The sequence below is a fragment of the Oncorhynchus masou genome, chromosome 14, assembly GCF_036934945.1.
Source record: "Oncorhynchus masou masou isolate Uvic2021 chromosome 14, UVic_Omas_1.1, whole genome shotgun sequence".
Classification (NCBI taxonomy): domain Eukaryota; kingdom Metazoa; phylum Chordata; class Actinopteri; order Salmoniformes; family Salmonidae; genus Oncorhynchus; species Oncorhynchus masou.
Genome location: NC_088225.1, coordinates 4,379,438 through 4,451,526, shown reverse-complemented (window position 1 = coordinate 4,451,526; position 72,089 = coordinate 4,379,438). Strand labels below are relative to the sequence as shown.

The window sequence follows — 72,089 nt, the reverse complement described above, 5'->3', positions numbered from 1 at the left end:
CAAATTTGACCCCAATAACTACCGTGGAATATGTGTCAACAGTAACCATGGGAAAATCCTTTGCATTATCATTAACAGCAGACTCGTACATTTCCTCAATGAAAACAATGTACTGAGCAAATTTCAAATTGGCTTTTTACCAAATTACCGTACAACAGACCATGCATTCACCCTGCACACCCTAATTGACAACCAAACAAACCAAAACAAAGGCAAAGTCTTCTCATGCTTTGTTGATTTCAAAAAAGCCTTTGACTCAATTTGGCATGAGGGTCTGCTATACAAACTGATGGAAAGTGGTGTTGGGGGTAAAACATACGACATTATAAAATCCATGTACACAAACAACAAGTGTGCGGTTAAAATTGGCAAAAAACATACAAATTTCTTCACACAGGGTCGTGGGGTTAGAGAGGGATGCAGCTTAAGCCCCACCCTCTTCAACATATATATCAACGAATTGGCGCGGGCACTAGAAAAGTCTGCAGCACCCGGCCTCACCCTACTAGAATCTGAAGTCAAATGTCTGCTGTTTGCTGATGATCTGGTGCTTCTCTCACCAACCAAGGAGGGCCTACAGCAGCACTTAGATCTTATGCACAGATTCTGTCAGACCTGGGCCCTGACAGTAAATCCCAGTAAGACCAAAATAATGGTGTTCCAAAAAAGGTCCAGTCACCAGGACCACAAATACAAATTCCATCTAGACACTGTTGCCCTAGAGCACACAAAAAACTATACATACCTTGGCCTAAACATCAGCGCCAGAGGTAACTTCCACAAAGCTGTGAACGATCTGAGAGACAAGGCAAGAAGGGCATTCTATGCCATCAAAAGGAACATAAATTTCAACATACCAATTATGATTTGGCTAAAAATACTTGAATCAGTCATAGAGCCCATTGCCCTTTATGGTTGTGAGGTCTGGGGTCCGCTCACCAACCAAGACTTCACAAAATGGGACAAACATCGAATTGAGACTCTGCACTCAGAATTCTGCAAAAATATCCTCAGTGTACAACGTAGAACACCAAATAATGCATGCAGAGAAGAATTAGGCCAATACCCACTAATTATCAAAATCCAGAAAAGAGCCGTTAAATTCTATAACCACCTAAAAGGAAGCGATTCCCAAACCTTCCACAACAAAGCCATCCCCTACAGAGAGATGAACGTGGAGAAGAGTCCCCTAAGCAAGCTGGTCCTGGGGCTCTGTTCACAAACACAACCACACCCTACAGAGCCCCAGGACAGCAGCACAATTAGACCCAACCAAATCATGAGAAAACAAAAAGATAATTACTTGACACATTGGAAAGAATTAACAAAAAAACAGAGCAAACTAGAATGCTATTTGGCCCTACACAGAGAGTACACAGCGGCAGAATACCTGACCACTGTGACTGACCCAAAATTAAGGAAAGCTTTGACTATGTACAGACTCAGTGAGCATAGCCTTGCTATTGTGAAAGGCAGACATGGCTCTCAAGAGAAGACAGTCTATGTGCTCACTGCCCACAAAATGAGGTGGAAACTGTGCTGCACTTCCTAACCTCCTGCCCAATGTATGACCATATTAGAGAGACATATTTCCCTCAGATTACACAGATCCACAAAGAATTTGAAAACCAATCCAATTTTGATAAACTCCCATATCTACTGGGTGAAATTCCACAGTGTGCCATCACAGAAGCAAGATTTGTGACCTGTTGCCACGAGAAAAGGGCAACCAGTGAAGAACAAACACCATTGTAAATACAACCCATATTTATGCTTATTTATTTTATCTTGTGTCCTTTAACCATTTGTACATTGTTAAAACACTGTATATATATATAATATGACATTTGTCATGTCTTTATTGTTTTGAAACTTCTCTATGTGTAATGTTTACTGTTAATTGTTATTGTTTATTTCACTTTATATATTATCTACCTTACTTGCTTTGGCAATATTAACACATGTTTCCCATGCCAATAAAGCCCTTGAATTGAAATGAGAGAGAGAGAGAGAGAGAGAGAGAGAGAGAGAGAGAGAGAGAGAGAGAGAGATAAAAACATTAGCCAGAAGTAGTCAGCCAGAGAGCAGGAGACAGTCCACCGGGCTGCCAGCCAAGATCTTCTGTCTGGAGGGAGAGAGGCTAAATTCAATACAATATAATTAGAATCAAGTAGAACAAAATGCACCAACACAGAGATGGAATTAGTGGACGCATTTGGAATATTTGAAATGGTATATAGGTGGCCAAGTAACATCCTCCTCTCAGAGATTTAGTGTTAAAATATTAGGTGGGTGAAATCTGAAAAGTAAAGCTTCCTATATCTTTCAATGCATTCTTCCGCAAAGGTTGGGTAAACTGTTGAGCATAGAAAAGGTGGGTAAACTGCATTTACATGTGGTTATCCTCCACTAGACCACTGGTCTTAATATAATATTATATTGTAGAAGAAGAGCTACCGCAATAATGTAGACACACAACTAAAATGGTTAATGATGTAATACTTGAACATATTATTTTTTTAAATCGTCAACGCAATCATAATTTCTGAAATATCAAGACAAAAATATCAAAGCCTTTCAAAATGTCTTAACAGCCATGTTGAGATTTCCTATCTTGTTGTTTGACTGGCAGGAGTTTCCCTCAAAGAGGAGCTTAGTTTTGACAGGCCACTCAGCCTGGCCTGTCAATCATCCCTCTCTCCTTGGCTTCCAATAATAGACAAAGAATGTAATGTGATATTCAGAAATTCTATTTTGTGAGGATCGTCTCTCGTGTTGGGTGGATCTGGGGGGAGGAGAGACAAAGGAACAGAGGAAGGGAGACAGAGGAAAGACATAGTAATGCAATGCCCTGAATTATAGATGAGTAAAGAGAATTGATAACCATCTATGAGCAGTTTGTCAAGTGACCCAGCAAGTTGCCTTAAATACCAGTTGAGGTAATGATGTCTGAGTCCCAAAATGGCACCATATTCCATATTTAGTGCACTAGTTCTCTGGTCAGAAGTAATGTACTATAAAGGTAATAGGGTGTCATTTGGGACTTAGATTATGTGAGATTTGTTTTCCTGCTGTCCTAGTCGAACCTATAGTGGGGTAATACTTATCATATGATATTACAGTTGAATTCGGAAGTTTACATACACTTAGGTTGGAGTCATTAAAACTATTTTCAACCACCCCACAAATTTCCTGTTAATTAACAAACTATAGTTTTGGCAAGTTGGTTAGGACATGTACTTTGTGCATGACACAAGTAATTTTTCCAACAATTGTTTACAGACAGATTATTTCATTATAATTCACTGTATCACAATTCCAGTGGGTCAGAAGTTTACATACACTAAGTTGACTGTGCCTTTAAATAGCTTGGAAAATTCCAGAAAATGATGTCATGGCTTTAGTTTAGTTTCTAATAGGCTAATTGTCATCATTTGAGTCGATTGGAGGTGTACCTGTGGATGTATTTCAAGGCCTACCTTCAAACTCAGTGCCTCTTTGCTTGACATCATGGGAAAATTAAATGAAATCAGCCAAGATCCGAAAAAGAATTGTAGACCTCCACAAGTCTGGTTCATCCTTGGGAGCAAATTCCAAACGCCTGAAGGTACCATGTTCATCTGTACAAACAATAGTATGCAAGTATAAATACCATGGGACCACGCAGCCGTCATACCGCTCGGGAAGGAGACACGTTCTGTCTCCTAGAGATGAACGTACTTTGGTGCGAAAAGTGCAAATCAATCCCAGAACAACAGCAAAGGACCTTGTGAAGATGCTGGAGGAAACAGGTTCAAAAATATCTATATCCACAGTAAAACGAATCCTATATTAACATAACCTGAAAGGCCGCTCAGCAAGGAAGAAGCCACTGCTCCAAAACCGCCATAAAAAAGCCAGACCACGGTTTGCAACTGTACATGGGGACAAAGACAAAAGGGGGAAAAGGGATCAGTGGCAGCTAGTAGGCCGGTGACGATGACCGCCGAACGCCACCCGAACAGGAAGGGGAGCCACCTTCGATAGGAGTCGTGACAGCCCTGAACTCAATCCTATAGAAAAATGTATGTGCAGAACGGAAAAAGTGTGTGCGAGCAATGAGGCCTTACAAACCTGACTCAGTTACACCAGCTCTGTCAGGAGGAATGGGCCAAAATTGACCCAACTTATTGTGGGAAGATTGTGGAAGGCAACCCAAAACATTTGACCCAAATTAAACAATTGAAAGGCAATGCTACCAAATACTAAAATTGAGTGTATGTAGATTTCTGACCCACTGGGAATGTGATGAAAGAAATAAAAGCTGAAATAAATAATTCTCTCTACTATTATTCTGACATTTCGCATTCTTAAAATAAAGTGGTGATCCTATCTGCCCTAAGACAGGGATTTTTTTTAGGATTAAATGTCCCGAGCTGACAAGGTACAAATCTGTCGTTCTGCCTCTGAACAAGGCAGTTAAACCACTGTTCCTAGGCCGTCATTGAAAATAAGAATTTGTTCTTAACTGACTTGCCTAGTTAAATAAAGGAAAAATCAAAAAAAATAATAATAATAATTTAAATAAATAAAAAATGTCAGGAATTGTGAAAAACTGAGTTTAAATGTATTTGGCTAAGGTGTATGTAAACTTCCGACTTCAACTGTGTATATATAAGTGATAGAACTACGTTATTTGTATGTTAACAAAGTCTATTAAACTGAATATCTGACTCCATTAAGATGATTTAGCAATGTGCAAGAGACTATTGATGAGTTACAGTAATAGAAAGGTCAAGAAAGGTCTGAGAATGTAATTCTAAAGGCAAATAGATTTAATATCATTGTAAAATGAACGATACATTTTACAATGCATAAAGCTTAAGTTACAAAGCATTAACAACCATTACAAGGCATTATTCTAGGCATGATCAGAGAGGGGGAGAGAGAGCGAGAGAGAGAGAGAGAGAGAGAGAGAGAGAAGTCATTGCCTGAAAGGCCATGCCCCCAAGAGTCCTTGGGAAGGAAAGAGAGAAGAGTGTATCTCAAAAGCGCAGATCAGAAACAAAGAAAAGGAGACAATGAATCCAAGACCCCTTTACAACATCTGAGTTGTTTGGATTCAAAATCTGAGTTGTTGACCAATAGTATTACTGTAAAGTTAACCTCCAATCAGCTATTAGATCTACAGAATGTAAAGACAACTGAACCTCTGCTTCATAGAGGTGTGACAGAATGGGGGATGTCAAGAGCGACACAAAGAAGGAAATCTAAGACAACACAAAGGAAATCGTTGCATACAGTGTAAAGAGTCACTTGGGGGGACTAGGCCACCCTTACAGACCTGTTCATCCTTGGTAGTCAAGAACAGCTTGCAGTGTACAGACGAGCTCTCTCCTCAGTCTCCTCTGCACAGAGAGATGATTGGTTTACCTGGGGGTGCAGTGGTGGTGAAGCCTCTGATGCCTTTCTGTCCCATCCACAACCTTAACTTAACCGTTGGGCTGGAAGGAGACAGTGATGGAAAGCTGATCTTTATCTACACTCGAACTGACAATACAATGATAAAATCCCTGCAACTAAACTATTCGAAAAGAAGGTGCTAGAACCTGAAAGGGTTCTTTGCCTGTCCGCATAAAATAACCCTTTGAAGAACCCTTTTTGGTTCCAGGTATGACCTTCAGTGGTGGAAAAAGTACAGAATTGTCATACTTGAGTAAAAGAAAAGCTACCTCATTAGAACATTAAAAAAATTCTACCTGAGTTTAAGTCTAAAAGTATTTGGTTAAAAATGTACTTTAGAATCAAAAGTAAATGTAATTACTAAAAATATCAAAAGTAAAAGTATAAATAATTTCAAATTCCTTATATTAAGCAAACCAGACAGCAAAATGTTCTTGTTTTTTAAATGTTAGGATAGCCAGAGTAACACTCCAACATTCAGACATCTTTTAAAAATTAAATATGTGTTTAGTGAGCCCACCAGATCAGAGGCAGTAGGGATGACCAGGGATGTTCTGTTGATAAGTGCGTCAAATGGATCATATTTCTGTCCTGCTAAGCATTCAAAATGTAACAAGTACATTTGGGTGTAAAGGAAAATGTATGGAGTACAAGATAAAAGAAAAAGTAGTCAAAAACATGAATAGTAAGGTAAGGAACACCCACAATAGTAAGGTATACCCCCCCCAAAAAAGACTTATGTAGTAGATTAAAGTATTTTTACTGAAATACTTTACACCACTGATAACCCTTTTGGGTTCCATGTAGGACCCTCTCCACAGAGGGTTCTACCTGGAGCCTAAAAGGGTTCCCATATGGGGACAGCCAAAGGACCCTTTTTTCAAAGATTGTGGTCCTGTTTGTGTGTGTGTGTATGTGTGCGTGTGAGTGTGAGTGTGAGTGTGAGTGTGAGAGAGATCTAATCTATGGCCATAAATGTACATTCTCACCATCTATTCTCTGATCATCCCATAGATCTCTGCACAGCAGCCATATGCACCCCAGCCTAGCTTTGTGTCACACTGCTGAATTTGATGATTAGAGAAGTCCTAATGCATATTTAAACACTTTGAGATGAGAAGTGATTTGACATATACAGCTGCTGTCAGCATTATGGGTTGTTATCAGGAATATATTAAGAAGACGGGGGAGGGCAGTGGGGCACACATGAAAAGGCAGCCCACTGACCCTCTGCATTAACTCATACCGTCTCCATTTCAATGATGCTCTCCTCTGAATTAATTGGGTTGTTAACACAGGCAATTAGGAGTGCAGCTGAGACCAGAGGAAACGGGGGATAAAGTCTGATGAGTGGTGGTTAAGATATATACACATTCATTCACACATGTGAATGAATGTGGTTCTTATTCATATCCAATTCAGAGATTCTGCATCACTTCAGAGAATGTCTCTAATGATTGTTCCTCCCTTGGCTCGTTCAACGTTTGTTGTTAGTAGGCTATTCTTGTTCCCTCTCTCGTTCTCTTTTCTTATTTTATTTTACTTGTTTTTAAGGGTCGCTCTCTTCACAGGAGACTTGACCATTGTGACTAATTAGTCCGAAGCTATTTCAGGAATGTATTTACTTTGTGCTATATATGCCACAATATTCATGCAGCACAGTATCATTGAATAGCATAGCTCTGTCAATGTACACTTTTAAGAGCTGGTGAGGTGTCCTATTTCTTCAGTAATTGGGACCCAGGGGGACAGTCACAGTTTTGAAACGTGTACACAATGAGGGAGGCAAAATATCCTCAAGGCTGGAACATAGTTTTAAGAAACCATTATTCACACTGTCAGACTTCTTTTTACCTATGTTTCAGGAAATAACTCATTAGATATTGTGGATGCATAGTCTACCCTAAATGTTACATTCCCAATCTGTAATTTCAAAAGCCTGACCCTACCATTTTGTTTGGTAGAACATAGGATAAACAACGAATGGAGTAATGCAACCTAAGATTTTGGTTTATGGTAGACAGTTGTACTAAATTCCCAAGGCATGTAATATTCTACAAGAATCAATGGGTATCCTGGAACATTGCACATTATTATTTCAGTGTCTTGCATATTTGATTTACACATATGCAACTACAACCAATCACACACCCTTTTATAAACTGATAATAGCGTTTTCATAACATTTCATTTTTGTATTCTAAATTTAATCTGATTATTAGTCTGGTTTATGTAGTTAAAAGGCATTAGGCCTATCAATTATGCTAACACACATACAATTAATGAAATGGCACAGCACCTTCAGTTATGCAAATGACACTTATATTTCTGTTGAATTTGGTGTACGTAGGCAACAGTGTCGTTCAAAATGTTAACGCATATGTCCCCGCACTGCGTGTTAATTCCCGGTCCAGTGCTCCCGGATCAAGAGTCTGTCTGTGACTCTTCGCAGGACCCGTCCGCTATACCCATAATTCACCGCGCTGAGACAAAATGAAGGAATACAGCCACTGCGGGAGAACAATGTTTGGGCTCTAAAGATTGAAACGGACGACCAAAGGTGAAATAAACCAGCCGAAAGAGCTATTGGTGGTCATGTACTGGTAAGACAAAAGGAAATATATATTTTGGGCGAGTTTAAATATGTGAAACTGAGGCAAGAGTGTGGGACAGACAACAAAGCGCAAAGCTAGATAGCATACCGTTGCTGGAACCGAGCATCATCAATTGTTCGCTTGAGTTGCATGGGCCATTTGTTATGGGTACGTCGCACGTATGCTCAGTTGCGGTTTATTTCAGTCCTCACCCAATGCCTGTTAGAGGTTCAAGTAGTTTATATCAACTGGTTTAATTAGTTAGCCAGGTATTATGTATTTCAGAACCGGAAAATGAAAACGAAGCGCTCACAATATGTTGACGAATGACGACACACCGTGTTGTCCAAAATCTCTTGCGCGTGCATACACCGACTCGCAAGTTTGTCAATCAAAATGATTTGAGAATTAATTCCATACCTTGGAATCGATGTAGGACTACGTCAGGCGAGAACGACAGATCCTCACATGTTTGGTGTAATATTAAATTCATTCTATGGTCTTAATTTAATTTTTACCGAGTATTACTGTTCTCTGCTGATGGCCATATTAGCTAATTATTGCATGATCCTGCATCACAAAGGGCCTGGCAGGCTGGTTAGCCAAATGGCTAATTGCTTGGTGGCTCGCCAGACGTTAGCAGTAGCTAGCTAGCCTTCTTTCTAGCCCAAGTGAGTGACACTCGATGAATAAATCACAGTTTAGCACTGGGAACCGATTTGCCGCCTACGTCATTACTTTCATTTTTTTTTTTACCACTGAAGTCGTTTTAATTTTCAACTAACGCTTTCTTACAATACATACCATTTTTTTACTGTAGCATGTTACATATGCATCTGTTAGCTAGCTGTTAGCTTTATTTGGTATCAGCATGCTAGCAAGTTTCATCCAATGCAATTGCAATCGAGCTAGGCTAGCTATGCTGGTGGAGACAATGAAGTTCAGAGACACGATTAAGTTACACGTGAAATCTGAAGCTATTCAAATTAACTGTCTTTTGTGAATGAAAACACACTATTGTAAAGTAATTCAATTGAATACAAGAAACTGGCTAGGTAATGGTAGTCTGGACAATGTTAAATTATGAAATTGCTGCTTATATTTTGTTATCGCTATTTCACCGAGTTAAGCTATCAGTGCCACTGATATCTTCCACAATGTGATGCACTGGTTTGGATGATGTTGTTCTTCTTATTCCAAAAACTCCATTTTGATTTTGCCTTTTGGAATCCTCTGTCATTCCTCGTTACATTTGTAAAATAGCACAGCAGCTGAGACATGACTAACCTCAGTCATCTCAAGTGTCGTGTTATGATGGTAATTTAGAAAAGTGTTAATTTTGTGAGATCAACCTAATCTTCCTGTAGCTATAGACAAGTATATTAAACAGCCAACGTTTTGCAGTATACCCATTTTATTTTGTTTCTTGATAGTATTTCAGTGGCCAGTACTGGCTACTCTTGCTTGGTTCTTTAACTTTAAAGCCCATGTTTGATGGGTGTCCTATGATGATGACGACCTGTAGTCACAGATTAAAATACAGAAATGGACCTTCCCTTTACCTGTATAACCTAACTGGGCTGTTGCCTTTTTTAGATAATTAGCCTAGTCCTCAAATAGGAGGACAGATTAACACGCCGCTTCAGGTTTTTTCCGCTCTCTCATAGGACGTCAGGGTTTAAAATATTATAGGCTATACCTTTTACCCAGGTTAATTCAGCTACATCTGAGGTTGACTGAAGACTTTCTAAAAAAAATAGCCTGTTTTTAGGGTACCATAATTCACACAAGTCAGACTCCAGACCGTGGCTGTTTGTTGTTGACCCACAAACCCTTATTATTAATCTGGCTAAGCACTTGATGGGGAGATCAGAGGGCATGAAACTGATTCCTCAGGGACAGCCCATTGTAAAAATGCTGCCCATCCAGTCAATGTCTGTCTGGACAGTTAAGTTATTTCATGTAAGTTGGTGTCAGCAGCACATGTAAACTAAAGACAAACCATCATATATCACTGATGGAAAGGCTACCCGGATGTTAGTTTCTTTTCCACTCATCCAGGAGTGCTGCACTGCAGCTTCACCCTGCTCTCCTCTCAGCTGTGTCTGTGCGACATATGCTATCTGGGGGGAGAAACACATTTTTAGAGCAGAATACACATAACGTATGGACAATAAAGTTGCATTGTAGTTCAGCATCTGCTCTTTCTTTCCCAGGATGGTTCCGGTTGGCTCCCTTTAGTTGAACCTGCCCACCACCAAGTTCATCATGAGCATCATTCAAGACAAACTAGGTAATGACTTCCTGCGCTCCAATGGGAGCATGGACTCCAACTTCTCCCCTGGCATGATCATGTTCAGTCACCTGCCCCCAGTGACCAGCTTCACCCGGCTGGCCACCCAGTCTGTTATGCAGGACCTGCCAGGCCCTCACGAGATGATCCTGAAGAAGGAGCGGGACTCTCCAGACTGCAGCATGGCTGGGGTGGGCGGCCTGGTGGAGTATGGTGGGGTGGGGGACTATGTCCATGCCATGGACATCAAGCAGGAGAAGATGACAGAACATGACTACCGTCAGCCGCTGTACCCTGGAGGCCCGGGGAAGAGCACAGAGCTCCTGGAAGTGTCCATGGGCAACCACCAGAATCTGCTGGTGCATGACCTTAGCCTGGGCAACGTAAGGCCTTCTGACACATCAATACTTAGAGGGCTGGTTTCCCACACACACAAAGCCTAGTTGTGGATTAAAAAGCCTTCTCAACAGAGATTCTCCATTGAAATAGCGTTTTAGTCCAGGACTAAACTTAATCTGTGTCTGGGAAACCAGACTGTAATGTTTTTTAAACCAGAGAAGTCAAGGCAAGGCACCACACCATAATAGATAAATTTAAAAAATCTTATTTGTATCACCATCAACCTTTACCGGTTGTATGAAGACAAATTACTTTTTGGTATTACACATTTTCATACAAATTTTATTTAAATATGCAAATTGGGCAATATATCATTAAATATGCACATGATTGCATATCACGCAAATACATTTTTCTGGACACTGGATGAAGTCAGCCTAAATATTTTGGTTTCATTTTAACACTCAATGACCGGACTTGTCCAGAGCAAATTGTGGGTAAATACTTTTTTCATCTTTCGATCTGTAAAATACTAAAGACATAGATGTAGGTAAAAAGCTTTTTTGGCAAATGTTTCCCAACAAGATCTTACCCAGAAGAAGAAAATTGACAAGATATCCTCAATTTCCTCTGGGCAAGTCTGTACCTAAGCATAACCATACAGAATTTGGTGAAGCCAGATGCTTCTGAAGCTGAGGAAAATGAGTTGGTTGGTGTGTGCGAAGCGTCTGACTTTCAGTAAATGGCAGTTGAAGAAAAGTACATTGAAATTAGGCTGTCAAACGCCTATTTAGACGCAATCACCATCTCTAAAGTAAGTTACTAAATATACCAGTTTGTAACATTCTCTATGAAATGTACTTTTAAATTGTGTAATTCAATGTAGTGAGCTTTGAAATGATTGTATGTGCATTTTAAAGTGGTTAAAATGAATTATGTTGATGACTAGTATGATAAATGTATATTTTCTTAAGTTTATCTAAATTCAGCAAAAAAAGAAATGTCCTCTCACTGTCAACTGCGTTTATTTTCAGCAAACTTAACGTGTAAATATTTGTATGAACATAACAAGATTCAACAACAGTCAAAAAGGGGGGGGGGGGGTCAAAAGTAACAGTATCTAGTGTGGCCACCAGCTGCATTACGTACTGCAGTGCATCTCCTCATGGACTGTACCAGATCTGCCAGTTCATGCTGTGAGATGTTACCCCACTCTTCCACCAAGGCACCTGCAAGTTCCCGGACATTTCTGGAGGGAATGGCCCTAGCCCTCACCATCCGATCCAACAGGTCCCAGACGAGCTCCGTGGGATTGAGATCCGGGCTCTTCGCTGGCCATGGCAGAACACTGACATTTCTGTCTTGCAGGAAATCATGCACGGATCGAGCAGTATGGCTGGTGGCATTGTCATGCTGGAGGGTCATGTCAGGATGAGCCTGCAGGAAGGGTACCACATGAGGGAGGAGGATGCCTTCCCTGTAACACACAGCTTTGAGATTGCCTGCAATGACAACAAGCTCAGTCCGATGATGATGTGACACACCGGCCCAGACCATGACGGACCCTCCACCTTCAAATCGATCCCGCTCCAGAGTACAGGCCTCGGTGTAACGCTCATTCCTTTGACGATAAATGCAAATCCGACCATCACTTCTGGTGAGACAAAGCCGCGACTCACTTTTTGCCAGTCCTGTCTGGTCCAGTGACGGTGGATTTTTGCCCGTAGGCGACGTTGTTGCCGGTGATGTCTGGTGAGGACCTACCTTACAACAGGCCTACAAGCACCCAGTCCAGCCTCTCTCAGCCTATTGCGGACAGTCTGAGTGCTGATGGAGGGATTGTGGATTCCTGGTGTAACTCGGGCAGTTGTTGTTGCCATCCTGTACCTGTCCCGCAGGTGTGATGTTCGGATGAACTGATCCTGTTCAGGTGTTGTTTCACATGGTCTGCCACTGCAAGGATGATCAGTGGCCGTCCTGTCTCCCTGTAGCTCTGTCTTAGGTGTCTCACTCTACGGACATTGCAATTTATTGCCCTGGCCACATCTGCGATCCTCATGCCTCCTTGCAGCATGCCCAAGGCACATTCACACAGATTAGCAGGGACCCTGGGCATCTTTCTTGGGGTGTTTTTCAGAGTCAGTAGCAAGGCCTCTTTAGTGTCCTAAGTTTTCATAACTGTGACCTTAATTGCCTACCGTCTGTAAGCTGTTAGTGTTTTAACGACTGTTCCACAGGTGCATGTTCATTAATTGTCTATGGTTCATTAAACAAGCATGGGAAACAGTGTTTAAACCCTTTACAATGAATATCTGAAGTTAATTCATAAAAATCCTATTATCTTTGAAAGTCAGGATCCTGATAAAGGAACGTTTCTTTTTTTGCTGAGTTTAGTTTGACATGTACATTTCTGAAAAAGAATAATATTAAATGGCCCAAAATACCAACAAATCTCAAAATTTAATAGGTAAAAGCAAAAATATAATTTCAACCTATGGTGTCTGGTGGCCTTTGAGCCACACCAAATTTCCCTCTTTTGTTATGTTAAAAAAGAAAATGTTCTCTATTGAATTGTCTAATTTACTGCAGCATTACAATTAGTAAAAAAAAAAAAATAATAATAATTACTCTGGAGGTTTGGTTGATCAGATGTCCACCTGTCTTTTGGGGTGTGGGCTTGTAACATGGCCAATCTCACCAAAGACTGATGGATAGAGCGAATGTGTGAAAGGGTGGGGGCAGCAGAGAGGGAGGATTTAGTAATGGTGACCTAAATATAAGGCATCAAATGCAAAATATGTCCCTCTCAAAATGATTGAGATTGGGCCTCTCCGTGTGAATGGAAACGTCTTGGCATGGACACGGTCATCTTGTTTGAGCTTGCACTCTCACATTGTCTTTACACACACATGCTCTCTCTCTACCTAACAATAGCCAGACTCCAGAGGTTTACTAGGCAGCACTTGGCATGGCCATTGAAAAGCTAGACATATCATTTCCTGCTCACTAAATATGGCTTATTAGTTTATCTAAGGACATCTTAGAGATTACATTAACTTTGAGATGTTTTATTTATTTAACCTTTTATTTAACTGCGTTATCTATACACATGTATGATTATATTACTGAGGAGACGATCATTTTTCTCCACTCAAAAAGCCGATTCCCTACTAAAGTTATGAGTAGTTTCATTTGTAGTGCAGTCGGAGCACCCCAAATGGTGCTATTATTTTCAGTATAATGACATGCATGTGAGCTTGCAGACATTTTGAGCCCACTGATCCTGCGCTCGTTTGGTTGCGGAAATGAGACGGATTTGTTTTGGCTAGCCTTTCCCCTGATCTAATACAATGATTGGTTGATGTTTGAGAGCTCCGTCGTCTTTCACATGCACCCATCCACACTCATAGGCTGTGTCCGACTTTTGACCAGGGCCCATAGGCCGTTGGTCAAAACTAGTGCACTATATAGGAAATAGGATGCCATTTCAGACAGCCATGTTCTTAGTATCCATATGGTGTTGGGAAGTGTAATTGAAATCCCAGTGTCCCTTTCCTAAACCACAGACCCTTTTGTTTGAAGATTGCTCTTCATAGTGGGTGAACATGCTGAATATTAATGAGTCTGTATTTACACTTGAGTTGCTAGTTAATAAGCTTAGGCCTTTTCTATGGGATTCTAAGTGTGTCTCAAATGACACCCTATTCCCTTTATATAGGCCATTTTGATATGCATCCTAAATTAACAGCAGCTCTCCCATTTGAATGACTGCTTAACTGTCTGGAGAGATACACATGGGGAGCCATAAATATGTGGTTTATTACTCTACCTTCTGGCACTTCCCCAAGGCAGCCTTCTGCAATGGCTGAAATGAGCTTTCACTAAATGCTGCATGAGTCTGTTTTTGTCTTGTGTACACATGCAATCTGTCGGCTATGTGACTGAACTAGGCCCTTCCCATTCTCTCAAGTGCTCATTTAAGTCTTCTCGCTCACTCTGCGCCTCCCTTTTGTCATCCAGCTGCCGAGTCGGTTAGGAAAGGAGTCCTCAGGAAAGAGAGGTCGAAGGTCAAATGGTGACGAGAGCAAGCCCCGGAGGAAACGTGGAGAGCCTAAGGTGTGTAAACTGTCTTTTCTATTCAAGTTGTATGTGTTTGATAACTTAGGATGCATATCTTGATTTAAATATAATTCATTTTTCAATAGTTTATGATCCATTACATTAAAGTCTTTTTTTTCCTGAACTTAGTTTCTATCTTCAGTGAAACGATCATGCATTAAATAAATTAAATTGCATTTGTTAGTTGAATTGACCTTCTTTTGTCCAAAAGCAATCAATGATGCTGGATGCAGATGGAGGCAGCCTGTGGCCCAACGGGAAGCTCCACATCTGTGAGCACTGCAGCGCATCTTTCAGGAGCTCATACCACCTGCGCAGACATGTCCTCATCCACACAGGTACCCAGGACCCTACTGACTGATCTATTAGGCTCATTTTTAATCTGTTTGTTTTTTAATGAAAAATTATATATTGAGGGAACATTTTTCACTTTCACAAATGATAAAGTTCAGTATTTGTGTTGAATTGAATAGACAGACGAGATGATTGTTATGGGAGGTCCTCATTCACACGGGTACCTAGGCCACTGATCAAAATGTCTGTTCATTTCTAGCATTCAGTGTGGTCTCGGTTAGTTTCTCAGTAGATTATAAAAGCAAGAATATCTCCAGAAATTTTGGAATAGATCGTGTGGTTAGAAAAGGCTAGTTTTTCACAGTCACTGTAGGAAACCTTGAAATTAAACCAGTGCAGTATTTAGTTTTGAATAGACTAGGCAGACACAGAGGATTTAACTTAGTAACCATGACTGTGTGGCTGTTGTGTTGCCATAGGTGAGAGGCCGTTCAGGTGCAGCCAGTGTAACATGAGTTTCATCCAGAAGTACCTACTACAGCGGCACGAGAAGATCCACAGCGGTGAGTGGCATGTCATACATCCCACACACACGTCAAGCACACTAATGACGCGTGAGGCAAACAGTCAATTACCTTTGTGCACCAATAGTTGGATGACACAATGAGCAAACCTATGTTTTGTAGATGGTTATTTTTCTTTAGATCTTCTGTGATGTTTCCCATGACAGGAGAGAAGCCTTTTTGCTGTGACCAGTGTAACATGCGCTTCATTCAGAAATACCACATGGAGAGACACAAGAGGACCCACAGTGGAGAAAAGCCATACAGATGTGAGACCTGCCAACAGGTAGTGACCTCCACATGAAAAATCTACCAAAATAGGTTGACGTGTGTTGGGAGGGGAGTGGTTATGATGCATGTCTGCTTTTAACCTGTGGAAGCAGCAGCACTTTTGAATGGCCGAAACAAATGTTCCCTCGGGGACAATGCATCCTAATATGCCCACTTCCATTATGGCATGACCTGACAAGTTATATTTCTCGGGATGGAAATGTCTTTGTGTCTATCCCATTCTGCTGTTTACAATCTGTACCCTACTTATGGTCTCTCTGCCCTGCAGTTTTTTTCTAGGACAGACCGATTACTCAAGCACAAGCGAACCTGTGGAGAAGCCATAAAGAAGGGTCTGGAGCCCGGGATGTTGGACCTGGGCTGTGAGGACATGGGGCAGGGCAGCTACGGAATCACTCAGGGAAACACTGGGGCCTCGGTCCGGAAGAGGGGCAAGTCCAAAAACTCTGAGGGAGGGGAGCGCAAGAGGAAGAAAGCGGCGGGACCGGCTGAAGCAGGAGGGCTGGGCGGAGCACACATCCACGGGGCGCCGTCGGGAGGCTACAGTCTCCATGACTACAGCGTGGAGAATCACACTGTGTCCTCGTCCACTCCGCCAGGACCCAGTATGCACCACGAGCATCAAGGCCGAGCCCCTAAGATGGCCTTCAAGAAGGCCAACCGTAAGGCCCTGGTCCAGGGGGGCTTGGGGCAGGCCAAGCAGGGCACTATGGAGCAGGGTGAGGGTGTGGGGATGGTCGGGATGGGCCTCATGCAGGGCTCTGAGGCCAAATCGGGTCCCACCAGCAGCAACTATGATGATGCCATGCAGTTCCTCAAGAAGAGACGCTACCTTAACGCGGCCAACAGTGCAGCATCAGGGGACGGGGTGGCAGGGAGCAGCACCAACGATTATGAGGTCAACGTTGGTCACCTGTCGTCCCAGCAGTCGGTTATCCAGGGGGTGGTCTCAGGTGTGATGGACAGCGACTCGCCCCTGAGTCTGCTAGACTCCTCCCCCATGGGCGTGGACAAGCACGACAGGTCGGGGATCCCTGACGAGGTACTGCAGAGCCTGCTGGACCACTACACCCAGAAACCAGACGGCTCACACCACGACGTGCACTTTGACCTCAGTGACCAGCATGTGGCGCTGCACCCTGTCTCAGCAGATGGCTCTGACCTGAGCCACGATGCAGACTCGCCCAGCCCGTCTGGAGACAAGACGGTCATTATGCACGAGTACTCCCGCTTCTTGCTGCAGGCCCTGGAACGCACCAGCCACAACACAGGCTTCCCCCTGGGCGCGGGGCCCCCAGCTACAGGGCCCTTCACCAGCACCCACCAACGCAACCCACTCTTTACAGACAAGCACATGTACACTACGTCCCCTCTGGAGTGTGGCTTCGGCCAGCCGGTGGCCTCTCCCACCCTGCCCTCCTCCGTGCCAAAGTCCCACTTTGCGATGCTGTCAGACTCCTCTCCGCAGCACAGCTTCCACCTAAACAGCCTGGAGCCTGCCACCCACCAGCAGCTTACCCCTTCTCAGGAGCTCACTGACCAGATGGAGAAGCAACACTCCTCCTCTTCCCCCTCCTCCTACCAGATCAACCCGTCTGACCTGGGCAGCCAGAAGGACTCGCAGAACCTGGCTTCTCTGGACCCCTCTAAGGGCTCCTACACGATTGAGAACTTTGCCCAGGCCTTTGGATCCCAGTTCAAGTCGGCCGGCCGCGGCGCCTTGTCGTACGGAGCTGACTCTAGCGGGGAGGTGGACCACAGGATAAGGACACCAGTCTCCGAATTCTCAGGGTATACTAGTTTGTTAGCCGACGTCAATGAGGCAGTAAGTACAGGTTCCAAAACCCCAACAAGCCAAAGCTACAGATAAGGGCCTGGGAGGGGACAGCATTCTGTTGGAGTTTCATGTTTTGTCCATTTTTGTAATTTTATTTTCAAAAAAAAAAAATTGTGCTCCTATTTTATTCTTATTTTTATTAAGTGAAGTTTTAATTATTATTATTACACTGCCGCTATGTGTATGCCTCAACCCTCTCCCCAGGACTGGTCTTCAAGGACTATTCAAATGCAATTTTTTAAGATATATTTTTTAAGTAAATATCTATGTATTTAGTCTGTTTTTTCTTGTGTCATTTTTGGTCTGCTCGTTAATCGTTAGAATGAAAAGTACCTTTTTTGAAAAGCAAACAGAGTAGCAATGAACTTGTTTTTTTCCTCCCATGAGCTTAAGGGTTTTAGCAATCAACTTTACAATTGTAGCTAGCATAATAATGAGAATAACAATGATGGTGGCAGGAAATAGCCCAGAACTGAAATAGCAAAAAATAAATAATGATATTGTCTGTTACAAGGATAAGTATTACTCAGGAAAAAGTGTAAATGGAGGAAATTGTATAGTGCAGTGAGCACTCATTTTAGAGGTGTAAATTTGCAACTACAAAGAGGATGCTTTGTGTGGTTATTTCTTGTGTTTTATACCTTGGTTGATGAGTACAACAAATAATGGAGGCTGCTGCCAGCTCACTTACACTGAGAACACTTTCCACTTAGCTATATAGAGATTATGGTACTTTCTTGTTAATGTGAAACTCATGTTTTCTTTCAATAAGGGCCATATATATTTATAACAATATATACATGTATAATAACAGCTATAATCATTCTGGGGAACTGCCAGGTGAGGTAGAGGAATTGGGGTGGGGGGGGGTATAAATTGTTTTCCTTGTTAGTTTGAGGAGAACATAGTGACTCTATTCCTTGGCCAATAGAGGTTGCTGTTGGACAGCTGTGGAATGGCCTTCCTCATATTTCTCCCTTCTTCCTCCTCTTCAATTATTTTATTTCCTTAAAAGAGTCCGATTAGCACTTTGAGCCATTTAATTCATTGAATAAACTAAACTACCCCATAAGATCATGGAAGACATTTTGAAACAAACTGACTTGCTTTCTAAAGAGATGTGTTTATTTGGTTGGGGTTACTACCGTATGCAGATGTGGGGTTGAATGCATCTTGAGCAATGGGTTGTTAGAGGAGTGTGTGGGGGGGGGGGGGGCTTTGGTTGGGATGCCCTAAGTTTGGATGACATGGTCTCTTATGGGAGGGGGTGGTTTGGGCCTGGGGAGTTTTTTTTATTAGCATTATCTCCTGGATGTTATCATGTGTAGGTAATGGGGGGAGGGGGGGTTGTTTTAAGGAAATGTATTAACGGTGAAATTGAGAGTGAATGTGTTAAGTAATTCACCACTCTGTTTAGCATCTTTGCTTTACTATTTAAAGTTAAGTGTATAAAAGTGGCTGAATATTTCTTCCCCTGTTACTGAGACAGCCTGGAAACCATGTAAGGAGGTGATCATGTGATTAAATATAACCCATATACCTATAACAAACCCAAAGCATTAGACATTTCTGGTGTGCTGGCACTACCACAATGGTATTTTATGAGGAATGGGGGTGCCTAGTCCTGGAAAATGTTGTCTACAAATAAATTCTGTGCGTCCCAAATGGCACTCTATAAAGTGCACTAATTTTTGACCAGGGCCCATAGAAGAATAGGGTGCCATTGTGGACGTACACATTGTCTAAATTAAATGTACATTTCTCTGTGCATGTGTCTAATGCATCGTTTGATTATGTAATTTCTTGCGGTCCTGCAATGAATCTTTAATTTATTTGATGTACTTTTGTAAATCAAACAATTGCATTTTCTTCCATAGCAACAACTGGCCTTTTGTGCTAGAAATGCTGTCACACTTCTTTCTTTTTTTTAAATATATATATTCTATTTTTATTTATCCTTTTATTTCCTTATGCCCCTTTTTTGTCTTGCAGTCATTCAGCCATGTTTCATGATTCTGTAACGTTGCAATATCATAGGGAACAATGACTGACCACTACAACCATGCTCTGTTTTTATTGGATAGGTGGCTGAGAGGTGAACAATAAGGACATTGACCTTTTTCTATACCTCGTTATCTCTAAACACACAAGCAGGGTCAGGACAAAAGGTTGGATGTATGGAGCAGAGATGCTGTCGTATGTGGCTATTTTAAAACATTGTGTTAATGACATTTATTGGACAAGGCGGGTTAAGGAGGGTATATTGTTGCTTTAGGGTTCTTTAAATGCCTAATCATGCCAGCCAGTGTTGCAGTCTACAGTTCAACTCATTGTCTCCAAGGTAACATTTGTTACTTCCTATATTGTATGCCTATTGTTTACAAAATAATTTACAAAACACTACATCTAAATCTTGCCCCGGATTATTATTATTATTATTATTATTAGCATAACTTTTTATGTACAGCTCTTTTTCTTTTTGTCAGCACACCAAATTTGTAGCTGAGGTTATCTTCCCTCTTATTTTGTTCCAGATTCTTGAAATGATTTGCAGGGCTGTACCTGTCCAATGAATTATAATTGATTAGGGAAAAACAATAAATGCTGTTATCACGATTTTGTTGCTTTTGGTTTGACAAGTTAAACAAGTGGTTTGTTCTAATGGTGTTTTACACGAAGTCCATGAGGTGTGGGTCAACTGTTTGTTCACCCGCCCGCAACTGCTAATAACCCATTGCTAAAATCTGATGCCCTGACCCTAACCTGCAAATATAGAAAATATATTGTAGGCTACAGTCAGACGGTGGAATGATTTTTTATTTTTTTGAGGGGGTGCAGGATTTTTTTGGTTGCCTAATGTAGATGACAGACAAAAAAAAGGGCCCTTTTTCAAGACCCTGTTTATCAAAGATAATTTGTAAAAATCCAAATAACTTCACAGATCTTCATTGGAAAGGGTTTAAACACTGTTTCCCATGCTTGTTCAATTAACCATAAACAATTCATGAACATGCAGCTGTGGAACGGTCGATAATAACTCCTTATGGCCGGGGGGCAGTATTGAGTGGCTTGGATGAATAAGGTGCCTAGAGTACTGCCTGCTCCTTAGTCCCAGTTGCTAGTATATGCGTATTATTTGGATCGAAAACACTCTGAAGTTTCTAAAACTGTTTGAATGATGTCTGTGAGTAAAACAGAACTCATATAGCAGGCAAAAACCTGAGACGTCCAACCAGGAATTGGGAAATCTGAGGTTGGTCGATTTTTAACTCCGCCCCTATCGAAGATACAGTGGGATATTGGTAATTTTGCACTTCCTAAGGCTTCCACTAATGTCAACTGTCTTTAGAAACTTGTTTGAGGCTTCTACTGTGAAGTGGGGCCGAATGAGAGGGGATCGAGTCAGAGGTCTGGCTGCAGTCATGTGCTGGTCACGCATTTCACATGAGGTATCTCCCGTTCCTTTGCTTTTCTGAAGACATAGGAATTCTCCTGTAGGAATATTGTTGAAAATTTATGTTAACATCCTATAGATGGGATTCCTGGGAGTGCATTCTGATCAAGACCATGAAAGGTAAGTGAATATGTGTTATTTCTGACATCTGACTCCAGCATGGAGGATACATGTATTTGTTTGTCTGAGCGCTGTATTCAGATTATTGCATGGTTTGCTTTTTCCGTAAAGCTTTTTTGAAATCTGACAGTGGTTGCATTAAGGAGAAGTATATCTATATTTCCATGTATAACACTTGTATTTTTATCAACATTTATAATGAGTATTTTTGTAAATTGATGTGGCTCTCTGCAAAGTCACCGGTGGTTTTTGGAACTACTGAACGTAACGCGCCAATGTATACTGAGATTTCTTTATATAAATATGAACTTTACCGAACAAAACAAACATGTATTGTGTAACAGGAAGTCCTATGAGTCATCTGATGCAGATCATCAAAGGTTAGTAATTATCTCTTTCTGCTTTTTGTGACTCTTTGGCTGGAAAAATGTCTGTTTTTCTGTGGCTTGGCTCTGACCTAACATAATCGTTTGTGGTGCTTTCGGTGTAAAGCCTATTTGAAATCGGACACTGTGGTGGGATTAACAACAAGATTATCTTTAAAATGGTATAAAATACTTGTGTGTTTGAGTAATTTTAATTGAGATTTCTGGGCACAAACCCACCGTCACTGGACCAGACAGGACTGGCAAAAGTTCTCTTCACTGACGAGTCGCAGTTTTGTCTCACCAGGGGTGATGGTCGGATTCATGTTTTATCGTCAAAGGAATGAGCGTTACACCGAGGCCTGTACTCTGGAGCGGGATTGATTTGGAGGTGGAGGGTCCATCATGGTCTGGGGCGGTGAGTCACCACATTATCGGACTGAGCTTGTCATTGCAGGCAATCTCTACGCAGTGCGGGCTCATCCTGACATGACCCTCCAGCATGACAATGCCACTAGCCATACTGCTTGTTCTGTGCGTGATTTCCTGCAAGACAGGAATGTCAGTGTTCTGCCATTGCCAGCGAAGAGCCCGTATCTCACCTGACAGAGGTCAAATGTTTTCTGTAAGTCTTCACAAGGTTTTCACACACTTGCTGGTATTTTGGCCCATTCCTCCATGCAGATCTCCTCAACCCCATAGAAAATCTTTGGAGGGAGTTGAAAGTCCGTGTTGCCCAGCAACAGCCCCCAAACATCACTGCTCTAGAGGAGATCTGCATGGAGGAATGGGCCAAAATACCAGCAAGTGTGTGAAAACCTTGTGAAGACTTACAGAAAACATTTGACCTCTGTCATATCCAACAAAGGGTATATAACAAAGTATTGAGATAAACTTTTGTTATTGACCAAATACTTATTTTCCACCATAATTTGCTAATAAATTCATTAAAAATCCTACAATGTGATTTTCTGGATGTTTTTTTCCCCTCATTTTGTCTTTCATAGTTGAAGTGTACCTATGATGAAAATTACAGGCCTCATCTTTTTAAGTTGGAGAACTTGCACAATTGGTGGCTGACTAAATACATGTTTGCCCCACTGTACATAAGCAGATTTCCATAACTTGGATTTCCTTAACATGAAGTGTGAGGTTAAAAATACATGTTAAGGGGGAGCAATGATGTCTGCAGCTAGGTGTAGGAAGCGGTGGTCTAGATCGCCAGGGGATTTTTTTCCTATCAATTTATTTCAAGGCGTTACACACGTCTGAAACAGAGAAGGATGAAAAGGAGAACCTGGCAAAGGGGTGTCAGGTAAATTTATAGGAGGCTCAATTATACCTTTTGACCTTTTTAAAATAAACTGCCTGCATCTAGAAAATGCTTATTTAAGGCTTTCAGAACGGAGTTTCTGTCAGTTACAATCTGTGTGTCTACCAACAATTGTTTGGGAAGCTGTGTATCTTTTTTGCACTCCAAACCTTTCACTACTTGCCCAAATTATTTCAATTATCCGATGTAGATTTCAGGTAGTGGTCTGCTTTCAATTTACGGGTCATAGCCACACCCATATTTCAAAGACGTTTAAAAGCCATCCAGTCATCTGCCGAACCAGTCCCTCTTGCTTTAGCCCACATAGCATTTCGTTCCCTTATGATTTTAGTAAATTCCTCAGTAAAGCAAGGGTTCTCTCTGCCCTTAATCCTGAATTTGGGGCATGCCTTTTGCATACATTTTGGAATGCATTGTGGAAGTAAGAAAAGGCTGGTTTAACATCAGGGATTAATTCCATTAAATTCAATGCTAGATACATCATGTATAAAAAAAAACTTGAATATCAAACCGCTTCCAGTTTCTTTTCGTAATGACACATGGAGATTGCTTAGGAATTTTACCATCTCTCACACAGGCAATAGCACAGCGATCACTTATGTAATTTGCAAAAATACCATAAGCATTAAAACGATGAGTATTGGGTCAAATCAATCAATCAGAGAATTTCAGAGGATATTTTATATTTGACCTCGTTACACTGTTGACAATCTGAGTGAGATTATAGGTATTGCATAGAACTTTGAGTTGATCAGAGCTAGATGTTAACCAGTCCTGATTCAGATCACCCATCAGGACAAACTCAGAATTGACATTCTGTGATAATTTGAAAATACAATCCAGAGAGCCAGCAGTAGCAGATGGTCGATAACAACAAGATACAAGAATAAGATGAGCCAAGGTTTAGGTTCAAAGACAAATAATTCAAATTGCTTAGGTTTAGTAACAGAAGTCAGAACGCCTGCCGAGAATTTGTCTTCTACGTATACAGCAACACCACCACCCTTAGATTTACGATCTGTACGAAAAACATTAACTATTTCTGCCAATATTTTTGTCTGTAATAGATTTTTCGAGACAGATTTCAGAAAGCATAAATAAATCAGGGTCGGCAGTTTTTATCCATATATTCACAAAATCAAGCTTCGGCAGAAGACTTTTTACATTCAAATGCAGAAACTTTAGGCCTCTCTGACTACTTCATTCGGAAGGGGTAAGAATGTCAGGACCTGGGTTAGATTGCACATTTCCAGACAGTAGAAGCAACTAGATAATGGCCAGTCTAGATCGAGGGTTACGACTTTTGGATTTATAGATTGCATTTGAACGACAATCCATAGTCACCAGAGTCTTTAACACCATATTTCAGTAGATGTGTGAAGTCCAGAGACATGGTTAAGTACCAAGAGAACAGTCCTGACATGTCAGCGCAAGAGTCCGATTTCTCCCATGTTGTTTGGATAAATGTGCATAGTTCTCACGTGCATTTACGGAGCAAGCGTGTGGTTTCTCACAACTCGTGGGACAAACAGCCATATATTTCTTCATTCACAGTGCAACGTGCTCTAAATATAGTACTCAATACCCCAATTCATGTTAAGTTCAAAAGAATAGAAGAAAATTGCTGATGCCATTCAAACCGATCACGGTTCAGAACATTAAAGCCAATTCTCAGAATCCACCTTTTTGCAGATATAGCTTGGGGAATACAAGGTTCTATTGATTTTAGTCAACTGTCTATAATTGGATACATGCAGCTTCTCTTGTCATTATACACTGAGTGTACAAAACGCTAAGAACGCTTTCCTAATATTGAGTTGCACCCCCCTCCTTTTTGCCCTCAGAACAGCCTCAATTTTTCGGGGTGTGGACTCACAATGTGTTGAAAGTGTTCCACAGGGATACTGACCCATGTCTCCAATGCTTCCCACAGTTGTGTCAAATTGACTGGATGTCCTTCGGGTGGTGGATCATTCTTGATACACACAGGAAACTGTTGGGCGTGAAAAACCCAGCAGCGTTGCAGTTCTCGACACAAACCAGTGCGCCTGGCACTTACTACCTACCATACCCCATTCAAAGGCACTTAAATCTTTTGTCTTGCCTTCTTTAACCTGTCTCCTCCCCTTCATCGACACTGATTTGAAGTGGATTTGACAAGTGACATCAATAAGGGATCATAGCTTTCACCTGATCAGTCCATCATGGAAAGGGCTCTTAATGTTTTGTTCACTCAGTGTAAGTTGCCCATGAAAACGAAATAAACCCTTGCTCACCAGAATGTCGTAAATCGATAGAATGAATGCTTCACCCGAGTCGACTTCGATAAGGTTCTCTGTCAAAGACATTTAGGCACAGGGGAGAAAATGCTCCCCCAAAAAACAGGAAAGATTTTCTGTGAAATTTCCAAATTGCATCAGTTTGACCAAATACGATCAGCTTTTATGATACTGATCAAGATAGGGACATCTGTAGAGGTACTAACTGTGCATTCACATTCTCTCAAAATGCTGAAGGAAATAAATATTTGTCCACTCTGGTTCCCAAGTCAAAATTGACACGCCCTGATCTGTTTCACCTGTCTTTGTGCTTGTCTCCACCACCCTCCAGGTGTCGCCGCTCTTCCCTATTATCCCGTGTATTTATACCTGTGTTCTCTGTCTGTTTGTTGCCAGTTCAAGTTTTTCGTTCAAGCTAACCGGCGGTTTTCCTGCAAGCTCCTATCGTTTCCCAGCCTCTTTCCTCTTCCTACTGGTTTTGACCGTTGACTGTCCTGACCCTGTACACGCCTGCCTGACTACTCTGCCCGTCCCTGACCCTGAATCCGCCTGCCATCCCGTACCTTAGCCTTACCCTGGATTTTCGACTCCTGCCTGTCTTTGCCTGCCTGGTTGCTACAATAAACATTGTTACTTCGACAGTCTGCAAATGTACATTTGGTGTATGGTTTTACTGCAATAAGTGCTTAATTCTGAGTTAATAGTAAGGTTATGTAGACCTACAGTCGGTGTCCAGATTTCAATTGAACTAATCTGAACAGTAGTCTACAGTTCCCTTGACGTGCCGTAGGCCGTATTTGAAGTCCCCGTCTTGTGACTGTGGAATTTGTATAGCGCCTCACAATCATCACACATTGTCACGCCCTGGCCTTAGTATTCTGTGTTTTCGTTAGTATTTTGGTGAGGCCAGGGTGTGACGTGGGGATTTATGTGGTTTGTTTTGTCTGGGGTTGTTTGTAGTTATGGTATTGTGGTTAGAGTAGTACTCTAGGTAAGTCTATGGTTGCCTAGAGTGGTTCTCAATCAGAGGCAGGTGTTTATCGTTGTCTCTGATTGGGAACCATATTTAGGCAGCCATATTCTTTAGGTCTCTTGTGGGTGATTGTTCCTGTCTCTGTTTGTTGCACCAGATAGGGCTGATTTGGTTTTTTCACATTTCTTGTTTTGTAGATTGTTCGTCTTTATTAAAGATGTTTACAAGTAACCACGCTGCGTTTTGCTCCACCTCTCTTTCCCCAGAAGAAAACCGTGACAGAATCACCCACCAACCAAGGACCAAGCGGCGTGGTAAACAGAGGTAGCAGCAACAGCAGCAGCAGGAGAAGCAACAGGTGCAGCAGGAGCAACAGCAGCAGCAGCAAAAGCAGCAGCAGAAGGAGCTAGCACGTCAGAGCGGCTGGAAGCCCGAGAGGCAGCCCCAAAAATTTCTTTGGGGGGGCACAGGGAGAGTGTGGCAGAGTCAGGAGTCAGACCTGAGCCAACTCCCCCTGTTTACCGTAATGAGCCATGGATGGAATTGGAGCTGTCGGCGAAGCTGAGTGCTGAGTCTGAGAGTGTTGAGGATGTATTGGACAGAATAGAGAGAAGGCTGTTGGTTTGGCATAGTATGCAAGGCATTCGCCCTGAGGTGCGTGTCCCCAGCCCGGTACCACCAGTGCCGGCACCCCGCACCAGGCTGTCTCTCTGTCCCATCAACACAGGTGCTCCCGCCTGTCCGGCGCTACCGGAGTTTCCTCCCCTCAGTCCAGAGGCGCCAGAGCCCCTCAGTCCAGAGGCGCCAGAGCCCCTCAGTCCAGAGGCGCCAGAGCCCCTCAGTCCAGAGGCGCCAGAGCCCCTCAGTCCAGAGGCGCCAGAGCCCCTCAGTCCAGCGCTGCCGGAGCCTTCCTCTCCAGCATTGCCGGAGCTACCCGTCTGCCAAGCGCCATCAGCGCCGCCAGTCTTCCCAGCGCCGCCAGCGCCACCAGTCTGCCCAGCGCCGCCAGTCTGCAAGGAGCCGCCAGCGCCGCCAGTCTGCAAGGAGCCGCCAGCGCCGCCAGTCTGCAAGGAGCCGCCAGCGCCGCCAGTCTGCAAGGAGCCGCCAGCGCCGCCAGTCTGCAAGGAGCCGCCAGTCTGCAAGGAGCCGCCAGTCTGCAAGGAGCCGCCAGTCTGCAAGGAGCCGCCAGTCTGCAAGGAGCCGCCAGTCTGCAAGGAGCCGCCAGCGCCGCCAGTCTGCAAGGAGCCGCCAGCGCCGCCAGTCTGCAAGGAGCCGCCAGTCTGCAAGGAGCCGCCAGTCTGCAAGGAGCCGCCAGTCTGCAAGGAGCCGCCAGCGCCGCCAGTCTGCAAGGAGCCGCCAGCGCCGCCAGTCTGCAAGGAGCCGCCAGCGGCGCCAGTCTGCAAGGAGCCGCCAGCGGCGCCAGTCTGCAAGGAGCCGCCAGCGCCGCCAGTCTGCAAGGAGCCGCCAGTCTGCAAGGAGCCGCCAGCGCCGCCAGTCTGCAAGGAGCCGCCAGCGCCGCCAGTCTGCAAGGAGCAGCCAGGATCTGCCGGAGCCGCCAGTCTGCCAGGATCGGCCGGAGCCGCCAGCCAGCCAGGATCGGCCGGAGCCGCCAGCCAGCCAGGATCGGCCGGAGCCGCCAGCCAGCCAGGATCGGCCGGAGCCGCCAGCCAGCCAGGATCGGCCGGAACCGCCAGCCAGCCAGGATCGGCCGGATCCGCCAGCCAGCCTGAGCTTCCCCTCAGTCGTGAGGCACCCCTCTGTCCAGGTGGGCCCTTTGTTGGGGTTAGTAGGCCTGGGTCGGCGGCGAGGGTCGCCAATCAAGGGACGCGAAGGAGGTGGACAGAGACTGTTGGAATGGGGTCCACGTCCAGCGCCAGAGCTGCCACCGTGGACAGACGCCCAACCTCCCTATGGATTTAGGTGGCGGCCGGGAGTCCGCTCCTTTGGGGGGGGGGGGTACTGTCACGCCCTGGCCTTAGTATTCTGTGTTTTCGTTAGTATTTTGGTGAGGCCAGGGTGTGACGTGGATTTATGTGGTTTGTTTTGTCTGGGGTTGCTTGTAGGTATGGTATTGTGGTTAGAGTAGTACTCTAGGTAAGTCTATGGTTGCCTAGAGTGGTTCTCAATCAGAGGCAGGTGTTTATCGTTGTCTCTGATTGGGAACCATATTTAGGCAGCCATATTCTTTAGGTCTCTTGTGGGTGATTGTTCCTGTCTCTGTGTTTGTTGCACCAGATTGGGCTGTTCCGGTTTTTCCTACTTTCCTACTTCTTGCACTTCACAGAGCTGTTGTGAAGAAGGTTTTTACAGGACCTCCTACCGTCAGCCAATCATGTCAACGCAGAGATATACAGAGCCCTCTGCGTTGTTGCAAAATTTGGGAGGCGCAGTGATGCGGTACGGAGCTCATTTTGGCCTCTGTATGCCTCTGGAGGGTCTGCAATTGCATCCCTCCCTCCATACGGAGTCTCCGGCCACATTTTCAGATCAAGCTTAAATTGGCTCTTAATGCTCTGACTTCTGCATAGGCTGCATCACAGTAAATGCTGTACGGCAACTGCATATGTCAGATTGACCATGCAGAGTTTTTTTAATGACCCTAATGACAGCCTAAAAATAATACAATAAAAACAAATGTAGCCTATAGATATAAATCACACAATAATTAGGCTATACATTTAGGGATTTATATTACTTTATTGAACCCGCCACCCACCCGCCCTTCATCCACACAATATTTCATGACCCTAAATAAGCGGGTTATGAGTCAACCCACACTGTGCATCGTCCTCTACACAAAATAACAATCATGTTGGTGTTGTTAGTAGAGGTTCCCTCAAGGAAGCCTACTTTCAAAAGCTCTGCACTCTCCCATGGTTATGCACTGGTGAATTGACACCTTTGTCAGTTCCTCTTCGGGCACCGTTTGAGGAATTAAAGTGCTTCCTCAGGTTAAAATCAGACATTGCCATGTATTCCATTTCTATGCATTTACATGTAAGAGTTTGTGTTGATTTCTGTTAATGTTGCCATTGTAGTGGTGATGTATTTGATAATTGACCTTTGATTAGCCTACAGATGTAGAGTGTTTTTATGAATTTGTATGACCTGAGTGAATGTCCTACTTCTGTCTATTGAATTATTAGCCAAAACCAGCGTTTTAGGAGTAATGTAATCAATTTCATATCTATTGATGTTGCCAGGCTGTATTGGCCTATGTGTTTGTCTTTCGTTACACCCTCGTGAAAGAATATGTAGCCAATTTTGATAAAAGGTTTCTGCTTTATATCTACATGAAGGAGTGCCTTGTTCATTGACATTGATTTATGGCCAGGAATCCAGGTTAGTCAATTCCTTTCCCCAATGTTACTGTATGTCTGTGTTAGTTGTATCAGGTGAGCGCGTTTGGATGAATAGTGTATAATACATCAGACATGATACGTGGTTTAGTCACTGGGCTTTGTCATCCTATCATACTCCCACTGATATGTGGAAGCAGTCGCCTTACCCATTTCCTGTCATAATGGAAACGTACAGTTAGAAAACCATATGCCCAATAGGGGTGCAGCAACAAGGGAAAATATAGTTTACACACGTTTGTATTAAAGCTCAAATCAATGGGGTTGACTCCCGGCTTGTGCCGAGTGGAATGTCAAGGTGTTGTTCTTGGCTGGTCATCAAGAGGCCAAGCACTGACTTAACCTTGGCCTCTAAACACTGTTTTGCCAGTTTTCTTTCTCTCTTTTAGGCTTCATCAACTTGTTTCTCTCTTCTCATCAAAGCACTAGATAACTCAGCAGAGTTCTCCTAGACATCCCTCAACATCTGGGATGTGTTGGAGAAAGGCTACATGTATAGGAGATATTGAGTAGTAAACAATAATGAGAGAGGGAGTTGATCTCCGTTCATACTGACCAAGGCCAGAGCTGAGCTTGTCTGGAGCTGAAGGCTCCTCAGCCAGGACTGGGCCTGGTGTTGGTTTGGGGGTGGTATAGTACGTGAGATTCAAGGACATTTTGCCCAAATGTATATTGAGACCTTCGACTCTGGTTGGACCCCATTTGTTGTCCAAAAACTGGCTGACAGACATCCCAGATACATGATGGTCAGACTTGCTCAATCTTGGATCTTTTCAATGAGATGCATGTGGGTGTGTCTAGCTCTCGTCTGGTCGCCAGATCTCGTTGTGCTTTAGGCAACTCCTGAAGATGGTTTTCACACCATACGGCCGAGGAGTTGGCAAAAGCACAAACCGACCTGGAAACCAGACTACTCTAGCTCATTCTTATCCTCAACTAAGTATTAAGGGGTTGAGTTTTGTTGTTTTAATGCATACCAGTAAGCTTTAAGACTTGGATGCCAAACTAATGTGTATTATTCAAATAGTCAGTGCATTATGGTATCTCAGTATCGCAAATTTAAAAAACAATTTAGCACTCCTTGGGAAAACACACTGATGTAATAGTACATTTGATTGACTCCATTTCTGAGTCGCATGACTGTTGGTAATTAGTCGTGAGTTATGGTAAATGCTGTAAACTGAGAGAGCAGTTCCTTGTGCTTTGTTATGAGCTATCAAGAGGGTGTCATTAAGTAGTCAATTTATCTCATTTAAAACAATATATATATATATTTTTGGTCTGTTTTGTGACAGTTCTATATTAATTATGGCAGATGTCTGAAAAAGCCTCCAGCTTTTGTTTTGCATCATGGATTCTTCAGTATTGTAGCCTGAGTGCCAGGCAGCACATTTGTTTTTCCAACTTATTGTCTAGCCAAGCGATGCGTAAGCACAGATGGGTCTTTCCACACTACACTTACTGAAAGTGTAACAAAATGGTAACACTATCAGTCATTTACTGTGGAAAGACATGGATACAGTATGGTTAGCTGACCACCTTCAAATAGCTATCCTGTGGTCTTCAAGTCTATTTGCCTGATGGACCACACCGATCCTTTATCATCTCAATAACACAGGTAGAGCAAATAATAACAGTCCTGCCAGCTATATTGACCATCTTGTTTTATTTACCTTTACAGTTGCTTGGCTACACAACATTTTTGTATTGGGTCATTTCGAGGACTGTGCTTTCATTGTACATTCTGTTCTTCAACTCAACGCAGCCAATTGATTCTAAAATCGGCACGCGAATTTGAAACTCCAAAGAGAACATCAAAAGAAAATTGGCATTGTTCTGGAAGTTTTGTGCAATCAGTTTGAGACATCGTGCATGGATGGATTCTATATTACAGGCCCGACTTGTTCAGGGAAGGGGTCTCATCCAACCTGCATTCAGGAATAGATGTAAATCCCATATACTCCATTTAGTATGATATGTTACATTTCGTATGGTATGTATTCATTTGTGGATGTCCGTCATTCATGCCGTGTGATACTGTGCCCCCGAAAACAAGTACTATATGGCAAACATGGCCGCGTGAAGTAGAGTTGCTGCAGCAACCCCTGATAAATCAAAATAATTTAGCCAGAATTATATTATAATTTTCTCAAAAATGATATTACTCCTGAATGAACCAACATAAATAAAATACATCCAAATACTACACGAGAGAGCATAACTTCGCTAAGAGAATCAATAACTTTCAAAAAATGAATCAAGTTTTATCACAGTCACTTAGTCGGGACTTGGGAAGGCCGCAATTTGGGCAGCACACCTCCCCAAATATAGAACAGTGAGACATTCCCCTATAGTATAGATAGATCTGTGTCTAGCTCTCGTCTGGTCGCCAGACCTCGTTGTGCTTTAGACAACTCCTGAAGATTGTTTTCACACCATACGGCCGAGGAGTTGGCAAAAGCACAAACCGATCTGGAAACCAGGTTACTCGGGTAGCCTAGTGGTTAGAGTGTTGGGCCAGTAACCAAAAGGTTGCTCGATTGAATCCCAGAGCTGACAAGATAAAAAATCTGTTGTTCTGCCCCTGAACAAGGCAGTTAACCCGCTGTTGTAAATAAGAATTTGTTCTTAACTGACTTGCCTAGTTAAATAAAAAGTAAATACTCTAGGTCATTCTTATCCTCAACTAAGTATTGAGGGGTTGAGTTTTGTTGTTTCATGCATACCAGTAAGCTTTAAGACTTGGATGCCAAACTAATGGGTAATCTTCAAATAGTCAGTGCATAATGGTATCTCAGTATGACGACAAATGTAAAAAAAATAAAAAAATATTGACCACTCCCTGGGACAACACAATGACATATAGTGGTACATTTTATTGACCCCATTTCTGAGTATTGACTTCCTTGATAATTAGTCATGAGTTAGGTGAAATGTTTTGTAATCTGAGAGTTTACAGCAGTTTACAATCTTGTTACTAACTTTATAGTTTTTAACCAACTTCATAGTTGGCTACACAAATAATTTGAGATTGGGTCATTTTGAGGTCTGTGCTTTCATTGTACATTCTGTTCTTCAACTCAACAGCCAATTTATTTTAAAACGGGCAAGCGTATTTGAAAATCCAAAGAAAATTGCCATTGTTCTGGAAGGTTTGCTCAATCAGTTTGAGACATCATGTATGGATATTTTAGAGGCCTCTCTTGTTGATGGAAAGGGACTCATCCAACCTGGACTCTGGGGTAGAAGTAACCTAGTAAATGTAAATCCGGGCACTGAAATTAGTATGATATGTTACATTTGTATGGACATGGGTGAAAATAGAGTTAATTTATTCCCAGTACAGGGACCTCCTACTGGATGTCTGCACACACTTTTTTATGGGGTTAATCATAAAAAGATTCTATTTTTACATTTTAGTCATTTAACAGACACACTTATTCAGAGTGACTTAACAGTAGTGAGTGCATACATCCCCTTGGGATTCAAAACCACAACCCTGGCATTGCAAGTGCCATGCTCGACCAACTGAGCCACACGGGAACCCACATTCATTTAATAATAGGATCTCCATGGGCCTGATAGTAAAGCTTTGTCATTGAACTTTTATAATATATTAGTCTACCTTTTTAATGTGGCATAAACACAACTAGTGATTGTTTTCATGTAGGCTACCTGCGTACATTACTCAGGGACGGTGGAAAGACAGGTGGTGCAGGGAAAAAATCGTTTTAACGCCTCATTTACAGATTTTTCTGCTTATCTTTTTCAACTACTTGAAGGCTGTGTGTTAGTAAGCCTGTCTATAATTAGATGCAGCTTCTCTTCTGTCAGTGCGAGATGATTGTCTAGAATACTAAACAAAGCCTTGCTCACAAGAATGTCATACATTTATAGACGGACCAATGCATCATCAACAATCTATTCTGTACAAAAATATAAACACAACATGTAAAGTGTTGGTCCCATGTGTCATGAGTTGAAATAAAAAGATCCCAGAAATGTTCCACATGCACAAAAAGCTTATTTTTCTCAAATTTTGTACACATTTGTTTACATTCCTGTTAGTGAGCATTTCTCCTTTCCCAAGATAATCCATCCACCTGACAGGTGTGGCATATCAAGAAGCTGATTAAACAGCATGATCATTGCTTACACATGTGCACCTTGCGATGAGGACAATAAAAGGCCACTCTACAATGTCCAGTTTGGTCACACAACACAATACCACTGATGTCTCATGTTTTGAGGGAGCATGCAAATTCAATGCTGACTGCAGGAATGCCCACCAGAGCTGTTGTCTGAGAATTCAATGTTAATTTCTCTATCATAAGCCGCCTCCAACATCCTTTTAGAGAATTTTGCAGTAACAACCTCAGCCCAGGACCTCCACATCTGGCTTCTTCACCTGCGGGATCGTCTGAGGGGGGTGCTGAAGAGTATTTCTGTCTGTAAAAATGCCCTTTTATGGGGAAAAAATAATTCTGGCTGGCTCCCCAGTGGGTGGCCCTATCCTCCCAGTGCCACCCATGGCTGTGCACTTTCCCAGTCATGTGAAATCCATAGATTCGGGCCTAATGAATTTATTTAAATAGACTGATTTCCTTATATGAAATATAACTCAGTAAAATGTATGAAACTGTTACATGTTGCATATATATATATATATCTGAATATATATGTATATATATATATATATATATATTCAGTATAGTTGACATCAGAATTTGAGGACGTTTACGGACTAGGGAAGGTTTCCAAATGACCAATCAGTTTGACCGGTTTTAAGGAAATTAAAAGCTGTTAAAAAAGATCCAACAAATTTTATAGCAATATATAGTGGGAAAGTGGCCGTGCGTTTGGACAATGAATTAACAGTGCAGTAAATAAAATCTAATAGAAACATCTGTCTGGTCCAGGACTGGCGCCATCATCAGTCAGAGCTACGGTGGGCCTGTGTTCTACTGTCCTCATTATCTTTGAACTAGACTGTGTGTTTACCGGCAGTAGCACAACTTTAGATCATTAAAACGCATTCCCCAAAAGACACAAAATACACCTGAATGGATTTCTGTGAATATGTAAATACCATGGGAGTCCTCTTACATTTTGGAACTTCACAATTGTATTGATCAAACAACCATAAAAAGGTAGGCTGAATGCAGTTGAATGCATTTGATTGACAACTAAGATATGTGCTAACTCTGGATAACAGTCATTCAAGTTCAGCATAGCTAGCTAGCTGGCAAAGTGATTCACATTTCTTGCTAACTAACCGAATGACTCCTGCATCTCTAGTTGTAGCCACTGAAAAATGAAAGAGGGGGAAAACTCAGTATTGAAAAAACAACCAATTCGCAGGACATTTTTTTTACGCGCTACTGTGACCCTAAGTGACCATTGTTTTATTAGAAAAAAAGATGTCCCTTTATAATGTCCACTTAAGATGCTGTATATAGCATTTTAACATAATAAAACAGAAGAAGAGATAAATAATATTTATCCAGCCTTGCTGCTATGCTTGCAGATGTGCTTAGTATGGTGTGACCCTTTCATTTTTTTGCACTGCATTGGTCACCGGTGCAGTTTGCAGTATGGTGAACTCAAAATGTACGGTAGCTGATTAGCCAGCGTATGCTACTGCCCAAACGTTGCTCTAATAGGCCTACATGTTTCTCCTTTGCATGGTGTTTTGTTGCAGGTTTTGTTTTTGGCTATTCATTGTCAAGCTTTAAAAACCGAAGCAAGACTGCAACATTTTAGTAGCATAGTCGCTAGGAATTTGGCATGTGTCTATACACTTCCCCTCCGCTGCACACTGTAAACGGGCCTCACGGAAGCAGCGCAATTGAAGTTGAATTCAGCGTCAGGCTGTAATTTCATAAAGCCGTTGACTCAACTGTTGACTCATTTATACTCGCTTGTGTGTCCTATTCAACACGCAGGCCTTGTTTGACACGTGCGCAAACCTTCTAGCCACGTTATGACTGACTTGTGATCATTGCCCCTTGCTAGTTTGATTGTATTGACATTTCCAGGCTTAGTTACAGACAGTCGTCTGTTTTTGTTCAAAATATTGAGTAATTGAAACCGAATGGGTGGTGGCAGCAAGCACCAGGCCAGCTAGGATGTACAACCTGAGAGTAATATTTTTTGTCATGGAATTTGACTGATATTATGACAAAATTGTCAGAATTTTGTTGTTTGTGTCATATCTGCAAAGTGGTTAAAATGCTGTCAGTTCCACTTGAAGTAACCTTCTGTCTTATGTAACCATACCAAATGTAACATATTGTAATGAAACAGGGCAGGGAGCAGGTCTCGAACCCTCGACCTTCTAGCCCGAAGTCCAGCGCGTGTGCCGCAAAAGCACGCTCGTGCGTCAGAGTCGATTTCCACGCTCATAAACCCAGGGTCGTTACACTATCATACTAATTTCTGTATTTCGTATTTGTGTTTAATATGTTACTTCTAGTCTATGAGACCAGGCTGACTCATCACAAAGAATATGCAACTTATGACTGGACCAATGCTTGCATAAGACCACCAATGAAAATAGAAGTGGAACATACATCTGAGAACAAGTTCTGTAGGCTATCACATGGAGAGAAAACAACATTATGCAACAGTCTGATGAGAAGACCACTGAAAACCGATGGCAACTGAGAGAACCCCAAAGAGACCCCAGCAGTCTAGCAATGTTGACCTCTGCCAGGTTACCCAAAGGGACTGAATCTCATTGCTGCTTTACATGCGCGCTGTGATAATACCGGCCGTCACTGACTAAGGGAACACACTAAAGAGTGTTGCACAATATTGCTTTATCTGTTTGAATACCTAAGCGTGTGTAATTACCCCAAGGCCCGCCAGTCAAGTGCACCATGACATGGCATGCCGTCTCTTGTTCTCTCTCGGATGGTGCCCACGATTTGAATCACTGTAAAGCCTAAGCCACATAAACCCCGCTGACGTCTAGTCTATGAGACCAGGGTGCAACCTCTTATAAGACACAACCCAAGCTTTATGTTGAATTTGAGATTTCAAAAAAAAAAACTGGTCGACTGGATATGATTTTTATGCAGGCTAGCCTAGGCCTGCACATAAATGGCCCAATTGGTGATTTTGATTGTATATTAGGCAACGGATTGGAGATGATTTTGTTTTAACACCGCCACAAACAATAAAATCCATACAATTAAATTAAATTGATTCAATTAATTCACCTGTAATAATCACATAACTCTAAGGAACGATTAAAATTGCATTGTCAGACAGATATACCTATCACGGAGTGACTTTCATGAATTAAGCAAGATGTCTCTGGTTGTCGTTCATATCTATTGGGGATACTGCATAGGCTAGCCTTCAGGTGTGATGTGCGTTTTCCTTGGCACTCCTCAAATATCTGACGATAAGAGGCAAGCACTTGACGCATCTGAAAGTTTAGTGTTGAGATCAAATATGTGCGTATTAATGAATATGTTACCCTTTGAGACAGTTTTTGTGCTGTCAAATGCCCGACGTCTTCAGATCAATAAAACCCGCAGAGCAAGAACACCTCAGGCTAATTTGATTCAATTATAGAAAAGGTTAGGTACACTCAGAAAAAAAGCGTTCCAAAACGGTTCTTCAGCTGTCCCCATAGGAGAACCCTTTTTGAATAATTATTTTTGGTCCCAGGTAGAACCCTTCTGGTTCCAGGTAGAACCCTTTCCACAGAGGGTTCTACATGGAACAACAAACGGGTTATACCTGAAACCAAAAATAATTATTAAAATGGTTTCTCCTATGGGGACAGCCGAAGAACACGTTTAAATTCGAGATAGCACCTTTTGTGTATTGTCCATCATTTGCCTTTGTCTGTTCAGTAGACTATTACAATGCCTCTAAATTTTGCCTACGCGGATCATTCACATACATTTGAATGCATAAAGTTATAAAAGCCATGGTCCAGGAACCATATAAATGTTTATACATTGGGTTGATCTTGCCAGATGCAAACAAATGCCACGTGTTGTGATGGACATGCTATCTGATCAGATACAGCCATAACATCCTCCCAACGGGAACATTATCCTACAGTAGGTTATAGCTCATAAAGACTGGCAAATGTGTATTTATTACAGTTTAATTGCCCGTTTGTATAAACAAGTCCTCTATGAAAAATGTAGCAGGCTTCAACTTATCAAAACGTTTCCTTCAGATGGGGACATGAGTGCATGTCTTATAAAACGTTTTTATACTTGATTTGTCATCATAGAAGTTTTACTTGCAAACAATGTCCAAACGTGAGTATTGGTTGAATAGTTCAAATACTGTAATATAAAAGCACATAGAATAATCGCCAATGCCAGACAATGCCCAAAATACCACAGGCCGTGGTCTTGTGCGCAACCCACCTTATCTACTTTCCCGGTATTGGCGAGCGGATACTCAGAACTATCATTGACCGAGCTTGTTGGAGGGAGGCAGCAGAGCCCGCCCCATGAGGAGGGACTAAGCATTTAATAGGGCTGAGACCTCTAAACGGGCTCAAAGAGAGACCCACCTGTGGCAGACACGGACAGACGGAGTTAGTTATTGCGTCTCCAGTAGGACCGCTACTTCACCGCTGTTCTTGTTGCTCTTGATTATCTGAACTCGGACGAAACGTTACACCGAGTGAACATGATATTATTTTCTCATCAGCTTTTCATCCTCCTATGGATTGTTGTCACAGGTAAGCTCCATTTAAATGTTTTATAGGATAATAAAGTCTTGTTGTTGAAATGCTCTTGTACCTATGGATCGTTCTGTGGAATATTGTTCCAAATACACTTCTCAAAGCAGGTGCCATTTCGTGTAGGATATAGATGGAAAATCCTGAGCTCTGTAGGGTATTTCAATCAATCTCTGAACGTTGCCCATTTTTGCCTATCCATTGCCATAGGCTATGTTTATATTTTTGTTCCCATAAGTTTGCAATGTCACTGGAATAACGATGTAATAACATTAAAGCTGCCAAATGGATAGCAATGCAGTGTATAGACACAAACTAGGCTATATTTACCATCACTAGCCTACCCTAGAGTCACTTAAGTTACATTTTCAAACACACTACATTACCAAAAGTATGTGCTCCTCGAACATCTCATTCCAAAATCATGGGCATTAATATGGAGTTGGTCCCCCCTTTGCTGCTATAACAGCCACCTCTCTTTCAGGAAGACTTTCCACTAGATGTTGGAACATTGCTGCGGGGACTTGCTTCCATTCAGCCACAAGAGCATTAGTGAGGTCGAGCACTGATGTTGGGTGATTAGGCCTGGCTCGCAGTCCCAACCCAGCATACCACCCTGCATACCACTGCTGGCTTGCTTCTGAAGCTAAGCAGGGTTGGTCCTGGATGGGAGACCAGATGCTGCTGGAAATGGTGTTGGAGGGCCAGTAGGAGGTCCTCTTTCCTCTGGTCTAAAAAAAAAATATCCCAATACCCCAGGGCAGTGATTGGCACTGCCCTGTGTAGGGTGCCGTCTTTCGGATGGAACGGGTGTCCTGACTCTCTGAGGTCATTAAAGATCCCATGGCATTTATCGTAAGAGTAGGGGTGTTAACCCCGGTGTCCTGGCTAAATTCCCAATTTGGCCCTCAAACCATCACGGTCACCTAATAATCCCCAGTTTACAATTGGCTCATTCATCCCCCTCCTCTCCCCTGTAACTATTCCACAGGTCGTTGCTGCAAATGAGAACGTGTTCTCAGTCAACTTACCTGGTAAAATAACGGATAAATAAAAAAAATGTAATAAAAAAGGTGTTCGATGGGGTTGAGGTCAGGGCTCTGTGCAGGCCAGTCAAGTTCTTCCACACCAATCTCGACAAACCATTCCTGTATGGACCTCGCGTTGTGCACGGGGGCATTGTCATGCTGACACGGGAAAGGGCCATCCCCAAACTGTTGCCACAAAGTTGGAAGCACAGAATCGTCTAGAATGTCATTGTATCCTGTAGCGTTAAGATTTCCCTTCACTGGAACTAAGGGACAGAGCCCGAACCATGAAAAACAGCCCCAGACCATTATTCCTCTTCCACCAAACTTTACGTTGGCACTATGCATTGGGACAGGTAGCATTCTCCTGGCATCCGCCAAACCCAGATTTGTCCATCGGAATGCCAGATGGTGAAGTGTGATTCAACACTCCAGAGAACGCGTCTCCACTGAGTCCAATGGCGGCGAATTTTACACCACATCAGCCGACAATTGGCATTGTGCATTGTGATCTCAGGCTTGTGTGCGGCTGCTTGGCCATGGAAATCCATTTCATGAAGCTCACGACTAACAGTTTTTGTGCTGACATTGCTTCCAGAGGCAGTTTGGAACTTGCTCGTGAATATTGCAACCGAGGACAGACAATTGTTACGCACTACGTGCTTCAGCACTCAGCTATCCCATTCTGATCCCATTCTGGCCTACTACTTCATGGCTGAGCCGTTGTTGCTCCTAGACATTTCCACTTCACAATAACAATACTTACAGTTGACCGGGCCACCTTTAGCAGGGCAGACATTTGAAGAACTGACTTGTTGGAAAGGTGGCATCCTATGACAGTGCGACGTTGAAAGTCACTGAGCTCTTTAGTAAGACAATTATAATGCCAATGTTTGTCTATGGAGATTGCATGTCTGTGTGCCAGATTTTATACACCTGTCAGCTATGGGTGTGACTGAAATAGCCAAATCAACTAATTTGAAGGGCTGTCCACATACTTTTGTATATATATTGTACGTTTTATTGTATCCATTATTATGTAAGGTAAGAAACCATTACTTAAGAAGGCTCTGATAGATATATTTTCATATATACAGTACTAATACTTAAAAACTAGTGGCTATCTTAGACTCTTAGCAGGAGGTTCCCCAAAAATCTCCAAATAGAGGCCAAGACTTACTGAAGACTGAGTCATTGGTTCTAATGCTCTCTGATTGGGTGTGAGTCAGGGATGGGGGATAGTGCAAAAAGTCCCTGCGACACACATCTTAACTATTCAGAGAATCTTTCTTCTATACTCTTTCAGCCTGCAACACTGTTGAAGTGTACTGTGGAACCTTAATGAGCCTATAGGCTCAGCCATGCTGTTGCTTAGCCCTGCTGCCCTATATGGAAGTTGATTCTAATTGTTGCAGTCTCTTAATTAGTGCTGCTCTGGGGTTGCTTCATCACTTTGCCAACTATAGCAGGGATGGGCAACTGGCGGCCCGCGTGCCCCCTTTTGTTTGCCCACGGATAAAACATTTATTTTTATTTTTTAGGTACTGAGTCGGGATCTCAACTTACTGTTGCGAGTTGAAATAGTAGAATACACAAAGTGCAATTTCGAAATTTGGTTGTGCATCAGCAGTTTTTCTCCCTGACAATCACTCAAATAGCCAATGTCAGCTAACATTTTTTAGATTGGTAAGTTAGTCAGCATCCAGCTATCTAAACCTTTAGTATCATGGGCGAATTACCAACCAGGGGGACCCCATTGGTTTTCCGACCAGGGGGCCCCCATTGGTTTTGTTAGTCACTCTCATTCAGATATCATATTAAAAGACGGCAAACAGTTCTCTCCACCCTATTGGAAAATGTGTACAATTCCAGGAAATAAGCTGGAAAACTGTAAGCGTGTTCAGCGTCCCTTTGCAAAATGAGTAGAATTGCATGAAACATTACAAAATCTTCTCTGCGCCCCATGGCAAAACCGCTTAGGGCCCCCAAAAGGTTAGGACCTCATGATGAGTTCCGATTTTTTGTGGCCCTCACCTCCATCAAAGTTGCCTATCCCTGCCCTATAGGGAAGGCCATATTCAAGGTCAAAGGTTACCACCAGAGGCCTGAGAGGAGACACTGTCATGTGGCTCGGTCCTTGTTAGGTCCCCTTTTCCCTGCAGGCTGTTTTTATAGTTCAATCACTTGTCATGTGTTTAAGGACTCTGCAACTCAGGGAGAGAGCTAGGCTCTGAACTGAAGGAGGCTTGTACAAGAAGCATGACTGAGTGTGTGTGTGTGTGTGTGTGTGTGTGTGTGTGTGTGTGTGTGTGTGTGTGTGTGTGTGTGTGTGTGTGTGTGTGTGTGTGTGTGTGTGTGTGTGTGTGTGTGTGTGTGTGTGTGTGTGTGTGTGTGTGTGTGTGTGTGGCAGGCATTCAGCAGTAAAAAGATACAGATGAAGGATCTCCTGAGGGTTCGATCACTTCTTCCCCTGAGTCTGGCGCCATGGACGCCATCATCCAGTGAGTGTGTGTGTGTGCCCCCGATAATAAACCTCTCAAAGAGGGGGGGGGGGCATGTTCAGTGTCTCTTCTCCTCCTCTTCTTAACCTTGTCTCTTTCCTCTCTGACCACATACATTATTTATGTCAGAAGCTTCATAGTTTTGGTGGTTAGTCATGATATTATATGTGCAGAGCATGCAGGGTCTTTACGGCAGGTGATGGATGGGGTGGACTGAGCGAGGACACACACACACACACACACATTCATCAGTCCTCCCTTTGAAGTGTGATGAAGCCCAGATATCAGCGAGTGATCACTATGCCGAGGTCAGAGTAAAGGGGTACGATGAGTGTGACTTGGGTTCGTTAGTGTCTCGCTCTCTGTGTGTCAAAGTGCAAACGGATCCGAGGCCAGTTCCAGAAAGTCGAACCACCATCGGGTTGTAAATCATTTAAAGTACCCGGATGACATCATTGTCCAACAATGTCGCCCCTCCCCCTCCTCTTATATTGCTAATGCATAGAGCATTTTCAGTGGAGACTGTCTGAGACCTCTCCTTTCCCCTCACTATACCGCTCAGACTTTACCCAGGATCTCTCTCTCTCTCTTGCTGCCTGCCCTCCCCTTTTCATAGACACTCTTGCTTCTTCTTCTTCTTTTTTCTTTCATCTTGTTCATCTTTAATAGGATATGATATGTGCTCAGATCAGGGGCCCAGTGAGCGAGGAGTGCTAGCTGCTCCAGAGAACCATATGTTACCTACAGATAGTCAAGGCTGGACGAGCCCTCTGTGCTGATATAGGGAGGGGGACGTAGACACACACAACTCACCTCCCCTTAAGTCTTACAACTAGGGCAAGGCACGGGTCAAGCTGAAGGTAGAGAGGTCACTGAGAGAGAGAGAGAGACCAAGGGGGGAAAAGCATGTAAATAAATAAACTGAGGTAACGATGAAGAAAAAGACAAGAGAATAAACCAATGACTGCAACTTAAACCTTCTGATCTTTCCCTAATATAGAAAGTAGTACTGTGCTCTGTGTGTTCTTCCGTGCCACCCATAGTGAGGAGTCCCGCTGTGGTGCCCGATGTTGACAAATACAAGACAAGACCCTCTAGCTGTGTTACTGCCTTTCTTCTGTCAGTGTGTGTGTCTGTGTGTCTGTGAGTGGTGTGTGTGTGTGTGTTTGTTTGTTTGTTTGTTTATTTGTTTGTGTCAGGCAGGCCCTACCCCAGACAGGCAAGGCACAGGAAGAGTATTTAAGCAATAAGGCCCAAGGAGGAGTGGTATATGGCCAATATACCATGACTAAGGGCTGTTCATATGCACGACGCATCGCGGAGTTAGCCGTGTTATATTGGCCATATACCACAAGCCCCCAAGGTGCCTTATTGCTATTATACACTGGTTACCAATGTAATCCGAGCAGTAAAAATAAATGTTTTGTCATACCCATATGGTATACGGTCTGATATACCACGGCTGTCAGCCAATCAGCATTCAGGGCTCGAACCCCTCACTTTATAATTCTGTATTGGTATTGTACTGTTAGACACTTACTGCACTGCTGGACCTTCAAACAAAAGCCTTTAGCTGCATCTGCTTTAGCGTCTGCTAATCTGTGTACGCGACAAATTAACTTTGATTTGAGAACAGCGGGAAATTATCTTTCGGGAATTAGGAAACCTATTGATTCCCTCGATGTAATCTCACAGACAAACAATACAAGACCTTTAGAGAAAGGGCATACTGTACCTTGTCAGTTGTCCAACTGAATTCATTCAACTGAAACGTGTTTTCCGCTTTTAACCCAACCCCTCTGAATCAGAGAGGTGCGGGGGACTGCCTTAATCGACATCCACATCTTTGGCGCCCGGGGAACAGTGTGTTAACTATCTTGCTCGGGGCAGAACGACAGATTTTTACCTTGTCAGCTCGGATTCGGATTCAATCCTCCAACCTTTCGGTTACTGGCCCAGCGCTCAAACACGCCAGGCTACCTGCCTTACCCAGTTATGACAATGCACATACACCCAGTTATGACAATGCACATATACCCAGTTATGACAATGCACCTATACCCAGTTATGACAATGCACATATACCCAGTTATGACAATGCACATATACCCAGTTATGACAATGCACCTATACCCAGTTATGACAATGCACATACACCCAGTTATGACAATGCACATATACCCAGTTATGACAATGCACATATACCCAGTTATGACAATGCACATATACCCAGTTATGACAATGCACCTATACCCAGTTATGACAATGCACATATACCCAGTTATGACAATGCACCTATACCCAGTTATGACAATGCACATACACCCAGTTATGACAATGCACATACACCCAGTATTGACAATGCACATACACCCAGTATTGACAATGCACATACACCCAGTTATGACAATGCACATACACCCAGTTATGACAATGCACTTATACCCAGTTATGACAATGCACATGGCTATTGTCCTGTTGATTTGAATGTAAGATGCGGTATACATTGTCACAAGCAACTTTCCCATGAGCAACTGTGCACAGCAGACACCATCATCATGATATTGGATAAATGTAGTGCGATAGGACCATTCTCATTCCTTCCATTGACCATGGACATGTTCAGCTTGATTAGACTAATTAGGAATCTGTCCCCCAAGCAGCGTTTATTACTATGTGAGGAATCTTTGTCACAGAGACGGTGCAGCGGCATCAGCAACCTTAATAATAGTGCATGGTAGTTTTATAGAGCTTTTCAAGGACCCAAAGTTGCTTGACAAACGCCAGACTAAGCAGAAGGACGAAGAAACGCGGCGGTTCAATAGAAGGTTTCTATCCTGATATCTGAGGGAAGAGGTTTCAGAAAGAACCATTATCTGTACGAGGCACCTTTTCAATGAGAGAGAGAAAGAGGGATGGGGGGGGTGATTGAAAGAGAATAGCAGACACAGGGATATGGCCGCGGTTGGTCTGTAAGAGGTGAAAATGAAAGCTCCTCCTCATTTCCATGAGATAGGGTCACCCCTGGTGAACTGGCGTCAGCTGCCCGGCTTTGATGTGGCAGCCGTGGTAACAGAGAAATGGACAGGGCACCAAGGGCAGATAGACTCCCTACACCAGGGGAAGCTGAAGGAAGCTGGTGTGTGTGTGTGTGTGTGTGTGTGTGTGTGTGTGTGTGTGTGTGTGTGTGTGTGTGTGTGTGTGTGTGTGTGTGTGTGTGTGTGTGTGTGTGTGTGTGTGTGTGTGCGTGCGTGCGCGCGTGCGTGTTTGTGTGTGTGTGTGTGTGTGCGTGCGTGTTTGTGTGTGTGTGTGTGTGTGTGTGTGTTTTTGTGTGTGTGTGTGTGTGTGTGTGTGTGTGTGTGTGTGTGTGTGTGTGTGTGTGTGTGCGTGTGTGTGTGCGTGTGATGTAAGAAGGGGAACATTCCCTACAGAGCCCCTACAAGCATTGCACCACCAGTTCATAAAGCAGTATGTTAGAAATGTCCACCTCATTAGCCGGCTCTGAGGCCTGTACCTGGGACTTCTAATTAGCATGGACTGCAGTCCTACATTACTAGTCCTATGTCATGTACATGTAGTTTTTTACATGTTCTGTTATGTACTGAGATGTTATACATGCTATTACACCCCCTATCGTTTCAGAGTGTTGGATATTTCATTTGTGAGCACTATTAGTGACTGTTAGTATATTAGTGACTATTAGTATTGAATTTGTAAACAGTGAACAGCATGGACAGACAGACTAGAAGACAGTAATCAACTCTGAAGGGACGTCACATTACTGTGGTGACGCTAAATAGAAAATCCTTTCGTTTTCAGTCTCTGTGGGTTCAGTCACTAACCTGAAGGCCCATATTTCTTTCTATCTTTGTCTCTCTTGTTTTCTTTCTTTTTTCTTTCTTTCTTTCTTTCTTTCTTTCTTTCTTTCTTTCTTTCTTTCTTTCTTTCTTTCTTTCTTTCTTTCTTTCTTTCTCTGTTTTTCCGTGAGCATTCCGTTATCAGGTTTGTGTTTCTCACGATGCTGGTAGATGTGATAAAAAAAAAAACATTTCAGGAAAGCGTTTCGCTAATTCCCAGCCGTAAACTGGGCATGTTTCCGTGGCAACTAATTCCCAGCCGTAAACTGGGCATGTTTCCGTGGCAACTCCAAGTGACTGAAAGTGTGTACTGGATGCAGGAACCGTCATGATTCAACGTGATCAAGACAAAGGAGATGATCGTGGACTACAGGAAAAGGAGGACCGAGCACGCCCCCATTCTCATCGACGGGGCTGTAGTGGAACAGGTTGAGAGCTTCAAGTTCCTTGGCTTCCACATCACCAGCAAACTAAAATGGTCCAAGCACACTAAGAAAGTTGTGAAGAGGGCACGACAAAGCCTATTCCCCCTCAGGAGACTGAAAAGATTTGGCATGGGTCCTCAGATCCTCAAAAAGATTCTACAGCTGCACCATCAAGAGCATGGTTGCATCACTGCCTGGTATGGCAACTGCTCGGCCTCCGACCACAAGGCACTACAGAGGGTAGTGCGTACGGCCGAGTACATCACTGAGGATAAGCTTCCTGCCATCCAGGACCTCTATACCAGGCGGTGTCAGAGGAAGGTCCTAAAAATTGTCAAAGACTCCAGCCACCCTAGTCATAGACTGTTCTCAATTTGGGACACATATAAGCTAAGAAGTACATTACAGAGTCTGTGGGGGTTGGGGTTGGGGGGCAACAGGTAGCAAGGTAATTGTTTATCTGGCTGTCGGTTGAGTTCATAAAGGGGCACTTCACAGAGGTAACATTGTGCCACATGAAAAGAAAGCCTGTGAAGTGTGGCGATGTGTGAAAGACAAGCGTCATCGGCGTGTAGTCTCTTTCTCCTTCTCTCTCTTTGTCTTTCTCCCTCAGTGATTTGTAGTGTGGCCATCAGAACTTTGACAGCTGGTAACCTGGCAACGGACACACTCACACTCACATTGCTCAGCCTCCTCTCGACGCTGTTCCCTTTTCTTCCTGTGTGGGAAGGGGAGGGTGGGGGTGTGGCAGGGTAACAGACTGTGACCATGTTTCGTTCTTTCTGTTTGTGAGTCCGTCGGTGTTCAGTTCACTGTGGGTGTGACGCGCAGTATGACCCTGGGTGTGACACTGTATGACACTAATGTATACCCCGTCGCAGTGACTTGATGTGAATCTGGTCCAACCCAAACGGAAGCATTTTGTCTGTGTTTTAAGTCACATTTTATTTGCAGTGCATTTCGCAAGTCTCAAACCACTTTACAAAAATATGAGCTCTTCCTGAGTGTGTGGTCCCCTATGGTGAAGTCCCATCGGTGTCCTTTGACCCCTGTGTGGTCTGATTTAACCCCATCATCTCATTGTGTCTGCCTGAGATTATCTGGCTGTCACACGAGCTTAATACCTAAAAGAGGGCTTCAGACTGTCCTGCAATAAACCTTATACATAATATACACTATACTGTACTCTACCCTACCTGTACAGTGTCCCTTCTGGTTTGATATGCTTTATTCAATACAACATTACCAGTAGTTCCTGGTAATAAGTTAGTGAAGATAAAGTTTCAAAGGAGTGGTAGTTGGACTACGTGCCGGTCCTGATGTTAAAGAAGGTAAACAATTAAATAAAAAAAAGAACGTGGAACTTGAAAGAAAATAGCAGGCCGACGAGGCTGGAATGGAATTAATGGAACGGAGTTGAACATGTTTGATGTATTTGATGTATTAACTCTGCCTCCACACCAAGTATTTATTCATCACTGCCACAGCTGTCATTACGTATATGATGCTATTTCTATTGTGTTTTTTCATTGCCATTTTCATTCTTTTATTTCACTTAGTCCCGCATGTTGGAGCTCGAAGCCTAAGATTTTCACTGAACCCTGCAACCACACCAGCAACCCTGTACATGTGACTATTACTGTGAACACTCTGAATCTGAATCCGCCGTGGTGGAAGCATTGTACTCAGGGACACAATCCTCAGAGGACTCTGTAAGACACAGGATAGCCTCTGTGTGCGTGTTCGATGAAAACCTGTGTGTGTGTGTGTGTGTGTGTGTGTGTGTGTGTGTGTGTGTGTGTGTGTGTGTGTGTGTGTGTGTGTGTGTGTGTGTGTGTGTGTGTGCGTGTGTGTGTGCGTGTGTGTGTGCGTGTGTGTGTGTGCGTGTGTGTGTGTGTGTGTGTGTGTGTGTGTGTGTGAGGTGTGATATTCTTGCCTGGGGAATTGTGCCTTAGTTCCGGAGCTTCCTCCGTAGTCCAGTGTCAGAAGGACAGGGGTTATTTTATGACGCCATCAAGGCTCCCCAGTATCTATATCTACTCATTTTCATGTTGACCTGTCTGGGAAGTGATCTTCAATTTTCCCAATATGGCCACACTCTCATGGTATACCCACGTCATGCACAAAATGTGTGTTGGAATATAGCAGAATGATTCCATCCATAGAGAACCAACTCCGTGATTCAAGCCAGTCCGTCTGATGTGGATCTAAATGAGACGTCGGCGATTGTTTTCAAGAGAGATTCAACTTTTCCAAGACAGAAGCATTTGAATGAGGGGGGGGACTCTGGTAAGGCCATCACAAACACGCACGCACAACCACACACACACAACACACACACCCACACCATCGTGGCGGTTTTGTCAACGTTGCAGTGCTGAGAGAGAAGTGATCAGATATCTCTGTCATTTACTTTAACTTACCAATTTACCCTCTGTTTCCACTCTGTTGCCTTGGATATCATGGTGTCCTTTGTATGTCTGTTTGCATGGCAGCAGTATTGGGGATATGGCTAGATTTACTAATGGTGTTTTTAGAAAGGATTGTATAGTGCGTATCTGTTGATTTTACACCCAGTATCATTTTGATATCGGTTTGTTGTTGAGTCGACATCCAGTGTCTTCTCAATTGTTCTCAACTGTTCTCAGCTGTTATCAATAGTTCTCAATAGTTCTCAACGGTTTTCAATAGTTCTCAACTGTTCTCACCTGTTCTCACCTCTCACAACAGATTTGCATAGCTCATGACTTAGAGTAAGGGTTCTTAAACTTTTTCAGCCTGGTTCCCAAATTATAAATTCAGTGTTCAGTCATTTCAAATTTTGCCATGGGGCGTAGAGAAAATGTCACGGTTTTAAAGCAAGTTTTCGTCAATTCTACAAATCATGCCATGGGACATTTAGCAATTTTAGAAAACATTTCATGCAATTCTGCTCATTTTGCAATGGGGCAGAGGGAAAAACATTTCAGTTTTACAGCTAATTTCCTGCAATTAGACCACTCTGGGTCGCGACCCCTACTTTAAGAAAGGCTGACTTGGAGGGTGCAAAATCAAGTGGCGTTTAACCGACACCTCAGAGCTACCAATGGGCCCGACCGAGGGAAAGGTCTGTGTGTTGGGTGGAGAATAGCAGGAAGTAGTGGGCTAACTGCTGACTGTGTGTAGATGGTAAATTAGACATTGACTTCCCAGTAGTTGTGTTGTGGGGCAGAGCCTGCTTTCTCTCACCACCGTCTGCTTTAACACCCATTTACACGTTACATTACTGTAAATGTTTGCGCTTGGCATTGATACATCTTAGATAGGTAGTCAATTGGCCTGCCTTGTCCAGGATCACACTGGATGATCTAGGCTCAGCCTGCTCTTTGCTCAGGTTGCCAGGGAGATTTCCTATGTTTGGAATCTGTATGGTTGTTTCCCAGTACAATGGACCATAGATTAGGTTGCCAGGTTTTAGTTAGAAACCACATTGCTAGGCTTCATTATTGTGTGGTTTTTTATCAGGTTTCTGCTAAGACGCTGGTCTGAGCACAACACATCCTCTCAGGCATGTCTGCATCGCCAAGGCCCACTGGCAAATCTATGCGAAGGAATCTAACCAAGGGGCAGAATGTTTTAATTTGGTTACCAAGAGATTAAAGTGTACTGTGACACACTGTGGTGATACACCCAGAATGTACAGTATGAAGGGGGAAGACTCTTACTCATAGCTATGTCATCATATCATCGTATGAACATAGCGGGATGGGCATAACTGACAGAAATCTCATTATAGGAACATACTGTTGACTTCTTGTGTCTTGCACTGTGAACAAAATGGGATAATTAAATCTTGTGTTTTCATCTCTGGTAATCAACCAAGAACCTTGGGACTATCTTCTTTCATTCGTAATCTACATGAGTTACTAACAGATTGCTACAGTACTGTAAACTACGTCTGTGTTTTGCAGCATTGGTCATGCACTGGTCTAGTTTCGGGAGCCGCTTTCTGGTTTCGGTCACCTCGCCTTGTTATCGTCATAACCAATAAAATATGATCATAAAAGCATTTCTCTCAGTCCACCATCCATCCTATCAGATAGCTCTGTATTTATTCAATCCACTCCCTCATACCACAGTGTGTGTGTGTGTGTGTGTGTGTGTGTGTGTGTGTGTGTGTGTGTGTGTGTGTGTGTGTGTGTGTGTGTGTGTGTGTGTGTGTGTGTGTGTGTGTGTGTGTGTGTGTGTGTGTGTGTGTGTGTGTGTGCGTGTTGAAAGAGTCTATGTGGATACAAGTGTGTTCTCTATCTCAAATACGGATGGACGTTACGTTCGGCCTTGACAGGTGTGTGTGCTCTTTGGTCATTTTTCATCTGTAAATGGGTTTTGGTTACCGAGCTACAGAGCCATTAGGTCACACGATGCAATGTACACTCTGGCGTGTTCCTGGAAAATAATTGAATCACACACCGAATCAGATATTAGTCTTGGTCCCTCCCCACTTCCTCCGGCACCTCTGCTTCCTGGTACGGTAGGAGCAACACAGGGTTTGTATAAGGCCGTAGGCAACCACTGCATCCCAAATGGCACCCTATATTGACCAGAGCCAAAAGTAGTGCACTATGTCGGGAATCGGGGTGCCATTTGGGATGGGGCCCCCTGTTGTACATGTGTTCCCTCTCTACTCTAGCTGGAGGAGAAAATAGGAAAAGGAGGTTGACTGTACTCAGCCAACGCATACAGATGAGGTCCAAGCTCCGCGGCTCGGGGTAAGCAGGCCGAGGCAGTACCCTATCAAAGGCCCCCTGCTGGGTGTGCTGCCCCTCGAGCTGCTGTGAAGCTGCCTGTGTTCTCCTCCAAACAGAAAGAGACCAGAGCAGGTTGGGGTTAACAGTGCCGTGGACAGGCGTCACCACAACACGCGAAGAGAAGTAAGACCTCTTTGAAGAGACGGGTAATAGACTTGGCTAGACACAACGCTGACCTATTCATTGCGTGATGCAGTCAGTGGCGTTTGAGGTACGTCGGTAAGGGAACGATCGTGTGCTTGTCTTTTGTCACGCTTATGACGTCACGCACCTTTGTACGTCTCTGTGACACAATTGGAATGGTGAGCTCAGGGAAAGCTAAAGCAAATGCCACAATGAGTTTTCATCACAGAGCTCAAACACGGAACACTTTCGGTGTTTAGATTCCAGTGCTTTTGCAGATAGCCCGAGTGGCACTGGAACACATGCTGTAAACCAGGGCTATTGCATTTATTATCTGGAGGGCCCAAACACTTCTGATTTTTGTTTTGTTTCTACCTGGTAGTTAAATTCACTCATCAGTCTCAGATCTAAGTCACCCCTGATTATAGGGGGGAAATGAACACCAGAAGAGTAACTGGCCAAGGTTTATGACTTCTGGCTGAGACCACAGTCTTTGACTCCCTAACCTTTGACCTCAACATAACAACTCTGTTTCAGTATTGCAGGTTTTGGGTGTTTTACAGTGTGTGTATGGGGCACATGAAACTCAGCTCATGACTTTCTATATGTTTGTAGTGGTATCTTCTTCTGTGGGGGTAGAGTCCAACAACACGGCTCCTGGCACTCATGACAGTCCTGGGCTCACAGATACATCCATGACCCCAGGAGATAGATCCACCACCCTCTTATCCACAAATACCCCAGTCTCCACTGAACCCAGCTCCACCACCACAGACCCCTCAACTGTCCTCCCTAGCACTGATGGCACCTCACCCACAACAGCAGCCATCTCTAAAACTGAAGAGGTCTCTACTACAACAGACCTGACCTCAACTTCTGATACGACAGAGTCTAAGACAGCAGTCGGCACCACTGCGACAGAAACAAGAACTACCTCGTCGGTCAGCACAGCAAGGTTGACTTCCTCAAACAAGACCACAGCGTACACTGTCACTTCCCCTGAGTCGACCGAAAAAGACAGTCCGTCTACAGACAGTGACATGACAACACCCACCACCACACCTGCCCTTAGCAGAGGTGACTCTCTGTCTACTATGGAACATACAGGCCGTACCTCAGCTGATGTGGGGACAGAGTCAAACACAACTCCAGACATTATCCCAACCAGCAGTACCACTGAGACAGGTACACATGAAACAACAGCTATCAACACAGCTACCACAGATACAGGTACAAATGAAACAATAGCTATCGACACAGCTACCACAGATGCAGATACCACAGATACTGGTACACATGAAACAACAGCTATCAACACAGCTACCACAGAAACAGGTACAAATGAAACAATAGCTATCAACACAGCTACCACAGATACAGGTACACATGAAACAACAGCTATCGACACAGCTACCACAGATACAGGTACCACAGATACTGGTACACATGAAACAACAGCTATCAACACAGCTACCACAGATACAGGAACAAATGAAACAATAGCTATCAACACAGCTACCACAGATACAGGTACACATGAAACAACAGCTATCGACACAGCTACCACAGATACAGGTACCACAGATACAGGTACACATGAAACAACAGCTATCGACACAGCTACCACAGATACAGGTACAAATGAAACAATAGCTATCAACACAGCCACCACAGATGCAGGTACCACAGATACTGGTACACATGAAACAACGGCTATCGACACAGCTACCACAGATACAGGTACAAATGAAACAACAGCTATCAACACAGCTACCACAGATACAGGTACAAATGAAACAACAGCTATCAACACAGCTACCACAGATACAGGTACCACAGAGACAGGCACACATGAAACAACAGTTATCAACACAGCTACCACAGATACAGGTACACATGAAACAACAGCTATCAACACAGCTACCACAGATACAGGTACACATGAAACAACAGCTATCAACACAGCTACCACAGATACAGGTACACATGAAACAACAGCTATCAACACAGCTACCACAGATACAGGTACACATGAAACAACAGTTATCAACACAGCTACCACAGATACAGGTACACATGAAACAACAGCTATCAACACGGCTACCACAGATACAGGTACACATGAAGCAACAGCTATCAACACAGCTACCACAGATACAGGTACCACAGATACAGGTACACATGAAACAACAGCTATCGACACAGCTACCACAGATACAGGTACACATGAAACAACAGCTATCAACACAGCTACCACAGATACAGGTACACATGAAACAACAGTTATCAACACAGCTACCACAGATACAGGTACACATGAAACAACAGCTATCGACACAGCTACCACAGATACAGGTACACATGAAACAACAGCTATCGACACAGCTACCACAGATACAGGTACACATGAAACAACAGCTATCAACACAGCTACCACAGATACAGGTACACATGAAACAACAGCTATCAACACAGCTACCACAGATACAGGTACACATGAAACAACAGTTATCAACACAGCTACCACAGATACAGGTACACATGAAACAACAGTTATCAACACAGCTACCACAGATACAGGTACCAAAGACAGTGAGACCACAGGTTCAGGGATCACAAAGTCCACCATCCCACCAACTGGTCAGTCCTCTCTCCCAGTAACTGAGGGTAGTACCCTGTCTTCAACACCCCTCTCCGCCACTACAAGGGGTCCTGAGACCGCTCTCCCAGTGACTGAGGGTAGTACCCTGTCTTCAACACCCCTCTCCGCCACTACAAGGGGTCCTGAGACCGCTCTCCCAGTAACTGAGGGTAGTACCCTGTCTTCAACACCCCTCTCCGCCACTACAAGGGGTCCTGAGACCGTTCTCCCAGTAACTGAGGGTAGTACCCTGTCTTCAACACCCCTCTCCGCCACTACAAGGGGTCCTGAGACCGCTCTCCCAGTAACTGAGGGTAGTACCCTGTCTTCAACACCCCTCTCCGCCACTACAAGGGGTCCTGAGACCGCTCTCCCAGTAACTGAGGGTAGTACCCTGTCTTCAACACCCCTCTCCGCCACTACAAGGGGTCCTGAGACCGCTCTCCCAGTGACTGAGGGTAGTACCCTGTCTTCAACACCCCTCTCCGCCACTACAAGGGGTCCTGAGACCGCTCTCCCAGTGACCAATGGCTCCACGTCATCATCCCCCACCGCCACCATTACAGGGAGCCCTCATACAGACAAAACCACTGGAACAGAGGGGACTACCGATTCTACAACCACAGCTGGCACTCCAGCTTTACCCCCAACCTCCGGCTCTTCCTCCAGCCCACCCTCTCCAGGCTCAACCCAAACCCCAGGCAGCAGCACTGGTGCCCCCGTAGACACCTCCACCACCACCCCTGCCCCCTCACCCACCATCACACCTACAGGAGGTATGCTTTAAAATGTAATTGTCCGTGTCAAATGTTGTAAACATGATTGGATCTGTGTTGTGTCTGAAGAAGGACTAAATATAATGCCGCAAATGTATTCAAAACAGAGATATTATCTTCACTGTGAGATGTTAATCAATGTTGAAACTTACTTTCCAATTTGATCTTTGTTATGTCTTCTTTCCTTCTTTTTTTTTTACCACAGAAACCCCTGGGCAACCGACCAGCAAAACTAGTGAGAGCCCACTTCCTCCTTTCCACACCTCGACCTCCCCTACCGGTGGAAGCACCACCCAGCCAGAGTCAGCCATCACTGCTGCCACCTCCCTGCCTCCACCCATCTCCATAGTGTGTCCCTCCTCTCCCTGTCCGTATGATAGCATCTGTCTCAACGGCACCTGCCAGTGTATGTCTGGGACCTTCCTCTTAGAGGGCCGCTGTGTACAAGGTTAGTGCTAGTCGTTAGTGTTATGACGAAGACAACGATGGGGATGATGCTGAGGATTATAAGGGTGCTGGGGATAAATGGTGATGATGATGACTCCATTTTTTTCCCCCTGATTTTTCAGCCCAAGTCTTCTCTGGAGACCTGCATCTCAACCAGACATTTCAGGCTGAAATGAGCAACCGGTCATCAGGGATATTTCAGCAAACAGCAGCCAGGATCTCAGAGGCAGTAGGTCCTTGAGTCACTAAGCCCAGTAGTTACAGTGTATTCTCCTCTCAGAGCGACAGAGTGGGACAATAATCCTCTCTTATCTTCTTTTTAGCTGAGAGGAGCCTTGGAAAACGAGTCTGGATACAGGCAAACTGATGTTGTGCTGCTTCGGTAGGATTCTACGCCACATTGTCAAGAATGGTTGTTATCCAATGTATAGCCCAGCGTGCCAGACGTAATTTCCACATCTTTTCCACGTTGGCTCAGCGTGCTTCCAGTGAGACAACGTGGAAACAACGTTGATTCAACCAGTGTGACTTGTTGTGACGACCAGGACATTGGTTTGACCATGCATTTTATCAGTTGACTTGTTATGGTAATTATGTATGGTTTTTGGTGACCCTTACAGGCGAGGCAGTGTGATCGCGACCGTGAACAACGTGTTTAAACTCGGCTCCAGTGCCACCCGGACTTCGACCAATGCCGCTATAGAGAAAGCCATAAAAGCCTGTAGGACGGCCTGTGGGACCATACTGCAGAGAGCTACATTTAACGGTGGGCACTGTGCCTTGCTGCTTCACCCTGTGTAGAAGGCGTGGCCAGCAGGGAGATTCTTACTACCTGAGAGCTTGAACCATACTTTCTATTCATAGAAAATATTAAATAGACACATAATTTATTGTACCGGAGGAGAATGTAATGCCAAACAACAGGGCTTCTACACCTGCATTGCTCGCTGTTTTTGGGGGGGTTTTAGGCTGGGTTTCTGTACAGCACTTTGTGACATCAGCTGATGTAAGAAGGGCTGTATAAATACATTTGATTGATTGATTGACAGACAAAAATACTGACATTCTCGTACTTTGTAGCCATTAAAAAAAGTCCCATAAAACATGAAGTACCATCGCACAGTGTCACTATCCTGACTGGTGTGTCCCCATCCTTTCTCCAGCCACTGACCTATGTGATCAGACCCCCCAACCATGTGATGTCCGCTCTACCACGTGCGAGTACAAAGAAGATGGAGTGACCAGATGCTCCTGTAAGGCTGGCTACATCAACAGCTTCTACTCAAACCAAAGCTGCACAGGTGAGTACAAACCTGTCTCCAATGGTTCTATGCTCATTGAAATGTCCTTCAAGATAGGAGTCGGTGATTATATGTTTTGGGAGAGTCTTTGTGGTTGTACGCACTGAGTGCATTGAAATGTTACACAAGACACACGATAACAGCTTAGCTACTGTATAATGGAGCTGCTGAACACATTCCATTTGATAGAGAGAAAATACTAAAGGAGATACAAATAGACACAGACAGACTCAAGAGCAAGGTTACGCGCACTTGGCTTAGCATCAGAGTGAACAAAATGGGAAAGTTAGCATCAAAAGAATGCATTTGCGTTCATTTAAATACTTTTGGACGTGTGTGTGTGTGTGTGTGTGTGTGTGTGTGTGTGTGTGTGTGTGTGTGTGTGTGTGTGTGTGTGTGTGTGTGTGTGTGTGTGTGTGTGTGTGTGTGTGTGTGTGAGAGAGGAGGATAGAAAGAGTGATTTTTATTGTTTATTTCTCTTTTTGTTTATTATCTACTTCACCAGCTTTGGCAATGTTAACATATGTATCCCATGCCAATAAAGTCCTTGAATTGAATTGAATTGAAATGAGAGAGAGAGAGAGAGAAAGCACAAACAGACCCCACAGAGCCCCAGGACAGCAACACAATTAGACCCAACCAAATCATGAGAAAACAAAAAGATAATTACTTGACACATTGGAAATAATTCAGAAAAAAACAGAGCAAACTAGAATGCTAGTTGGCCATAAACAGAGAGTACACCATGGCAGAATACCTGACCACTGTGACTGACCCAAACTTAAGGAAAGCTTTGACTATGTACAGACTCAGTGAGCATAGCCTTGCTATTGAGAAAATGTGGCTCAAGAGAAGACAAGGCTATTTGCACGCTGCACACAAAATGGAAACTGAGCTGCACTTCCTAACCTCCTGCCAAATGTATGACCATATTAGAGACACATATTTTCCTCAAATTAAACAGATCCACAAAGAATTTGAAAACAAACCCAATTTTGATAAACTCCCATATTTGAGATTTGTGATTTGTGCCACAAGAAAAGGGCAACCAGGAACAAACACCATTGTAAATAATATCCATATTTATGTTTATTTATTTTTCCCTTTTGTACTTTAATTAACTACTTACACATAATATGACATTTGTAATGTCTTTACTATTTTGGAACTTTTTGTAAGTGTAATGTTTACAGTAAATTTGTATTGTTTATTTCACTTTTGTCTACTATGTAGTTCACTTGCTTTGGCAATGTTAACATGTGTTTCCCATGCCACTAAAGCCCTTAAATTGAAAATGAAAATTGAAATTGAATTGAGAGAGAGAGAGAGAGAGAGAGAGAGAGAGAGAGAGAGAGAGAGGGTCAAGTGCTGTGTCTACGTTTCTCCACTCTGATCCCAAGGCACACGATATCTCTTTAATGTATTCGTCTGCAAAGGGGCCGTTGCCCTGGAAACCAGCTGAAGAATCATGGTCGCTATCTGCCGAGCCAGGGGCTGGATTAGTTTTATCCAGCAGTGAAGTTATGGGTTGGGGAGAACTACTAAACATAGATGACTCTGCTCCCCACAGCGCCATTGTTAAACTACACATAATCAAAAAATTGTACTTACTGATGTTACACCATATATCAACTTCTCTAAGAGCAAGTGTTTATTATGTTGGTTGATTGTGCAAATTTATTGAGCAAACGTTGGTGAGCTTCACCTGTTCCCTCCGGTGATAGTGGCGCCACAGTACACAGAGCAGCTGTTAAGATCAGTGTTCCCATGTTAGTTCCTCTCTGTGAAACTGACGTCACTTGTCACAGATCCGATAATTCACTTGGTTCTGTATGTAATTCTATGGCTGTCTCTCACCTATGTTTCCTCTTTCTCCATAGCCTGTCCCAGTGGTCAAAGGTCAGAGGGAGACACATGTGTGCCGTGAGTATTTGAATTGAATCTCTTATTTGTTTAGTTGAGTCAGGCATAGTTCCCCAGCTATGGATGCATTGAAGCATCGTAGATAGCTGCAAGTAACTAGCGCCCCCTTGTGCCCTTACCGTGTAATTGCACCAGGAACTACTGTCAGCTAAAACAATGTATTGTGGTTAGATTATATGAAATGTGTATCATGTTTGCTATTATTGTTCTATTCCAGATGCACGTTTGGCTACGCTGGATTCAACTGCACTGACTGTAAGTTGAACTAAAGTTCCTCTTACTGAACCAAATGGGTCCAGAGACGTGATAAAAGTTAGTGTGGTGTTTGTATTTCCTTGTTATCTCAAGTGTGTTCATGTGTGTATCTCTCTCTGTGTAGCGGCTCTGTTGGCAGTGGTGGTCATCGCCTGTGTACTGGGCGGAGTCCTCCTCATCATGCTGCTGGGCCTGCTTGCATACTGCTGCTGGTAAGAATATAACTCCCTTCTCTCCTGTCCCGTCTCTCCTCTCCCTCCTCTCCCTTCTCTCCTCTCCATCTTCTCCCTCCTCTCCATCCTCTCCCTCCTCTCCTCTCCTCTCCCTTCTCTCCTCTCCGTCCTCTCCTCTCCTCTACCTTCACTCCTCTTTGTCCTCTCTTTCCTCTCCTCTCCTCTCCTATCCCTCCTCTCTTCTCCCTTTCTCCTTTCCGTCCTTTCCCTTCTCAACTCTCTGTCCTCTCCCTTCTCCCCTCCCCGTCCTCTCTCTCCCTCCTCTCTGTCGTCTCCCTCCTCTCCTCTCCATCCTCTCCCTCCCCCCTCCTCTCGCTTCCCTGCTCTCTGTCCTTTCCCTTCTCTCCTCTCCATCCTCTCCCTCCTCACCTCTCCATCCTCTCCTCTCTGTCCTCTATCTTCTCTTCTCTCCCTTCTCTCCTCTCCTGCCAAGCCCTAACCTCCATTCACGCTGCCCCTCAGAGGTCTACCACCCTCCTCTAACCATTACTCTGTCAAGTGTTAGCTGCACCCCTGGCTCAACACCCACCCTACAAAATATTGGCGTCTCGCCACAATGTATCATCAGAAAGACTTACCGATATAGGGCTGTGCATTTACATTGTCCTATCTGTGTGTCTGGGAGGTACCGGTCGCAGTCGGTGAAGAAGCCTTCAGCAGAGTCCAGCAGCCCGTACCCTGTGGAGGACTTCCGGGGCCCCTGGTCCACCTCCCAGGGCATCACCCCCATCCCCCGGGCCAGCACCAACTGGGCTTCAGCCCCCATGGAGATGACCGAGGGGGGCAGCACACACACCCTGGTCGACATGAAGCCCCACAACAACGGAGCGGTGAGTCACCTGTGATTAATCCTGTGTTCTTCTGACCCAGTGGATTCTAAAACCATATGGAGACGAGATAAACCTCCCGCTTGTACATTTCCCCAAATTGTAATTGTCCTGTCTGCTTTCCTCTCCCTGCTGTTGTCCTCTGGAAACTTAATGCGCTAACTCAAAGATCTCCTCTCTCTTGTGTAACATCTTTAAGAGGTTTTTGTCTCCTTAAAATGCTGTGTTGCTACTTGTTATTTAACTCCTATATTAACGCGCCAGAATCGTACGTAATATTTGATTTGCTTTTTTTGCGCTGTAACTGTAGCTGTCGTTGTGGAGAGTGTAGCGTTCTTCTAGTGTTGATGTTGGCTAGTTAGTTAGCATGTATGTGCTCCCTCCCTTCCTTGCCTGACTCCCAGTGTGTTGCTTTAGGGATTCCACATCCTGCCTAAACGGGGGAAGAAGGTAAGGTTCTAAGTCTAATAATGCTTTGCTTTCCCTCTCCGTAACTAATCAAGCCTATAACCTCTGCTGACGATTTTACTAACCCTACCCTGTCCTTTGAGCTGGTGATGGGAAAGACCGAAACTTCATGAACGCTTGACGGAACAGTCAATAGCTCTCAGTACCTTATGTGATCCACTTGTCGTAGGAGGAAAACAATTCCTGTTGGGTTTCAACAATTCAAAATATACCGGGAACACAAGCGTTCATGAATGGTCAGTTTTGTCAACTTAATTTAATGTATGTTGCTGTTTGATTTGTGCGTTGTGTGTGTGTGTGTCTGCATGTATCTGTGTGTGTGGTGTGTGCATGCGTGTGTGTGTGTGTCCAGCGAGATCTCTGACATTCCCGCCTGTCAATGTTTCAGACCGGGTCGTATGACCTGACCTCAGACAGCATGAACACGTTCAAGGGGAAGAACCCGTCTCGCTACTCCTACCTGGTGCAGGGCCACGAGAACCCTTACTTCAAACCTGCAGATGAGAGGAGACCCATATGAGAACCCTTACTTCAAACCTGCAGATGAGAGGAGACCCCCTATGATAACCCTTACTTCAAACCTGCAGATGAGAGAAGACCCATATGATAACCCTTACTTCAAACCTGCAGATGAGAGGAGACCCATATGAGAACCCTTACTTCAAACCTGCAGATGAGAGAAGACCCATATGATAACCCTTACTTCAAACCTGCAGATGAGAGGAGACCCATATGATAACCCTTACTTCAAACCTGCAGATGAGAGGAGACCCATATGAGAACCCTTACTTCAAACCTGCAGATGAGAGGAGACCCCGTATGAGAACCCTTACTTCAAACCTGCAGATGAGAGGAGACCCCGTATGAGAACCCTTACTTCAAACCTGCAGATGAGAGGAGACCCATATGAGAACCCTTACTTCAAACCTGCAGATGAGAGGAGACCCCGTATGATAACCCTTACTTCAAACCTGCAGATGATAGAAGACCCATATGATAACCCTTACTTCAAACCTGCAGATGAGAGGAGACCCATATGATAACCCTTACTTCAAACCTGCAGATGAGAGGAGACCCATATGAGAACCCTTACTTCAAACCTGCAGATGAGAGGAGACCCCGTATGAGAACCCTTACTTCAAACCTGCAGATGAGAGGAGACCCATATGATAACCCTTACTTCAAACCTGCAGATGAGAGGAGACCCATATGATAACCCTTACTTCAAACCTGCAGATGAGAGGAGACCCCGTATGAGAACCCTTACTTCAAACCTGCAGATGAGAGGAAACCCCGTATGATAACCCTTACTTCAAACCTGCAGATGAGAGGAGACCCATATGATAACCCTTACTTCAAACCTGCAGATGAGAGGAGACCCCGTATGAGAACCCTTACTTCAAACCTGCAGATGAGAGGAGACCCCGTATGAGAACCTCAATGACATCTGGAGACATTGGCCTGTACTCACAATGCGTCTCCGAGCAGAAATGCTGATCTAGGATCATTTTTTGGGTAATCGCACAAACATGACTAAAGATCAAATTGAGACGTCACTGACTTCTAGTAACTCTGGGTATTGGTACATCCTCTCAACTGTATTTCTGTTGAATTGTGTAGCACTTTTCCCTGGCATCAGAATGTTCGGATAGATGCTATGTATTGTCTAGGGCATCTGGAGTCATTCATGGTTTACAGTCGTTCATGGACTGGAGTCCTTCATGGTTTAATGACACAACTACAAGGGACTTGACAGCAGGGTTTTTAAATATGTTCTTTTGGAATCCATTCTCAAAGTCAGCTTTATGATTCAGAACGATTTGGAGTCCAACATGCATTGACTTCACAGGGATTCACTTCAATAACTGACCCCACCAAAAGAGGATTTTGTTCAATACAAATCCATGGTTTACTTTTGAAACGTTCCGTTCATCTGATCATGGTCTTTTATCCTGTTCTGCAATACAAGAACAAGATTTGTAAAAAAAAAAAAAAAAAAAAGTTTTTATTTAAAATGGTTTTATTTGTGTCCATTAGGCTGTGTTGAGACTGGCAGCTCAAATCATATATTTTTTCTCTTTTGAAAAAATATCTGGTGTGAAAAGATCTGATGTGGTTGGTCAAAAGACCAACTAGTTGGGGGGGGGGGGGGGTCAGAATTGGACTGCCTTAAACACAGCCTTATTGAATGAAGAGTGAGCTGGATATAGCTTGTCATAGCCAGTAGTTGTCCCCATTGTTCAGGGTCAAGCTTTTCATGTTTTTTTTCCTTCTACAGTATCCTGCTACATTTAGTTACCTGGATGTCTATGTCTTATTGAAGAGATTACTGATATATTTTAGATTGGTCATTCTGCATTGTAGTTTCTCACACTCAACGTAGTATTCCAAAGTGATTCATCTATTGCTATTTGCACTAAATTATGTATTTGCTTTACACTACATGTGATTTGTTTGGGTGGGGGGAATCATAGACACATTCTCAGTGAGAGCAAATGTTTTTCTATATTTTTACTTTAGGATTGATTGTGTTCTCATGAGGAGAGCTGTGTGTGTGAAGCGCTGAAGGAGCTGGATCCCTATAGTTCAGGGGTTTATACAGTAAAGGGATATTTTGTATTAGTCTGGTCTGGAGCTGAGTAGACCTACTCTACAGTCTATTAGTCTGGCCTGGAGCTGAGTAGACTTTCATCCTCTGTTATTAGTACCTTCCCTGCTGAAGCTGCCTGCATCTGTAAATGTGCCTGTTTTGATTGGTCTTTTTGAAGAATAGGAAAATTATGCAAAAAATAAAAAATAAACTCTCGACAAAGCTTGTTCTCAGATGTGCCAATTACCATGTCTATACACTTCCGCAAAAAAATATGTTTATGGAAGTCTCACATGACTGTGTGTATTTGTGAGTATGTGTGTCTCGTGCACTATTTTCTAAATGTATATACAACTTTTGTATATGAAACATCTTACTGCAGAGAATGATGTAAGTGTGCTGAAAATACATACATTCAAGCACACAATGTGACTTTGCCTTATGTTATCATGCAGACAAATGGTTGTTAATAAACATCAGTGGGTGCATCTGTGTGCAGTCCACAGGTTACAAAGGAAATTCGTCTATTTGCTCTGATCCCAACAACTTTTCACTAGATAAGCAACAAACCCATGACACACATTGTCGAGAGGAGGACAGGGTCAGTCAGTCGCAGTGCAGAGCCCTTGGAGCCATGCCTACTGCACTTGACTCAAGTCTGAGCAATTAGGAAATCCTGTGATGTCAGCCTCCAATTGAACTCAGTTCATAGACGGAAGAGCGGAGCTCTATGTTAGTGCTGATAATCCATGGTAACATAGTGTGTAGCAGAGGGAGGTGGAGTGGATTTGGATTTAGCCCATATGAACAGAGTTGGAATTGGCCCATCCTGCTGGTCCAAATTAATCTCCACTAAATTCAGAGGGTAGAGGCTCTGCTCTGACCTTGTTAAGGAAGAGTACACCGCAGATGCCAGATGTGCTTTCATGGAGATTCCATAGCAATGCTATCAGATACTGTACTCATTTGGTGTGAGACAACTCACCTCGATCCAGATTCGGGAATTTAGAGAGAAGGGAGAGGGACGGAGGACGGGTCACCCTTTTAATAAGGATCAAGCGATTCACTCAAACGTGAGCAGAGCAACTTCCTGCACTGATATTAAATGCTTCTCGGTTTTCTACCTTCTGTTCGTTCGGAATGGTTTGAATTCCTTCACACGGAAATGAGGAAATACAGTGAAAACGACGTCTGCTGTGGTGAGCTTCAGGTTCCAACTAAGAAACACTACCTAGAAATTCATTTGGCAGTTTTGTTCATGCTTCTACTTTCAGGAATACATTTGGACTGAATTTCAACATGACTTCATTCTGCAGTCTGCACCCGCCGCAGCAGTGATGTAGGGCCTTTTACACCCGTCTATAAAACCCTGACTGGGTCGCCACACCAACCACAGTGTGAAGGAGATCCTTCCCTGCACATAGCCATTCATGTTATTGTTATTCTGACAGCGCTTCAACTAGCATCCCTTTATTACGCCGGCTGCACTACCTAGGTTGTGTCCCAAAAGGCACTATATTCCCTTCACGGTGCACTATTTCTGACGAGGGCCCATAGGTAATAGGGTGCCATTTGGAAAACAACCATTGTCATCCAGGATGGCCTGCTGCCCCTGGTCTAACCTCTCTAGAGGCCTGCTGTGGGAAGAATGCCTGTGAATATTTGGCAAGCAGAACGATGTTGTGGCATTAGTGTAACGGATGTGAAACGGCTAGCTAGCTAGTTAGCAGTGACGTCACTTGCTCTGAGACCTTGAAGTAGTGGTTCCCCTTGCTCTGCAAGGGTCATGGCTTTTGTGGGGGCGATGGGTAACGATGCTTCGTGGGCGACTGTTGATGGTGTGTACAGAGGGTCCCTGGTTGGCGCCCGGGTATTGGCGAGGGGACGGTCTAAAGTTACACTGTTACATTAGGACTTAGGAGTCAGATCCTCACATGCTCTTAAGGGCACAGGGATTCAAACCGGTGCTGGTAATACTGGCTTTGAGAGGTCTTAATCTTGGCTAGTGGGGCACCAAATCACACCCATAAACCCACACACACAGAGGGGGCTGAAATCAGGGTCTCAATTTGTGTGTACGTGCATGTGTGTGTGTGTGTTAATCATTCTGTTCTGCAGCTTAACGTCCATCCCTATTGGCATTCGTTTTAGGTTAACACCCTTCTGCCTGTAACTACAGCCACACAAATCCTGCAGCCATCGCTCTCGTGAGTAGGCCCAACAGGAGAAAGCACAGTACCTTATGAAAGTATTCACACCTTGACTTTTTCCAGCCTGAATTTAAAATGGACAACATTTTGATTTTGTGTCGCTGGCCTACGCACAATACCCCATAATGTAAAACTGGAATTTAGTTTCACTTTTTTTTTTTTTTTTTTTTTTTTACAAATTAATAAATAAATGAAAAGCTGAAACGTCTTGAGTCAATAGGTATTCAATCCCTTTGCTATGGCAAGCTTAAATAAGTTCAGGAGTAAACTTTATGCTTAACCAGTCACGTAATACTCTGTGTGCAATAGTGTTTAACGTGATTTGAGTACAGTAACTACCTCATCTCTGTACCCCACACATACAAGGTCCCTCAAGTCGAGCAGTGAATTTCAAACACAGATTCAACCACAAAGAACAGGGATGTTTTCCCAATGTCTCTCATAAAAGACCACCTATTGATAGATGGTCAAAATAAAAGCAAACATTGAATATCCCCTTGAGCATGGTGAAGTTATCAAATTACACTTTGGAAGGTGTATCAATACACTCAGTCATTACAAAGATACAAGCGTCCTTCCTAACTCAGGGAGAGAAGGAAACCACTCAGGGATTTCACCACGAGGCTAATGGTGACTTTAAAAACAGTTCAATAGTTTAATGGTTGTGATAGGAGAAAACTGAGGATGGAGCGACAACATTGTAGTTACGCCACAATACTAACCTAAATGATACAAAATAGTCCAAAACATGCATCTTGTTTGCAAAAAATAAAACTGCAAAAAACGTGGCAAAGAAATTAACTTAATGTCGTGAATATAAAAGCGTTATGTTTAGAGACAATCCAACACATCACGGAGTACCACTCTTCATATTTTTAAGCATGGTGGTGGCTGAATCATGTTATGGGTATGGTTGTCATCGGAAAGGACTAGGGAGTTTGTGATAAAAACAATTAGATTAGAGCTAAGCATAAGCAAAATCCTAGAGGAAAACCTGTTTCAGTCTGCTTTCCAACAGACACTGGAAGACAAATTCACTTTTCAGCAGGACAATAACCTTAAACACAAGGCCAAATATACACTGGAGTTGATTACCAACACAACATTGAATGTTCCTGATTGGCCTAGTTACAGTTTTAGTAAATAGGCTTGAAAATCTGAGACAAGACTTGCAAATGGCTGTTACGTCCATTGTTAGAAGGAGACCAAGGTGCAGCGTGGTAGGCGTACATTATACTTCTATTTTAAATGACAGCAAAAAAAATAAAAAATAAATGCAAACCGTACGTACCGCTATATGCAGTGCAGAAAGCAACTACACACAAACAAGATCCCACAACTGAAGGTGGGAAAAAGGGCTGCCGAAGTATGATCCCCAATCAGAGACAACGATAGACAGCTGCCTCTGATTGGCAACCAACAAAGAAATAGACAAACTGGAATGCCCACCCAAATCACACCCTGACCTAAACAAATAGAGAAATAAAAAGGCTCTCTAAGGTAAGGGTGTGACAATGGCTGCCTAACAATGATCAACCAACAACCAACTTTGCAGAGCTTGAAGAACAGAATAATGGTCAAATATTGTATAATCCAGGTGTGCAAAGCTCTTAGAGACCTACCCAGAAAAGACTCACAGCTATAATCGCTGCCAAAATTGATTCTAACATGCATTGACTCAACAGGTGTGAATACTTCTGTAAATGTGATTTTTCTGTATTTCATTTCCAATACATTTTGAAAAGATTTTGAAAAACATGTTTTCACTTTGTCATTAAAGGGTGAGATCATTTTTTTTTAAATTCAGGCTGTAACACAACAAACTATGGAATAAGTCAAGGTGTATGAATACTTTCTGAGGCACTGTACATGGACGATGCCTCATGCTATTTAGCCTACATCAGCCCATCCCAGCCCATAGGCACATCCAGTTGAATGAGTGTCCGTGCGCTACACATCCCAGCCCATAGGCACATCCAGTTGAATGAGTGTCCGTGCGCTACACATCCCAGCCCATAGGCACCTCCAGTTGAATGAGTGTCCGTGCGCTACACATCCCAGCCCATAGGCACATCCAGTTGAATGAGTGTCCGTGCGTTACACATCCCAGCCCATAGGCACATCCAGTTGAATGAGTGTCCGTGCGCTACACATCCCAGCCCATAGGCACATCCAGTTGAATGAGTGTCCGTGCGCTACACATCCCAGCCCATAGGCACATCCAGTTGAATGAGTGTCCGTGCGCTACACATCCCAGCCCATAGGCACATCCAGTTGAATGAGTGTCCGTGCGCTACACATCCCAGCCCATAGGCACATCCAGTTGAATGAGTGTCCGTGCGCTACACATCCCAGCCCATAGGCACATCCAGTTGAATGAGTGTCCGTGCGCCCATACACATCCCAGCCCATAGGCACATCCAGTTGAATGAGTGTCCGTGCGCTACACATCCCAGCCCATTGGCACATCCAGTTGAATGAGTGTCCGTGCGCTACACATCCCAGCCCATAGGCACATCCAGTTGAATGAGTGTCCGTGCGCTACACATCCCAGCCCATAGGCACATCCAGTTGAATGAGTGTCCATGCGCTACACATCCCAGCCCATAGGCACCTCCAGTTGAATGAGTGTCCGTGCGCTACACATCCCAGCCGTTTGACCCGCCGGAGCTGTGGGAATGGGGACGCAATCCAACAACTATCGAGCCTCGAGCAGCCAGAGCATCGTCTCGAGGAACTTCCCCTGCTCCTTTTGAAAGGCCTTCTACAGCTTCCTCTTCATGTGTTGAACCAATAAAGAGATAGACTGGATCTCCGGGTCATTTGTCTCATTCAGTCAGACTCACACGGTGAGACAGGGACTCCATTCAAAACCCTATAGCAGGACCTCTATACCAGGTGGTGTCAAAGGATGGCCCTAAAAATGGTTTAAGACTCCAGCCACCCAAGTCATAGGCAAGTTGTAGACAGGTTTGGAACCAACAGAACCCTGAACAGCTTCTACCCCCAAGCCATAAGACTGCTAAATAGCTAGTTAAATCGTTAACCGACAGCTACCCAAACTATCTGCATTACACTTTTTGCCCCAACACTTTTGACTCATCACATACGCTGCTGTTACTTTTTATTATCTATCCTGTTGCCTAGCAACACCTTCCTAATATTGAGCTGCACCCTCTTTTGCCCTCGGAAGAGCTCCAACTCCACAAGGTGTCGAAAGCGTTCCACAGGGACGCTGGCCCATGTTGATTACAATGCTTCCCACAGTTGTGTCAAGTTGGCTGATTGTTCTTTGGGTGGTGGACCATTCTTGATACACACGGGAAACTGTTGTGTGTGGAAAACCCAGCAGAGTTGCAGTTCTAGACAGAAACCGGTGTGCCTGACATCGACCATAATACCCCATTCAAAGGCACTTCAGTATTTTGTCTTGCCCATTCACCTTCTGAATGGCAAACATATTCAATCCATGTCTCAATTGTCTCAAGGCTTCAAAATCTTTCTTTAACCTAACTCCTCCCTTTCGTCGACACTGCTTGACGTGGATTTAACAGGTGACATCAATAAGGGATCATAGCGTTCACCTGGATTCACCTTGTCAGTCAGTCTATGTCATGGAAAGAGTTTTGTACACTCTTGTGTACAGTGCTTTCGGGATTTATTCAGACCCCGTGACTTTTTCCACATTTTGTTACGTTACCGCCTTGTGTCAACTGTTACCGGAGGAGATTTGAGTGTTGAAATTGTTGAAATAGTTGTTCCTATTCCATCCTGTGTCAACTGGAAGTATCACCACAAACAGGAGGAGATTTGGCTGTGTTGAAGATGGAAGTATCACCACAAACAGGTGCATGGAAATGTCGAAAGGGTGGGCTGTTGGGAGTAGAAGAGGAGGAAGTATCACTGCATGGAGAGCGGATGTCCATCCTGCATGGAGAGCGTGTTGGCTAGTAGAAGAGGTGGAAGTATCACCACAAACAGGTGCATGGAGAGCGGATGTCGAAAGGGTTGGCTGTGTGGGAGTGGAAGAGGTGGAAGTATCACCACAAACAGGTGCATGGAGAGCGGATGTCGAAAGGGTTGGCTGTGTGGGAGTAGAAGAGGTGGAAGTATCACCACAAACAGGTGCATGGAGAGCGGATGTCGAAAGGGTTGGCTGTGTAGGAGTAGAAGGTGCAGGTGGAAGTATCACCACAAACAGGTGCATGGAGAGCGGATGTCGAAAGGGTTGGCTGTGTGGGAGTAGAAGAGGTGGAAGTATCACCACAAACAGGTGCATGGAGAGCGGATGTCGAAAGGGTTGGCTGTGTGGGAGTAGAAGAGGTGGAAGTATCACCACAAACAGGTGCATGGAGAGCGGATGTCGAAAGGGTTGGCTGTGTGGGAGTAGAAGAGGTGGAAGTATCACCACAAACAGGTGCATGGAGAGCGGATGTCGAAAGGGTTGGCTGTGTGGGAGTAGAAGAGGTGGAACACTGGCAGATGGCGGATCTCATTGTTTACCATCGCTATGACTTCAAGTTTAACAGTGTGTGACAGATGATGATAACATATGATAATAGACTGGTACTACAAAGAGAGCTGGTGCCACCTGACCTGGTCAACTATTTTATAGCTGTTTCAGGTTAGGATCCCGTCCACTGTCTCCTCTCTCCCTACTCCCTCGTCTCTCCTGCTTCCTCCCACTCCTCTCTGTTTGGTGCAGACAGGCAGCAGACAGGCTGTAATCGACTTAAATGAATGTGTCCTATTTCTGCAGAACCGTAGCTTTAAACACAATCAAACATTTCCCAGCAACCTTGCATCCCAGGTGGCAGCTGCCAAAACGTTGCACCGTCCACCTCACTGATAGAATTATACCCCTCCTTTCACTTCTTCAGTCATTTGTCCCTCCAATCATACAATCATCCATTTATGCATCTGTTTATTTTCTCACTCATCCTATCCGTAGGTCCTTGTTGCCCTTTTTGTGCTCTGCAATATTAACTTTTAATAAACAGCTAAGCATCTGAATTCTACGCCTTACCTGTGGCTTGTTGTTGAAATACTGTATCAGTAAATGGACGGACTTTGCGGTGCTATGAGCTCATCCTATTTTCTTGTCCACGTGCAGTACCTCTGGCAAAGTGACTTATCTATCTGATAGCGTCAAACTTGAATGTGTTCCACCGTTATTGGTCGTAATCGGACCATTCTCCTAGCTGTTATCTGCAGCAGCCTGGACAGAGAAGTGGAGATGGAGGGGCCTGAGTTGAGAGCTATGGCCTTGAGAAGGCTGTCTGCCAGGAGCTAATGCAGGGAGTGGCAGGGAGGGAGGAGATAGACAATCATGTCGAACACTCCTGGCTGCTGCAGGGAGAGAAAACAGTGAGAACCTGGCGCCGAATGGCATTAGGCTAAAAGTGCATTAAGCCTCCAGTCAAACTAAACGACAGCAATGTGATTTATTTGAGAGAGAGAGAGAGAGAGAGAGAGAGAGAGAGAGAGAGAGAGAGAGAGAGAGAGAGAGAGACAGAGAGAGAGAGAGAGAGAGAGAGAGAGAGAGACAGAGAGTGAATGAGAGTGAGAGCAATAAATATGAGGACAGTTAATATCAGGACATTTCAGCACAGTCGGCGCTGTGATTTCTCCTTTAATCTTTTCCTGTTTTTATATATCAATTCATATCAAATCCAATAATAACATCAATAGTGATCCATTTTCATGAGATCATATTTTATCTAAACTAAGTGTAATACAAGAAAAGGGCCATTCATTGAGTGCCTATAAAGGACAGACATCTTCCATGACAGAGGAATGCCCACACCTCCTCTTAAATCAGTACTGAATCAAGTACAACTCTTGACAGAAGCTGAAGCTTGGCAGTGGCACAGTCTGTGTGCATTCGGTCTGAATCTGTAAGTCATCCAGTCCTTGGAGGGGGGGGGGAGTGACTCATGCCCAGTGCGGGGGCCAGGATGTGTCACGACTCCCTCTCGACCTGATCCAGGGGTTAGATCACGATGTGGCTCCTCTCAAAGTTTGTTATTAGGAGCTGTTTGTTAACAGATGTCCTGTCTGATCATTTCTATGTAATTGTTGTACTCCATTATGTAATGTTCTTATTGCAGTGAGTCTGCTGGCTGTGGATATTGTTAGGCTGTACAGTACACAGTGCATTCGGGAACATTTTCAGGCCCCTTGAGTTTTCCCACATTTTGTTATGTTACAGCCTTATTCTAATGACATGCAGTTGGCAAAATTGCAGGGGATCTGTGGGAATTCCTTTTTTTATTATTATGAAAAAACAAAAAATGATTAAATCCTTTTCAATATAATAATTAAAACACGAATTATTCTGGTCATTTACTGACATCTAGTGGTGGTAATACGCAACCGCAGGTAATTTGGGTCAATATTCTGCAGGATTCGGTGCTGTTTCATTTTTTCTGTGTTGCATGCAGATCATTTAAGTCACCAAAATGGTAGTAACTGAAAATGTGGTTATAATGTTATTACAAATGCCATTATATTATAGGACATATTATCATATGCGTCATGTACACTCTACAGAGCCAGGACCCTCTTCAAGTGATACAGTTTTGTCAGGGAAGTGAGTGGAAGTGGAGGAAGAGGTGAAAGACAGCGCCGGCAGTAGCAATGCAGATGATGAGGATGGAGAAAATGAGAGAAGGTGCACAGAAAGAGACAGACAAAGTGAGGATGTTGAAAAACAATCTGATCAGTGACTTTGATAGCAAGAAGGCTCGGCACCGGGCTCTTGTTGAGTAAGGCTGAGCAAGGGCCACTGATAACTGTTAAATGGCATGGCTATGGATATTGGATCACTACACACATGATGCCCACGGGCCGAGAACAAGATTGAGAACAGACTGAGAACCAGATATATCTCAAAGTAATGGTTGGATTTCCATAGAATTTGTTGTGCACAATCATCACTCCAAGTGGAAGAAACCTATTGATTTGGTGACCACTTGACCTTTCCTCTAGCGCCACCATCAGGCCTTTTCCATTTCCACTTTTACAGCTGCTTATTTTCTAGTTGGTATGAACACTTAGTTCAAAAATCTGCTGCTGATTTGATTCTTTTGTTTGTTATATCATTCAATAGATGATCATGTTCATTTATTTCAATTGAAGAGGTTAATGTATATTTAAGTTATATTTATTTGTTATTTATTTATTTATTTATTAGTTGTTCATTAATGTTAAGAGAATTTTCCATTCAAGAATTTGACCATTTGACCATTTCTGGATGTTCTTTTCTCATTTTGTCTGTCATAGTTGAAGTGTACCTATATGAAGAAAATTACAGGCCTCTCT

General features: G+C 43.7%; 2 protein-coding genes across 5 annotated transcripts; both read left to right on the top strand.

The window, feature by feature from the left end:
- The first annotated feature begins 7,929 nt into the window (after positions 1-7,929).
- Positions 7,930-18,971, top strand: LOC135553994 (zinc finger protein 281-like). 2 transcript variants are annotated; one of them, XM_064985980.1, is made up of 7 exons: positions 7,930-8,045; positions 10,253-10,712; positions 14,689-14,784; positions 14,999-15,125; positions 15,561-15,644; positions 15,812-15,930; positions 16,204-18,971. In XM_064985980.1, exons 2-7 carry the CDS (start codon positions 10,305-10,307, stop codon positions 17,803-17,805), a joined length of 2,436 nt encoding a protein of 811 aa, XP_064842052.1. In that variant the 5' UTR covers positions 7,930-8,045; positions 10,253-10,304; the 3' UTR covers positions 17,806-18,971. The 2 variants fall into 2 exon arrangements, with proteins under 2 accessions (XP_064842052.1, XP_064842053.1); XM_064985981.1 differs by lacking the exon at positions 7,930-8,045 and adding an exon at positions 8,436-8,511.
- A 19,233-nt stretch (positions 18,972-38,204) lies between these two features.
- LOC135553993 (mucin-2-like) lies at positions 38,205-62,113 on the top strand. Of its 3 annotated transcripts, XM_064985978.1 has the most exons (14): positions 38,205-38,374; positions 51,711-52,730; positions 52,986-54,512; positions 54,718-54,960; positions 55,082-55,188; positions 55,283-55,341; positions 55,580-55,725; positions 56,123-56,260; positions 58,141-58,183; positions 58,401-58,438; positions 58,563-58,650; positions 59,297-59,501; positions 59,916-59,948; positions 60,355-62,113. In XM_064985978.1, the coding sequence occupies exons 1-14, from the start codon at positions 38,323-38,325 to the stop codon at positions 60,484-60,486; spliced, it is 3,831 nt and encodes a 1,276-aa protein (XP_064842050.1). In that variant the 5' UTR covers positions 38,205-38,322; the 3' UTR covers positions 60,487-62,113. The 3 variants fall into 3 exon arrangements, with proteins under 3 accessions (XP_064842050.1, XP_064842048.1, XP_064842049.1); XM_064985976.1 differs by having other exon boundaries at positions 51,711-54,512; XM_064985977.1 differs by lacking the exon at positions 59,916-59,948 and having other exon boundaries at positions 51,711-54,512.
- Positions 62,114-72,089: the final 9,976 nt, after the last annotated feature.

Coding starts and splice junctions, on each gene's coding strand:
- LOC135553994 (XM_064985980.1), top strand. CDS start 10,305: ATGAGCATCATTCAAGACAAACTAGGTAATGACTTCCTGCGCTCCAAT. Junction 14,785..14,998: donor GGAAACGTGGAGAGCCTAAG/GTGTGTAAACTG, acceptor TTTGTCCAAAAG/CAATCAATGATGCTGGATGC. Junction 15,931..16,203: donor GATGTGAGACCTGCCAACAG/GTAGTGACCTCC, acceptor TCTGCCCTGCAG/TTTTTTTCTAGGACAGACCG.
- LOC135553993 (XM_064985976.1), top strand. CDS start 38,323: ATGATATTATTTTCTCATCAGCTTTTCATCCTCCTATGGATTGTTGTC. Junction 38,375..51,710: donor CCTATGGATTGTTGTCACAG/GTAAGCTCCATT, acceptor ATATGTTTGTAG/TGGTATCTTCTTCTGTGGGG. Junction 54,513..54,717: donor CACCATCACACCTACAGGAG/GTATGCTTTAAA, acceptor TTTTTACCACAG/AAACCCCTGGGCAACCGACC.